General features: G+C 40.8%; 1 protein-coding gene across 1 annotated transcript; it reads right to left on the bottom strand.

Moving 5' to 3' along the window:
- Nucleotides 1-24,070: 24,070 nt before the first annotated feature.
- LOC136866280 (shematrin-like protein 1) lies at nucleotides 24,071-36,646 on the bottom strand. The gene is made up of 3 exons (XM_067143107.2): nucleotides 36,626-36,646; nucleotides 28,608-28,704; nucleotides 24,071-25,800 (listed from the first exon to the last, which is right to left on the bottom strand). Exons 1-3 carry the CDS (start codon nucleotides 36,644-36,646, stop codon nucleotides 25,244-25,246), a joined length of 675 nt encoding a protein of 224 aa, XP_066999208.2. The 3' UTR covers nucleotides 24,071-25,243.
- Nucleotides 36,647-72,089: the final 35,443 nt, after the last annotated feature.

Below are 72,089 nucleotides of genomic sequence, written 5' to 3' on the forward strand. Positions count from 1 at the left end.
AATTCGCCCGTTTAGGACTCTATACGTAACTAAGTTTAAAACAATAAAAGTATATTGCCCAAAGAGCATTTTGAAACTGGATCTATACCCATTTAATTACGTAATTTAAAAAATATTTCTTTCGGGCAACTTTAAACACTTCCTTAATTACAGTCATAGAAATCAACTCTGAAAATTTTGTGTAAATGGACTAAAATTTACAGAAAATATACATTTATGTAAGTTTTTCCACTAAATAGATATGTCTGAGACCAAAATGTTCCAAAGTCTAATATAAAGCAACAACAACTGCAATAATTTTAGGAGGTTTATACATTTTTAAGTTTTGGTGTTGCCAAGTCTCCCTCTTTTCATTCTATCTTTCCTTTAATATTACCTCCTGTATAATGGATTTATCCCATTTTATTACAACATTACCTTTGGCCACTCATTTAAAACTGAGTTTGGTTCTAGAAGACGTAGACTCAGTAACTGGCACTGAAATGGGGGAGTTAAGAGCAGATCCTTTACGTTGGATCCGTCTCATTGTATTCCAGAAATGTCCTATTAAACTATGCATTTCTCTTTTTTCAGACATTTTACATGTTGCTTTGCTACTTGTTGCTACCAAGCTTGGCGGTGTCAATGACCATCAGTGTACTGACGGCCGCCGTACCCAGTACTCTGAGGCAGAAAGTTATTGAGAGCGACTCAGATGCTGAAGCAACTTCAGGATTCGAGTCTTTTGGCAGTTTCGCTGGATTACAAAGCCTTAGCAAATTAGGCAACTTCGGTGACTTCGCTGACCTGGACGGCCAGTTTGACTCTTCTGGCTTCGACAGAGTATTCTCTGCTCAAAATCGCCGCTTCGACTCAGGTAAGGAGTAATGACTCTCAGAACTGCCCTTATTCATGAATACATTTGCTGTCGACACAAATTAGTAACTGAGCAGACCCTTACTTGATACTAAAAGTGAATTTACACATGATAGAGCTCACAATATTAAATAACCGAGCTCGATAGCTGCAGTCGCTTAAGTGCGGCCAGTATCCAGTAATCGGGAGATAGTGGGTTCGAGCCCCACTGTCGGCAGCCCTGAAGATGGTTTTCCGTGGTTTCCCATTTTCACACCAGGCAAATGCTGGGGCTGTACCTTAGTTAAGGCCACGGCCGCTTCCTTCCAATTCCTGGGCCTTTCCTATCCCATCGTCGCCATAAGACCTGCCTGTGTCGGTGCGACGTAAAGCAAATAGCAAAAAAACAATATTAAATACAGATTGTAGTTCAGGAAGTAAACTCTGGTTTCATCTTTGTAATGCCTACGGGGAGTAGATTAAAAAGAGATGCGACGGTAGTTCTGCATATTCTAGCCACCTACGATCTCCCTGGGTTCCAGTAGTAGCGACCATAGGACCTCGGCTGACCCTAGCATTCTTCCACTTTATGTCAGGCTTGTCACGCCCCACCTCTGTCCAGTTTTCTTCCAACTCCTGTTTTCTTCCCATCACGATGGTAACATCCTTCAATGGTACTTTATTATTTTTTCCGATACCATCATTACTTGGGACTGCCTATCCGAGGCAGTAAATGTGTGCTCGATTCGCACGGAAGGACGTGGTTTCGACTCCCCGCCAGGAATGAAAACCATTTTAAAAAGATGTTTCCACTTCTGAACAGGCACATGGCCCTGTTTTTCCGCAGTGTACACCAGACAGGAGTGTCAGCTTCATTACGAGGTACTAGGGCGGCGGTTATAGAGATATACACTATATCCCAAATGATGCCGAGGATTTACGAATAGCGGAAGGCTCTACCTTCATTTCTACCAAAGGTGCCATGGCCTGAGCGGAAAAGGCATTCATTTTCTTCGAATGTTTGGATCTCTTCCATCTTCTATGGGGATTAAATATAATCGCCATCATCACCACTACCATATCAATCACTTACAATGGAGTGTGGTGGCTTATAATACAGCATAAAGACCTCTAAATGTTTCCTTTGAATGCCACCATGGAGCTGATGGAATGCAATCCTTCTTCTCTCCGGATGTAGCATTTCGATTATTTTCTTACGTCACTACTCACCCCTTTCAAACGTATCGATCTGAGGTTACACAATTTATATGTTTAAAGCAGTATACTTTCAGCCCGAGAATAATGTTCCAGTCTGACTCTCCGACTGAGAGAGATTAATTGTAAATTCTTAAAACCTGGTGGCAGGCACACCCACACAGCACATCTATGAGAACAAGAATGAAACATACAAATGTAAATTAAGAGCTTTTCAGTCTGTCTAACACACAAGTTCAATATAAATATTACACTGTAACATACCTGTAAGAAACACACTATTAAACAAGGAATAAATAGTTTAATAGTTTAATGCTTAATAGTGTCGATTTTTTACAGGCATGTTATAGTGTAAAATTTATATTGAACTTGTGTGTTCGACAGACTGAAATGCTTTTAATTTACATTTAACTCAGACGACACTGGAAAGTACGTCTTCCTTCTTAACAAATGCACAATACGACTAAGTACAGTACAAATCCGTTATCGTGTTGACATGAGTTTCAGTTTGTGGGCCTTACACAGATTTATAAGCCTTTTCCTATTCTGGTTAGTCCTTCCGTGTGCTGGAAACTTTGATTCCCTGATCCTCCTTCTCTTTGCCAATTTGTGCATTAAAATCCCCAAATAGAATGTTTATGTGTTCTGGGTTTAGTTTTGATATTTCTTCCTCTAAATGTTGCCAAAAGTTATACTTTTTTCAGGGGCCCTATAATTATCTTAACTTACCGGGGTATGGCAATTTACTAAATCATAGTATTTAATTCCACAAGAAATCTCAAAATTGATAGTCTGTTTGAGGGAGAATTGAATTCTACAACATTGTTTGTATATGCTTTTTCAACCATGAAAGCAGTACTAAAACATAGTAAATTCCTAACTCCGATTTTCTGGGCTGGTTTACACTTGAAGATTGTATAGTTTTCATAGTCAAAGTTGTTTTCATCAGGGCATCTTGTTTCTTGTACTGCACAGATTGTAATTTTGTAGTTATTTAAATGTTTTGTTAGTTCCATTAACTTGCCGGATTTCATAAGCGATTTCACATTGAAGGTTCCAGCAAAGTACTTCTTGAATTTCAGAAGATGGTTCCGTTACCAGAATGCTCCGATTCACCCACTATCTCTTCCAATCCTTGCCTCGCGAAATACGAGTGATCAGGTTGCGTATCTTCTTTGATGCGGTGGATTTCTACCACTTGCGAAATTTGTGTTTGAAAGAGACAATCCATGTTGACTTTTCGACATTAATAGACTAACGTTGCATTTATTAAATTTAACATACGATAACGCAAATATTATAAACCTTGGAGCTTTCCCCAGCACTGATCGGTTCACCGACCTAGCTTCACGCTGGGATTGGTAACTCAGCCTTCCACTAGGTTGTTCGGCTTAACAGGAGCACCTCGTGTAGGTTATATTTTAGAGCTGAATCAAAGAGGCTACTTAGATTCTCTTGCTGATTATTATTATTATTATTATTATTATTATTATTATTATTATTATTATTATTATTATTATTATTATTATTATCATTATTATTATTATCATTATTATTATTCATCATCTGTTTACCCTCCAGGTTCGGTCTTTACCTCGGACTTAGCGAGGGATCCCACCTCTACCGCCTCAAGGGCAGTGTCCTGGAGCTTCAGACTCTGGGTCGGGGGATACAACTGGGGAGTATGACCAGTACCTCGCCCAGGCGGCCTCACCTGCTATGCTGAATAGGGGCCTTGTGGAGGGATGGGAAGATTGGAAGGGATAGGCAAGGAAGAGGGAAGGAAGCGGCCGTGGCCTTAAGTTAGGTACCATCCTGGCATTCGCCTGGAGGAGAAGTAGGAAACCACGGAAAACCACTTCCAGGATGGCTGAGGTGGGAATCGAACCCACCTCTACTCAGTTGACCTCCCGAGGCTGAGTGGACCCCGTTCCAGCCCTCGTACCACTTTTCAAATTTCGTGGCAGAGCCGGGAATCGAACCCGGGCCTCCGGGGGTGGCAGCTAATCACGCTAACCACAGAGGCGGACATTATTATTATTATTATTATTATTATTATTATTATTATTATTATTATTATTATTATTATAAAGCTAATGGAGTCTGTTTTGACTTACCGTGGACATTATTTAGAAAATAAACTAGTTTGTAGACGAAGTTACGTTTACATCGCTTTACTTACAAGTACGTTACGTAAGAGGCAGAGAAATTCTTAAATACAGCATTACGCAATTTTTTTAAAATTCCCTTTAAAATGCATAACCTTAGGGACAATCGGTTCTTTGACCTCTGTCATTTGACCATTTCCATAATGATGTTCGTGGCAAATCTGACCACATCCGTGAGAAGCTGTAAGCTGTAACCCTCACGAAAGTCAAACAAAAGCACCATTATTACGCATTCCCCTTGGGGTCACTCGTGCACGTTTTTCTCTATGAGCGAATACCCGGATGTCACAATTATTTTAAACATTCCTTCCTTGTCTTACTGCATTCCTAAACCCATGCCTTCTTCGTTTATGCGTCGTTACGCGGTTGTTTGAAAATCTCAATTAGTATTTTTTCAAAAGTAACTTTCCAGAAATGAAATAAACGTTGGGCACTCAGAAGAAAAACTGTGAAGCATATTAAGTTACAAAGTTGATTTTATATGTTTACGTCATAGTAAAAGTTAAGTATAACCTAATATCAGGTTGTGTCATACGATTCGAAAAACCAGTTTCAATGTCAGGACTTATCTCTCACCTGTGAATGTGTTAGTAATAATCGGGTAATCTGGTTATTTTCATAATCGCTTAGTAAGATATCTACTATACTATTTACACTACAACATTAAACGATAAATGCACCATTCAAGATCTTTCGGCCTTTTCAATAGTGAAATTATCAGCGTTTCATCCATGTGTGGTAGCCGTCCCGTCGGTTGAGTTGCTACACCATTCCAAGATGTCCGAGTCTAGTGAGGCGTTCACACACTGCTGCAAGCCTCCTATATAGCAGAGTATGACAGTGCACTACGGGAGAAATGTAATAAATAATAATAATAATAATAATAATAATAATAATGTTTTATTTATTCTGGGAAAGTTAGGGATGTACTCCCTTTCTTACACTTAACCAGTCTTAACCTAGAACATTGTTAATAATAACACTAATGACAATAATATGAAAACAATATTAACAATAATAACAGTAATAGTATTAATAAAATATTCACACGCAAAACAACATTAATATCATCTATATAACACATCGTACGTATATGAATAATGAGTACTGCATATACTGCTTAAGGTAGAGTTTCAAAAATATAGACATTTCTACAATATACCGTGATATGGCCTTCGATTGAGAGGTGAGAAGAAGGATCAGTGAGAAAAGGAAGAAGAAGAAGACCTGTGAAACGAAGAGGGAAATAATGATGAAGAGGAGGTAGAAGGAGGTGTTTTCAGGTCAAAACTTGATGACTCATCATGCATGTTTACCTAGTATTTCGACACAGGGAACAGAGTCCTGCAGTGAGACCCACCGCGCAGCACTCGCAAACCCACGGACTCCGGTAGCCCAGCCCGAGCAATGCCGTCCTATTCTGACGCGGCCGCTTACAGGTCCACAGCAATAATAATAATAATAATAATAATAATAATAATAATAATAATAATAATAACAGAACACACACAGAAACTTCATTAGAAACTCTAATATCCATCCGGAATTGGCAATGAATCTAAATAACACGAAGCATATTCAAGGTGGTGGTGGTGATTAATGTCTTAAGAGGAGGTACAACTGGGCAACCATCCTCTATTTACGCTAATCAGAGAGAAAACAATGGATGGGATCTGACACTTCGAGAAATGAATATATCGGCCAAAGAAAGGCAAGGGCAACGAAAGGCGTGAAAATAAGACTCCCCAGGCCTCGGATGCCCTAATACCGTTGGGATCGGAAAAGAACAAGAGTTAACCATGGGGAGTCGGATAGGATAGACGAAAGTGAAGAGCATGGCACAAGTAAGTGGAATTAGTGGAATTAATGATAGGACTCAGCTACGGGCTCAATGGTCGCCAATTCACACTCCCAAGTTAAGAGTCAATGGGGTGCCTTTCATTCGCCTCTTACGGCAGGCAGGGGATACCGTGGGTGTTGTTCTACTATTCCCAACCACGGGGTGCATATTCGAGGGGCTTCTCTCGCGTTTAATTAAAATTAACTAAAATTCAAACTAAAACGACATGAAAAACTGAACACGGGTTTTACTTACTTCATGTGCTTAGTTTATTGGTCATTAATTAATGGTGGTGGAATTACTGTGAATAAAAAGAAGAGCATCAACATCGTCTGGGTGCAGAAGAGACCGCCATGCGTTGAGAATGAAGCCCACTGAACTGAAATTTCTCTCTGAAGCTGAACTTGACGCTTGCACACATAGTACTTTCTTGGTGATCTAGTGAAGTTCTGGATCGTTTTGTCTATTTGTCCTCCAATAGGATGCTATATATACTCTTCCATTGCACAGTTTTGGTTTAAATATATTTCCAGCTTATTTGTTTGAATAGGAGCATCGTCAAAGTCAGCCAACGAAGCAAACCTCATTCATTATTTTGGCAGATTATGGAATAGTCGTGGAGTTTGATTACCCGGGAAGATTGGATTTTTCATTATTCATACACGCCTTGTTCACATCGTTCAGTACACAAATGAACGTTTTTCTCATCATTCTCAACTACAGGCTTAAATACCAACCACATACGACTTTTAATGTTCGGATCCGATTAAGAAGTCTTGCATTGTACGGTTTCTAGTTTTTCCTTTATTTCACCCTTTCTTGCCAAGGTTTCTTTTCTTTTGGAGCCACAGTCCGCATTCATGTCCGAAAACAGAATAGACGGGAATGTCAAATGGAAAACCACAGCAAACGTGATGGTCTCCACTCGACAGTACTGCAACGCGCTCCGCTGACACGCAGTATAGCAGTCAGCCCATAGCACTACCACAGCGCTGTCCTTGGCTCACCGCGTACGAACGACATAGCGCTGCCCAGCCCGAGCCGTGAGATGACGTCACGGGCTTCTTATGTTCGAGCCTTCTAATTGCAGTCTATTGCCGAAGCAGCTCATGGGCTGGGCCACTGTGCAAGACTGACAGGCATGTTTGAAAGCTGAGGTACTGGGCATGCATCTGATGTCCACTGGTAAGAGACTCCATTGTCGGGCTGCGGTAACGGTGAATGATGTCGTGTTGTTGTTCTGTGATAAACACATGGTGCTGCAAGATCGAGTATTTTTGTTATGGTCTGTGGACAGGAGTTTGATGCGATCACGGAGATAGGCTGGTTGATAAGTTTCAAGAATATTATGCGAAAAGCAAAGAGTATGAAGTGTACGTCGTTCTTGCAGGCGAAGCTACCCGAGTCTTGTGTACGACGGTGTGACATGGTCAACCTAACGAAGTCCACAGATAAATCTTACACAAGCATTCTGAGCTCACTATAATTTCCTTCCCCATTCCACTCCTAGGTTGTTGTAAACTATATCGCAATAATAAAAATGAGGGAATGCGCGCGATTCAACAAGAATTTTCTTTAGTTTAAAAGGGAAAGTGAATTTGAATTTACTGAGACCGCGTAGCGTTCCGTACATTTTGTATATTTTTCTACACCGAGATATAGTTTGGGCACACCAGGACAGATGTTCGTCAAATATTATATTAAGATTCCTTACGTTTTGGCTATGCTGTATGAGAGTACCACTTATGGACAACTGTGATAAAGCAGTTCGATTGAGTTTGCAAAGTAATTTAGGGTAACCAATAATTACTGCCTGGGATTTTGATGGGTTTAATTTTAATATCTATGATCATCAAGTCTTCATTCAGGTGAAGTAATTCTGAGTGTAGGTATTCAGGTTTATTTATATAGACTACATCTGTAAAGTATCAGCGTATAAGTGGTATTTAGAGTGTTCTAATCCGGAAGCTATGTTATTTATATACACAGAGAAAAATAAGGAGCCCAGTAGAGATCCTTGTTGTATTCCCAAGTTAACCATACGTCAGTTTGAATATTCATTGTTGTTACTAAGTACACACTGCCAGCGGCCGGTGAGTTAAGGGCTGATCAACTGGAGTGCAATTTAAAATATTTAATTTGGATATAAGTATGTCCCTGTAAATAGTGTTGAAAGCTCTACTAAAATCCAATAACGCCATAACTGTCAGTTGTTTGTTGTCCATAGCTTGCCTTATGTCATCAGTCACATGTGTTAATGCACTGCAAGTGTTGTGTCTTGGTCTAGAGCCGGACTGTTAGATATCTAGGAGATTATGTTGAGTAAGATAGTTGGTAATCTGCTTGTGAACTATGAATACTAAAGCTTTTGGCAATATACATAAGACACTATGACGAAATTCACCACCTAATGGCTAAACACCGATAGTCACTGACATCCTTTGCCAGTATTATTTTTGGAAGCGGGCGAAATATGGCCATTTTCCATATTTCAGGATAAGTTGCAGTGAATAAATAAAGACATTCACCAATGGATAAATGATGTGATGGAGAATTTTCATGACCATTTCGTGGACTATATTATCTACACCCCTAGCCGTGGTCTTGATTCGTTTTATTGAGTCAATCACGTCTTGCGGTGTGACGTGACTGAAGTAAAATTCATCCCTGTGTAGAGGTGGCGTATTATTATATATATATTAATTATTTTTCTTTCACGACAGGATTAATTCCCATTGGCAGGATGAAATAGTAGTTTAATTCGTCTACGCTACCATTTAATTCTTCGTTAGATTTCTGGTTATTGATGTCAAAATATTTCATAGATTTCCACATCGTCGCAGGACGTACGTCAGGTCTAATCAAGTTATGAGCGTAACCTAGTCTAGCGCTTCGAATTTTTGAGGTCGTTTTATTACGCATTGTTTTATAAGTCTGGGCTTCACTTCCATTGGGTAGTGTTTGTATCGTCTATGAGCAATGTCGCGTTTAGCCATTAGGTGGCAAATTTCGTCATCTATCCACGGTTTAGGAGCACTGGAACCTTTTTCCGTACGCACTAGGGCGTGCCGATCGTAGAGTTGCGTTACAAATTAAATGTTGAAACCACTTCCACTACATTTTCAGCACGATTTATCTCCATCTGCGGCACGAAAAAAGCATCATCTTCTAATTTGTCTATACTAGACTTAACTAAAGTTGGCGTCTTACAGGTAAGGTTGGAGGGAGAAGCTCTGCACGATGTTGCCACATTCCAGCATTCCTTTCTACATGCTCTTACCCCTCGCTTCCGGCTCACTTGTTTCCTCCTTCATTCTGACCGCTGTGATCTGTTGTAGACTACCTGGCCAGGCGTTGTCGTCTCATTTACGATCACTCTTATACAAACAATCAGGTTCTTATCAGTGACAGTGACAGGTTTGGCAACTCCCAGCAAGACGAGCTGCCCTGAAGTTTTATCTCCATGGCGGGCCGATGACCTTCGATGTTAGGCCCCTTAAAACAACAAGCAAGTATCTCCATGGCAACCGCAGTCGCCCCACCCTCGTTTCCATGGCAACCACACAGCCACTCCCTTTATCCCGCCTCGGCAGGCAGTAAACGGACCTCCCTCTAAGAAACGTCAGACACCAACTCTTATTATTAGCAGTATAGGTCCCTGAATGATAATATTTTTGTCCTTGGTTTCGGCTTTTTAATTGGTAGCACAGGTAGATTATGTCATGTACAGATAGTGCCGGGGCTGATGTATGTCCATGTTGCAGAACTTTCACTGAATTGTTTGTTATTATTATTAGGTCAAGAAGAGTGACTGCAATTAGTGTGGTGGGTTGGTCCAAGAGATAAAATTGTCATGTTACATGCTTTGAGAGTATTACAAAACTGTCGAATAGAAGCTGCAGTACTGTCTAACAAATTTGTGTTGAAGTCTCCCATTAAAATAACGTGTTCATAGTCTGGCAGAAGGTTTAGTATTTCGTCTCACCGAGCTCGATAGCTGCAGTCGCTTAAGTGAGGCCAGTGTCCAGTAAACGGGAGATAGTGGGTTCGAACCCCACTGTCGGCAGCCCTGAAGATGGTTTTCCGTGGTTTCCCATTTTAACACCAGGCAAATGCTGGGGCTGTAACGTAATTAAGGCCACGGCCGCTTCCTTCCCATTCCTAGGCCTTTCCAATCCCATCGTCGCCAAAGACCTATCTATGTCGGTGCGACGTAAAGCAAATAGCAGAAAAAAAAAGTATTTCATCTCAAGGTCGGTCAAATACTGTCAAATACCCTACTTTCGGAGTACTTCCACTTGTATGAATGTCCGGATCCATGTCTAAATTGTTATCGTGCTGACCTTTGGTCAGAGGTTCCCGGGTTCGATTCCCGGCAGGGTCGGAAATTTCAACCATAATTGGTTAATTTTGCTGGCCCGGGGGCTGGGTATCTGTGTCGTCTTCATCACCATTTCATCCTCATCACGATGTGCAGGTCGCCTACGGCGTCAAATCAAAAGACCTGCACCTGGCGAGTCGAAGTCCCCGGACACATCCCGGCACTAAAAGCCATACGCCCTTTCTTCACCTGTACGAATGACTTTCTTTGGCTCTAATATCTTTACATATTTATGGTTCCATATACCGCATCTGAATAATTATCTTAGCATAAAAGCAGTTTTCCCTTATTTGAACAAATACCTTCGTAAACATTCCTTGTCGATTAGCAATGTTCATGTCATTGTGCCTGCACAAATTAATATTTGTACAATTTGTAGATTTGAGATTCGAATTTCATCGCAAACATCAGAAACCATCTGAGGCGTGGAATTCGTGTTTATCAACATTAACAGAAGTAACCAGACAAGCTCTTCACTCGTAATTAAACATTGTCATTATCTGTAACATCAAGAATCTCTTTTATGAAAAATTATCATCATCCACCTCATTGTCATCATCTTATCATCGTCCGGCTCCATGGCTAAATGATTAGCGTGCTGGCCTTTGGTCACAGGGGTCCCGGGTTCGATTCCCGGTAGGATTGGGGATATAAACTATAAATGGTTTATTTCGCTGGCACGGAGGCTGGGTGTATATGTCGTTTTAACCACCATACCACCCTCATCACGACGCGCAGGTCGCTTACGGGTCTCAATTCCAAAGACCTGCACCTGGCGAACCTAACATGTCCTCGGACACTCCCGGCAGTAAAAGCCATACGTCATTTCATTTCGTCTTATCGTCAATAACAACAAATGCAACAACAACACATTTTCAGTGCAAAAACCAGAAACAAATTTCAGGCATGAAAATGGGAATCTGGGGATGATGATCCTTTATTTCCGGTAATTCTGTGGTTTCCCATTTTCACACCAGGCAAATGCTGGGGCTGTACCTTAATGAAGGCCACGGCCGCTTCCTTCCCCTCCTAGGCCTTTCCTATCCCATCGCCGCCATAAGACCTATCTGTGTCGGTGCGACGTAAAGCAAATAGCAAAATAAGTATTTACAGTAAAGTGTTTATTTTAATTAATTGTAAACATTAGACTCAACAACATTTCTGGTACATTAGAGTGTTAATGCCCGCATAAACCTCCTATTTATAGATTTAGGCAGTTGTGTTATTTAATAAGTACCTTCAGAATTTAATTTTTTCATTGGAGTCACAAACATGTTTCTACCGAACGTCTTTATCAATGTCACTGCAAAAGTTGTTGAAATGGTAGATGTGATGTATCATTTTGAGTTTATTTTATACAAAGAGACCATTTAACTTCATTGTGAATCCTACAGTGCATCACATTACACAACTAATTCGTGGGAGAGACAAAAATAGAAACCAGGTCATGCAAAAGGTAAAACATATAAGCTAACAGCAGTAAGTGAATCGGATGATCGTTCCCATGTGACATCAACTAGTTATATTTAAGAAAACAGTCTGCTAACTATACTTCTATTGTTCGCAAACTCGGGGGAAACGGTGACGTCCACAAAATGAATGTGGCTTTTGAGGAGTAGAATTCTGTTCACGTGAGAGAAGGCTCCAAAGCTCTTCCTGCTGCCAGCAGTGAGAAATGTGGAGCCGAACGAGATCTGGTTGTTAATTCAGGGCCGACAGAGAATGAAATATCAATGCAGGTATAAATCTGACAACTGAAGTTGAATAATTCAGGAAACAAGTTGTTCTATCTTTACTCTGTACTGCAGATAGTTTATGTGTTCTAATCGTAAACATGGGAAAGTTGCACGGGGCCGAGGATTATTTTTAATTCCGTCCCACAAAGATATCGCTAGGTAAAGCAAAAATTATGCTGCCCTAAAATAGACTTTTACAAATCGTACATCGAATACTTTTTACTCAGAAAGAGCAAGCAATAGCTTATAGTTATTGACATCGTGATCAAAACCGTGAAAAAAATAAACGGACAAATGTGCATTTTGTTGATGAATTACTGTAAATTAAAATAAAGATTATGATGTTCTCTCTTTCACTTTGTTCAAACTAGAAAATATGAGTTATCTGTTATGAAAAATCGACACTCTTGATAGCTGCAAAAATCCTCCATGACTATAATCCAGCCACTAAAGATTTGCTTCCATGTACCTTCCTTACAACAACCTCCTATACGTATAGCTTATCCGTAGGCTGAAACTGCCACTTTTTAAGAAAATATGCTAAATGCTTTAAACATTGAAAGAGAAGTATAGGTACAAGAAATTTGGATGTTGGTCCTCTGTATTGAAGACTAATCTCAATGGTAGAAGCGCTGGCCTTGTAAGCTAAGGTGGCAGGTTCGTTCTTGACTCAGTCCGGTGCTAAAATACGCTAGCCACGCGTTGGTAGATTTACTTGCACGTAAAAGAACGCCATTCGCATTTGCATTTTGATACTACCTGAGGAATCGGATAGCTATGCACAAATGAATCGTTTCTGTACAATTCGTATCATCTGTTTGTAGTTTCGCAATATAATATTAATTTTATAAATATTTGTGTTAGCATGATATTTACCGTACCTAATTTTGCACCATTGACTTGCCAAGTTTCCCCGTGTTCACTACTGTCGTGAAGGATTAAAATAGAAATATTCGGGATGACTGGCTCATAGAGTAGAAGTGCTGGCCTGCTGAGCCACGTTTGCGGGTTCGATTCTGGCTTAGTCTAATGGTATACGAAGCTACATATAAACGCTAATCTCATATTGTTAGACTTGCTGGGATATAAATAAAAAGAGAACTCCTGCGAAACAAAATTATGATACCTCGAAGTCTTCGGAGTATAAATGTAGCTGGACGTAAAACTAATAACATTAATTAATTAATATAGAGAAACGAGGTAAGACAATAACGACACGTTTATATAACGTAGATTTATTACTGCCTACTGTTTGTCGAGATTCTTCCATAGCAAAAGTACGAATAACGTTTCATTATTAAACACAAATTTAAAGACAGAAGGTCAGAGGTCTTAAAAGGAACTAACTTGTATAGGATAAAATGAAACTAACAGGAAATTAATCAAAGTAATATTTAATTTGGAATTAATATATACATAACTACAGTTTAGGATAGTAGTGCAGTGATTTCATTAGTTAGTACCTTGATTGGTTTATTCTTAGGTAATCATTGTGTAATGTTTTGGATGTTTCAGCATTTAACGCCATTTGTAATTTCTATTAGTGCGTAGTAGAATATAATAAATAAATAAATAAATAAATAAATAAATAAATAAATAAATAAATAAATAAATAAATAAATAAGAGTAACAATCTCTTTACGCATTTAGCAACATTCCGGTACAAACAACATTGGTCCCCATCAGGATCATTATACTCCAAATCTGGATAGGCTGGTTTGGAGTTACTGGTTCTTAATTTCTTACAAAGAAGTATGAAACGTGCTGTCAGTAAGTAGCAGCAAGGCTATCAAAAATTATCTTAGCTTCACTTACTGCACCAAGGCCATTGATTAGTAAAGATATTCGAAACAGTTTTAATTGTTTTCCTCCGAGCCCAAAATATTGAATTTAACTGACTATTTCAACGTAAAGGCACGTAGAGTTCCAAAATGAATAAAAAGGTACATATGATGTACATTCATGAGGAAATGAATTAAAGATACCTGTCCAGTAACGTATAGCATCCCCTTTCGCCCTGATGAAGGCAGTGATGTGGCGTGACATGGTCTCGACAAGGTATCGAAGACGTTAGAGAGCCATAGTGACCCAAGACTGTCACATAACCTCCCATAACGCACGAAGATGGGTCGTAGCAGGGTCCAGAGTTCGCAGGTCACTCTCAATAGCATCTCAGATGAGCTCTGTAACTAAGAAAGTGTTTGGGTTACCTTCGAGACAAGACAAGCATCCTCTTGTTTGTTGAGTTATTATTGAACCAATCGGTCACAATTCGGGAGCGATGGAACAGTGCATTGTCTTGCTACAGGCAAAGGTTCTTTCAGGGTGTTGGAGGCGAAGTAATAGGTGGACAAGATCGAATAGCAAGTTCCTCTAACATTGTTTCTGTTCTTGTTTTTACTGTTTTTAGCAACACGATGAGCTTTACAGACGAAGTGGACGAGGAAATGATTGAAGAAGTTCGAATGCACCCAGTTTTGTATAACTTACAACACAAGAGCTACAAAAACAACGTTGTGAAAGACAACTTATGGAAAATATCACTGAAGTTGGATAGAACAGCTAATAAATGTTGCTAGTTTTATGTATTATACGATGGTCTTGAGAAGGAAAGAGTTCGTAAAAATAGAAACTTCAAAAACGGAGGTACCAGAAGATTAATATTAATTTACTGTCATTTAGAACCTCCGTTCTTGGGATTCTTTGTTTTTCATTGATGTGGTAGCTGCCTCTGTGGATCGGTGGTAGGATGTCTATTATTATTATTATTATTATTATTGATGTTACTTATAACAAATGTAATGAGTTCAGTTTCAAAGGATTAAATAATTAACAGATTTAGAAATGATATATCAACCAATGAATCCATTACTTTAATATCAAATATGCCAATATATATAATTTTACAAAATTTGAGTTCAGTATTGTTCATTTAATAAAATCACGTGTTTTATTTTAATAACGGTGTTAATTCCGTTATTATGCTAATTGGGTCACAGAAAAATAAACTATAGGTAAACAAATACATGTTTGTCCGTTAAAAAAAATCTGTCACTCCACCCTGTTAGCATATTCTCTTTGTCATACCGATTCTCTCTCCCTACTACAAAAATATTTCTTGAAGCTGTCTGTTATCATGAAAGCATCATGTGTAGAATTACCTCCGTTGTCACCTGCCAGAGGAATCATGTTTTCTTCTGTTAATTCCAAATTGCCAATAAAGTGTTCATTTGGGCAAGGAATTCGCTCATTCCGGAGAAGGTTGTGGACGATACAGGCTGACATCACAAGATCATCAACAGTTTCCATTGATACTGCTATAGGGGTGAAGAAAACCCTCCAGTACTGACACATAATCCGCTTCCTCTTCCAACAGTAGCGCACAGGCTGCGAGTTCCAATGAACAAGACATGTGCTCGGCAACTGATCCGCATCGCAGCCTGGGAAACCACGAGCCTCGCAGCGTCATTGGGACGAAAGTACGCAACGTCGGCCTCGCACCTCGCATGCGTCAGTTCTGAGAAACCAAACCTTAACGCACTCGTACCCTTCCATCGTTGTGTACCAACTGGTACCTCAACGTGGATCAGGCGACCTTTCCTCCCTATATCAAACATCCAAAGGCGGTGTTCCTTGTGCCTTCTGACGTGAGGTGAGCGGTGGTACTCGTGTCGGATGCTGACTACAGTACTCCATTACGGAAAGATGGTTGTGAAATAGCCACTCACACTTCGTTGTTGCCCATCACAGAACTTGCCAGTAATCTGCTGCATTTTAGGCCCGTCTAGCACCTCTTACCATACAAGCTAGCCGAAGGTGACTTTCGTCATCAACACGTTTTATTCCACGATAGTTCGCCCTGGTGCTGGTGGTATTCCCCGAATCCACATACTCACCGAATATTCTTGAGACTGTGGTCCAGGGAAAGCCAGGTGCCTGCACGATTTCCGAGGTGGAATGATTCATACGCCCGGCACCGATAATCTGGCGGCAATCAAATGCTCAGAGATATCGTGTTTTACCCATCCTGTGGTCAACTGTTACCCACATCGGCGTTACGGGGTATGATGACATCGCAGTCACGTGCTACGCCCTACTATTATATTTAACTCGCCGACTACAGCGCCATTTTGTTGTTATCTCTAATTCATTTGTACAGATTGCTTTACGTCGCACCGACACAGATAGGTCTTATGACGACAACTGGATACGAAACGGCTAGGTGTGGGGAGGAAGCAGCCGATGGCTTAATCAAGGTACAGTGCCAGCATTTGCTTGGTGTGAAAATGGGAAACCATGGAACGCCATTTTCAGGGTTGCCGACAGTGGGATTTTTTTTTTTTTTTTGCTAGTTGCTTTACGTCGCACCGACACAGATAGGTCTTATGGCGACGATGGGACAGCGAAGGGCTAGGAGTGGGAAGGAAGCGGCCGTGGCCTTAATTAAGGTACAGCCCCAGCACTTGCCTGGTGTGAAAATGGGAAACCACGGAAAACCATCTTCAGGGCTGCCGACAGTGGGGTTCGAACCTACTATCTCCCGAATACTGGATACTGGCCGCATTTAAGCGACTGCAGCTATCGAGCTCGGTCCAGTGGGATTCGAGCCGACTGTCTACCGAATACTAGATGCTGGCCGCACTTAAGAGACTGCAGCTATCGAGGTCTAATTCATTTGCTAATCAGTGTATACCCTAAGGCTTGGGAGTGAAACTTACCCCTTTCTCCCCTTACGAAGAAAACGACTATTCACCATATTAACCATGTAACTGAATTTACACCTTATCGACTTTGTCCCCGCGTCCGTGGACTTCAGCACTCTTAAAAACGAACCAACTGTTCCGGGGTTCGATCTCATGACCATAAATACAAGAGAAAACTTCCTAGTCAAATACACAAGTCTTTTACAGGATATTTCTTATTTTTAGAATTTTCTTTTACGTCACATCGACACAGATAGGTCTTATGGTGCCGATTGTACAGGATAGTTTAAGTGAATATGCTAATTGAAATTCATCTCTCATTCATAGGAGCGGTGGATGAATTTCCCGTTCCTGCGCCGAAAGCCGTCCCTGATGGCAAAGCCTTCCACGGTGTAGCAGCTTCGCCGGTGCTTAGGAAACAACGTCCCCAGAATGCTGCAGTGGAGCCACAACACAGCAGGTACAGAGCAACAGCAGCAGCAGCAGCAGCAGTAGCATCACCAGCGCAGAGGGGCCCATTATATGCGCCACAAGCTTCTCAGATATTCAGACCTGCCCAGTATGCAGTAGCCGCCGGTGCTCTCAGACCCGTGCAAGAGGCCCACCCAGGGTCTAGGCCAGCTCCCTACTCGGTGAAAGTGATACCAAACGGATATCCAGCAGCAGCAGCGCAGGGGGGCCCATTATATGCGCCACAAGTTTCTCAGATATTCAGACCTGCCCAGTATGCAGTATCCGCCGGTGCACTCAAGCCCGTGCAAGAGGCCCACCCAGGGTCTAGGCCAGCTCCCTACTCGGTGAAAGTGATACCAAACGGATATCCAGCAGCAGCAGTTACTGCATCCTATTCAGTTCACCCCCAACCGACCAAACAAAACCCACAACGCTACTCAGCCATCCACGCAAATAAATATCAAGGGCGGAATGCTGTATACCAGCCTCAAGGTTCTTCCCATGTTCAAAGTAATAAGTTTCGGGAAGAATTTCAAAGGCAGCTAGGGGGTGGGTTTGGAGACAATGAAGACCATGGTTTTGACTTCGGTCCCCAAGGATTTTAATTTTGTAATTATTATTTTTCTATTCTACCAAGACGACGTCGAAAATATAAGTAATCCAAACAGAGTTAATACTCATTGTACCTTAATATAAGTTTCCAAATTCTTTGCAGGAATACAATTGACCTGGTCTTCAACGAATCACAAAACTGTCAGGTTTGATGGTAATTTCAACGTCGCTTTGAAAGAGTTTTTTGGTATAGTTGGAACAGGGGAAGGCTAGGCTGAGAAGGAAATGGCCTTATTCTTAAAGAACAAGTTGCAGTGCCAACATTTTCATGTGGGAAATGGGTGGTAGAAGGAGAACCATCTTCAGAGTTGCCAACGACAGTTTGGTTCGAACTCGAATAAAAGTTTCCAGTTGAGTTTCTTCCAAAATATATTCAAATGACCTGCTGAAAGTAACCGAAGCTACAAGTAGGATATCCTGAAGCAGCTGGCCGAACACAAGAATTATTCCTTTTCCAGCGGACTTATTTCCCTTTCCGAATCCCACTTCTTGTTGGCCAATTGAGGTAAATACTTCCTCCGTTATTACACAGTATATAGCTTCTTACCTTTTTCAACCTTTTGAACGTGCTTGAAAGTGGATAATCTTATGGTTCGTTCAACCACCAAACGTACAAATACAACATAAAACAACTTAAAATTAGCGTTCATTTAATTTTTAATTATATTCATTTATATTCAGTCAAATATTAATATTCCTGTCAATTAGAATATGGTGCCGAAAGCATGCTGCTAATTATTACATATTTCACCATTTAATCCCACGTTACTAATTTACATACTTATATACTACACACATGAACTAAATTTTCTGTTTTACAATTTGCTTTATGTCACACCGATACAGATCGGTCTTATCGTGACGATGGGATAGGAAGGGCCTAGGAATGGGAAGGAAGTTTTTAAAAAATTTGCTTTACGTCGCACCGACACGGATAGGTCTTATGGCGACGATGGGACAGGGAAGCGCTAGAAGTGGGAAGGAAGCGGCCGTGGCCTTAATTAAGGTACAGCCCCAGCATTTGCCTGGTGTGAAAATGGGAAACCACGGAAAACCATCTTCAGGGCTGCCGACAGTGGGGTTCGAACCCACGATCTCCCGAATACTGGATACTGGCCGCACTTAAGCGACTGCAGCTATCGAGCTCGGTGGGGAAGGAAGTAGCCGTGGCCTCAACTGAGGTACTGACCCAGCATTTTCATGCTATAAAAATGGAAGAATACGGTAAATCGTCTTCATGGCTACCGACAGTGGAGATTCATTATCTCCCGAATACAATCTGGCAGCTACGTGACCCAAACCGCGCAACCACAGGTCCGTTTATATTTTCATTAGATACTTTGAGCTTTCGGTCCCTTCAAACCTCCGTTTCAGTTTAATCTAAACATCTTAACCTAGGTCTCCCTTTGCATCGGTTATCCACATTGACCGACTTCATTAGTCCCTTAGGTAACCTACCCACTGAGAATGATTCAGAGGCACCTATAACTTTTTTCTTTATTTATAGTTAGCGTTGCAATAAGGTATTCAGATTTCCGGCAAGGATGGGATGGGGATGAAGCAGAGAAGTAAATGGCCATGAGATACAGAGGTCTGGTGTGAAAAGATTGAAACCCAGGAAAAGGATATTCAGGGTTGCCGATGGTAAGTTTGTAACATATCCGGCTTACAGCTACATGACCCTTAACGCGCTGCCGGTGAGGTACAACTTTATATCATCTTGTCCTTTATATTCCTTCATTAATAATTTTTCTTTCCTTGGTTTTCATTTGTTGGCATAAGCATTCTCATTACTTTATGTCCCTTTTCCACTGCTTATATTGAGTTTCTTGGAACAAAAATGTCAGCCTAAGCAGTGTAAGAATAACTAGACCTGAAAAAAACGGTCGATCCGAAATGAGAAGCATAAACTCTTTCCTTTCAGGTAAGTTCCAAAATACATGCTTTAGAAATTCTATAGCCTAATTAATTATGGACACAAACTGAGACAGAGACGTAAGGAAGGAAATCTGATACACTGCCATGTACCATCATGGATTTTCAACAACAATATGGGAAATACATCTTGTTAAGGCATGATAAAGCATCTAAACAGCGCTTAAATTTAAATTTGATACCTATTCATGAGCATGTGGATGTACAATAATTATATTCCATGTCTGTTTTACGAACTTTTAACAAAGAAGGTTGTTAAAGCGTGTCATACTGAATGTCTTCATCAATATTTTATAATACTCTGGTAAGGTCAAGACGTTAGGAGTATGCCTACATTTACTGCAGCTTTCGTAATACTACTATACAGAATGTAACAACATTCGGCATAATGGTCTGTATCGAATGTATAATGGACAAAAGATCGGACGAAAATATTACACAAAATCTAATTTCATTAAATTTTATCACAACATAACAACACTGTTATAGATAATATGAAACTGCCACCCCATTTTGCTCAGATGGTAGAACTCTCGCTCTCTGAGCCATAGTTGGGGGTTCGATCCCAGCTCTGGCCAGTGGTATTTCAAGATGCTCAAATACGTCAGCCCCGTGTCGATGTATTTTCCGGCACATAAATGCATGTCAAAACTTAAACAAATTTTAGAGGTAAAATTTTCCAGCACCTCAATGCATAAGAAAAAGTAATTCGTGGGACGTTAGGCAACAGACAAAATGGTTTAAATTCATCCTGTCAGTAAAATATACTACAGTTAAGGAAGCCTAAGGATGACACCAGGAATTTTAAAAAACAATTAGAAAGTAATGATATGATTATTATAAGCTGATTAATCTTATTAAAATTAGGAACTGATCTACACTAGACGGAAATGTTGAGGTATTACTGTACCTCTGTTGCTAATTGGAATTAGAATTGCAATGAAGCTCCGTGTCTCTTCTTCCTTCGCCATTTTCCCCACAACCTGGTGGGGTTGTTGGGTTCAGCTATCTCACACATCCCATTTACAACCAGATGCCCTTCCTATATCTAATCCTATGTGTAGGGATGTATTCACTCTTTGATCGTTTTCTGGTGTTTCTTAGTGGAGCGTATTGTGTTTACACGAAGCGATGTGTATTCAAACACCTGGTCTTCAAGTTAGATAAATTATTCAGACGCAGTTAAAATCCCAAAACCAACCAAGAATTAAAACCGGGTTCTTCTGAACCGAAGGCTGCGACGTTAATCATTCAGACAAGGATCCGAACAAAAGTAGCTCTCTATCTGTCGTCCTGATATCGTTCTACAAGTAGAGAATATTGAGTTGGTTGCGTATCAATCAGCTTGCATTCGGGACATAATGGGTTCAAAACCTACTGTCGACGGTCCTGAAGATGAATTTTCGTGATTTCCAATTTTCACATCAGGTAAATCTTATATCTTTTTTAAGGCCATGGTTACTTCATTTCCTGTCCTAGCTCTATCCTGTTTCATCGCAGCCAGGAGACCTCTCTATTTCAGTACTGCCTAAATCAAAGGAAACAAAGCAAAGAAAAATGATCAAACATTCTCAGTTTTACCGATTGTTCACTGAACGTTAGCTGCAAATTCTATATAATAGTGAAAGCATAAGTATAATAACACTTATTTAAACAATAAAATAAGAATGTTAAATCTACTTTTTTCCACTTAGTTTACATTTCAAAGAACATTATGCTAATAATCGGGAATTAAATCTGGTAGCTCTTCTTCTAGACCAGTAACTTTACTTTTCTACCCTTGTAATTTCGTGAATAATAATTTAGTAGATATTTCCTTCTTGCAGGAAACATGTTTCTTGTTCCTAAAATAAACTCGACGCATCTCTCTATTAATCTCTTCATATATCACTTTCCTTAGTCCTTCTGTAATTTGAAACCCTTTCAAACTTCCTTCTCTATTTATCTGCTTTCCCAATATTTTATACACTTCATTATCTTAATCTGACACGTGTCTCCCTCACAGCTATCTGAACAACCCTTGCCTTTTAAAGAACATTAAAATAGCCACATTACGCGCAGCTGTTGGCTTTCGGATCCAAAGATCGCATCCAAAGATCTCAGCAATAGTAGCCGATTATCAGAAGGGCGAAAAACAGTTTGATATTTACCCAATAATATTGGGCCCTAATCAATACTTAATAATATGCCTCCTAAGAGCACTTCTGGGTCCCTATAATCTTACAGAGGGAAAGAAAACTAAATTGGCATGCAGACTGTCTAAATGAGAGAATGTGAAGACACCCCGACAAGGTAGATGAGGCTATCGATGATGCGATGATTGTTATTATTATTAGAAAAGTTAAAGATATTTTTTTTCTACCACTGACCTCAGTAGGATATTCGATTAGTGTGTTCTTGAAATAGCAGGCTCAATCCCAGCTGAGGTCGGTCACTTACGACGACTACTAGCGTCAATTCTTTTCACTCTTTTAAGAAGATCCTTTGTACCCTGTACCCCGGGTCCTCAACGTACTTCTTTTTTGAATCAGTATCCCGCCACCGGTCAGATCCTCCTTTACTGCAGTTGCCCATCGAAGGGAACATTTCTATGTCATTAAATTTAGAACACCGAGCTCGATAGCTGCAGTCGCTTAAGCGCGGCCAGTATCCAGTATTCGGGAGATAGTAGGTTCGAACCCCACTGTCGGCAGCCCTGAAAATGGTTTTCCGTGGTTTCCCATTTTCACACCAGGCAAATGCTGGGGCTGTACCTTAATTAAGGCCACGGCCGCTTCCTTCCCACTCCTAGCCCTTCCTTGTCCCATCGTCGCCATAAGACCTATCTGTGTCGGTGCGACGTAAAGCAACAAGCAAAAAAAAAAAAAAATTAGAACACTACGTGATATTCTGGGGATAGGTATCGCAGAGAGATGAACACCAAACACGAGACTGCGCATCCTCACAACAAGCGATAACTTTTCGGATTTAGAGCACGGTTCTGCATTTGACCTCAGGTGACATTCTTCCTCAGAACTTTGACGTCGGTCGATGATTTTTCGTAGAAGTTTTCTCTCTTTTTGTTGGATCCTCTATGTCTTACTATGGTGAATGAAGGCCAGCACTCGGTACCGTATAGAGCTTCAGCTGTGGTGTAGTGTCAGTATTTGGTCTGCCACGACATCGAAGTGAGTTTACGCAGGTGAAAAGCTGTTTCCACGCACTTGGCTTGATATTTCGGGACAATTAAAAAAAGGGATATCTTCCTACAACACTTGCAGGCTGCCACAAGGGCAAAGATTACCTTAACTTATACTTGAATGAATACAGAGTATCTTCAAGGTGGTTGTCACGGTGTATAGGTGTGCTTTCTGTAGATGGCTATCGACCCTTTAATGCGGCTATTACGATTGAGTGGAGAAGATAGCAATTCGTCTATATCTTTTCATGAATTCTACGAGTTGCCGGGGAATAGTCCCTCGATCACCGATCACGAGACCAGTGATGCTTATGGAATGAAGCTTGTATTTGTCATTGTATTATTATTATTATCATTATTATTACTATTATTATTATTTCCGGCTCCTTGGCTGAAAGGCTAATGCATTAGACTTCGGTTGAGAGGATCCCAGATTCGCCTCCAGGCCGGGTTGGTGTTTTCAATCCTAAATGATTTATATCCTCAGATTGCATTAGTCTGCATTGCCTCTCTCGGAAATTACGTGTTTGTGCTGTACCCAACATTCCTGCAACTAATACGCCACGCAAAACAGTATCCTCCATCACCACAATAATACGAAAGTTCCCATAAAAGGCAGATGTTTTCCACCTTCGTCGGAGGGTCCTCCTTACAAGGGCTGTATTAGCCTAGCAATAGCCACATGAAATAATAATAATAATAATAATTATTATTATTATTGTTGTTGTTATTTTTATTAGTAGTAGTAGTAGTATTATAAGAGTTCTTCTTGTTCTATGGATTTCCTTACGAAGAATAGTAATGAGTTCTTCTACAATTGTTACACGAGATACCTGAATTTAATTTAATAGAAATTCATATTTTAGTATTTTATTCTAATGTCTTTCAGTTGCTGAATCAGTGTCCAATAGTACTGTGAAAAACACAGAAAACATACATGGTTAAGGAGTAATAATCATATACGTCACAAAGTTACTTTTTATAATATTTTATTATTTACTTTTTTACACAGAGCATAGTGAAAATGCAATAGAAATGTTTTAGTAGTATTATAGATTTGTTACTTTTATATTTATCATAAATGCAATAAAAATAAAATAACAATGTTATTAAAAATAGAAGTGAACTGTTTTCTCTTCATGTAATACCTTTTTCCTCCTGGCATTAGTAATCAATATTGTTAATACTGTAGGAAATATCACTTGGGATTCTGCAGCGGGCGGTGTTGTTAACGGGAACAATAACAATGAATTAAGGCACACTAAATGTCATATATAATATGGCATTTCAGGTTGAAAAGAGCATGTAAGTACCGGTATTATATAACATTTAAGAACCAGCTGTATCCCAGAACATGGGCGCAGTTGGAGATAAGTTGATTATATTTCATGATGTACTTCAGAAATGCACAATGTAAGACGAAAGGTCAGTTTCAAGCAAAGCAATATGACGTAAACCAAAAGCAGTGCAAATAAAAGCAAGAGTAAAACGTTAAATGTCAGAATAAGGATTGCCTGAAGTGATTTAAGAGTATATAACATACATGTAACGAGCTATGGTTACTGGATTGCTGTTTAGGTTGCATACATTGTTTTTTCCTTTCTTACAGCAAGCATTCTATCATCAGTTATGAACTTGTAAATCATGGGACAAAGTTGTAATAGAGCACTAGAAGAAGAGATCAATCAATCAATCAATCAATCAATCAATCAATCAATCAATCAATCAATCAATCAATCAATCAGCACTGATCTGCATTTAGGCTTGTCGCCTAGGGAGCACATTCTTTTCATTACGGTTAAAGTGGCTTATCAGTGGTAAATTCTCGAATTCGTACCGATCGTGGCCACATACACCTCTTCCATTCTGATCTCAAAGGAGAGGAAAAACGGTATGAAATACATTGATATTTTATATTTGTAATCAGGAATATAGTAACTTTCTTCCCCATTAATTTATTTGTAGCAGCCTACATCTGGCGGTAGTAAGTTAAACACGACAATTTTCCTAAACATGCCTACGTGAATCCCTGGCATTGCCGCTGTGTGTTCCCTCCAAGAATTTCCCAGGGAATGGATGCTTGAGAGTCTACCGTCATAAGAATTGTTTAGAAAAATTGTAAGAGAAATGAGGTCAATTGATGTTCACTCTTGCTTTTAATATTTCCTATTGTTGAAGGGAGGCTTGCTTAGACTTTTCTATAGGGTGCGATTGCAGCAGCTGCTGCAGCAGGTACGGCAGGGTATGCCCCAAGGTAGTATCCGGAGTATCCTGTGTACGGTGCTCGATAGGCAGCATTGTAACCCTGATGGGCGGGATCGTAGTGGCCTGCCGAGTACTTATCTCCGGTGTACCTGCCAGGAGTGTAGTGATTGTAGTAGCCAGGGTAGGCGGCGGCAGCTGCAGTAGATGCAAGAGGAGCAGCGACAGCAGGAGTGTAGCGGTTGTAGTAGCCAGGGTAGGCGGCGGCAGCTGCAGTAGATGCAAGAGGAGCAGCAACAGCAGGAGTGTAGCGGTTGTAGTAGCCAGGGTATGCAGCGGCAGCAGTACCACTGTAGCGTGGGTCATAGTAGGCACCGACGTTGTTGTAGTAACGGGGATCAGCGTTGCTGTTGTAGTTGTTGTCGTTGTCGTTGTAGTAACTGGGGCCAGTGTGTCCTGGATAGCCCGTGTACTGTTGGTCATATAGGTAGCGACTCTCGGTGTTGTAGCGGCTGTAGTTAGGGTTGTAGTAGCCATTGTCCGCTGTAAGAGAATAGCTATGTTTAAAGAAAGTATTATCACATCCTACTGCAGCTGTGATCATTATAAAAATGGGAAAGTAAAATGAGCAGTTCTAGATTCAAATTTTAAAAACTGAAGTCCATGGGTATTTCATCAACGCCTCTAGTCGGCTAGGTATAATTTTTGATCCTACTTCTGAGTAATGGTAAGTACGTTCCAAAATTTCAAAATAGCATCTGAGAAAGGAACCAACTACTTTAAAGAAATGTCTGTTGGTGAGAGATTCACTATAGTGATATGTTTATGGAACTATGGTTCTCTTGATACTGCAAAGTAACCAGTGAAACCAACGCAAATCCTAAATTCTGATCTCAGCAAAGCGATTTTCCTTTCCTTGAACTAGGTTTTATGATATTTGTTTGAGAAAAGTGTTTCTTCTGATTTTAGTAGACAGTAACAAACACACGTAGGAAACAGATTTGGTGTAGTAGTTCACCTCCAAGTGTTCGACAGAGTCACCAAATACTGAGGACACATCACAACTTGACACCTGAATGAAGAGAACTTAGGCCTACGCAATAAAATGTGATTCATTAATTATCGTAATTGCTACAAAAGGTATATTTTTTGTTAGCGCTCTTAACGTTACACTAGTTCATGGAAGGTTTACGGTGACACAAAAATTGGAAAAGGTTAGGACTGGGAAGAAATCGTCCGTAGCCTTAACTGCTACTTCAGAATGATCAATAAGATCTTTCACATCCGATTCTTCACTGAAGGTATAAAGGCTAAAGCAGTAAAATGTGGAAAAATGAAATTTAGAAAATTATTCCTTTATATCTGATTCAGTTATAAGTCAGCATTTACTTTAAATATAAACCACAAAATTATCCTTGTCGTTTCCTTACACCCTCAGAGTAACCTTAAATATTATTACTAAAAGCAAAATATTTTTGAAAAATGTAATTTCGTCGGATATTTTCAATTATAATATACCTTGAATGTAGATTTTTGGCTATTCTTCACAATGAAGCTCAGCAATAATTTGTTTTTCATCGTTTCAGTACATTCTCCACAGTAAGGAAGGAGTTAACTAAAGTAAATTGATTAACACATTGGTTGAAGAATAACACTCACTATAAAGCAAAGTGGAAACACTCTCCCACACTTCTCAACCTAAGTAATACAGAATACTGATCGTATAAAGTCCTACTGTAACAATTATGATATTCCCATAATACTTCAAGAGGTTTCTACAGCTGCTGAATTGTTAAGACTCTTAATGTTCACTACTCGTATAATCAATATGTGGTCTGAAGATGAAGGTTAGAAGGCCCTGTTACGCAGTAAGTATTCTTCGAAAGCTAACTTATAACGGTTTTATGAATTTTACTTTGCTAATGTCATGAAAATATGAAAGACTGATCTTCTATTTTGAAGGCAGTACTTGAAAAAATTATATCAAGTTCTATGTTAGTAAATGTATCACTGAATCGTAGACAAAAGTAAGATGATTTAAAGCTATCTGGGCAAGGAATATGGTAAGCAGTAATAATCCAGGTACCCGTAATTTATTCGTAGTCAACTCATCAACAAGTTATTGCCTTCAGAATATCCTGCTTCGTCTTGCGTACTTTTAGCAGCACATGTTCAGTTGTGGCTCTAACGTATATTTATAGCTTTCCTATGAATAATTTTAAAAAAAATCTGTTCTTTTTACCATTAATCGTTGCGTCTTCAAAACATACGTATAGGCCTATAAAATGAGACACATTTAAATATTAAAATGCGTACTGCTCCTGTTAAGGTCTAGCGTCTGCTTTGATGACGGCGCATAACGACTGACGTGTACCATATATTAAGTTATAAAATTACAAAACAATGTTATTTTTTATATTTGCGTATCGATATGTTTTCACTAAAAATGAAATATGTAGTTCAAAATAATTTGTTTTTCACGGATCATTTTAGTCTAAAACGGTCAAGTTAATTTTGTGAAATGTAGAGTAAGTTGTGGGAATGACCGAAACGGAGGAAATGGAAGCACCGAGGGAAAGACGAATCTAAACCTGCTTATAGAATGGGGATTAAAATGTTAATATTTCTGGTTTAAAATGAATGAACGAATGAATGAGATACATTGGTGGGATGTTTATGGAACATCACTTACAAGAAGATAAAAATCCATGTACCATTCTATTCCGTCTTAATCGGAATGAATAAATCACATTAGGCTAATTATAATAAGGTGATATTGTCAAGTAGGTTCATACAAAGTTTAATATTCTTATTCTTCTTATTCTTATCCTTTCTATTTATTGGGATAAGCACTTGTTATGGATATGGTTCACTTTTGAGGTCGGATGACCAACCTGATAGCAACACTACGAGGAAGGATATTTGTGTGTTTTAGTGGTGGTTTGTAGTGTGGTGTGGATATGAACACGTGTATTAAGATAGACACCCAGTCCCCGAACCCGACGAATTAACCATACGCAGTTAAAATCTTCTGAACCGAAGACCAGTACACTGACCATTCAGCCAATGAGTCAGACTTCGTGCGAAAGTTAATACCAATCACATGCTTAACATGATGCCTAGATATGATAAGAAAGGAATGTTCTATGGTCTAATATGAATAGAGAGAGCCATGGGGAACCCAAATCAGACATTCGGTTGCTGATAGAAATTGATAGAGATTTCTATATTAAGAAAAATACACATTGTTCTTCTTAATGCCTAGAGATTGTTGAATACAGTATATTGGCTGATGACATCTAAAAAAAAATTCTTGGTAGAATTCATATCAATATTACACTGAGACTCACCACTGGACGCACCATAAACTTCCTTCTTGTCTCTGTCAGACTCGGAGTTGTTTTCATCAGCGGCCAGACTTAAGGCCAGCACAGCGGCGAACACAGTCTGAAATAAGGCAGAAATAAAATAATATTAATAAAATATTTGTTGCTACTTTTCTCACGTCGCACTAACATACCGAGGACTTTTCGGCGACGGAGGGATGGGGAAGGTCTAGGACTGGGAAGGTATCAGTAGGGGTCTTAATTAAGGTACAGCTCCAACATTTATCTGAGGTGAAAATCGGAAACGACGGAAAAACGTCTTCAGTTCTACCGACGATGGAATTCGAACCCATTGCCTCCCGAATGCAAACTCACATCTGTGCGACCCTAATCGCACGGCAAATTCACTCTATTTATTAAAACAGATACATTTTTATTGAAAGTGTACTCTGTCTTCCGTAATGGGCTATAACTGTTTCGTTACATTCATGGACTCTTTCAGCCTCATTATGAAAGTGGCTGAAATATGAACAATACCAGTGATACCGCCCTTTACGCAGCCATTTCCCGTTCTGAAAGGTGAAGAGGTTTCACTCATTGTCACTTAGTGTATGTACTTTAGTCAGCTCGGTCGACGGATACCTGGATGAGGAAAATAACGGAAAACCACCTCAATCCTCATTTCGTCTTGACGTACATGGATTGTGACAGCTTATGACGGATCTGTTAGCGATTCTACCATACTTCAGCCTGAGGACACAACAAACAAACAAACAAACAAACAAACAAACAAACAAACAAACAAACAAACAAATATTTTCATTATAGACTACCACTGGAAACCATCTTCAGGGCTGCCGACGGTGGAATTCGAACCCATTGTCTCCCGAATGCATGTACCAATATTCAGCCTCTAAGTGTCTGTAAGAGAAAAGAGCGCTTTCACAATCCTCTCTTTGCAACCAGCATAGTGACTTTGTCTAGTTCTGTATCTTTAACCTTGAAATCATTATAAACTATAAACTATTGGCAATTAGGATGCCGGGTTGAGTGGCTCAGACGGTTGAGGCGCTGGACTTCTGATCCCGACTTGACAGTTTCGAACCTGGCTCAGTCCGGTGGTATTTGAAGGTGCTCAAATACGTCAGCCTCGTGTCGGTAGATTTACTGGCACGTAAACTAACTCCCGCGGGACTAAATTCCAGCACCTCGGCGTCTCCGAAAACCATAAAAATGTAATTAATGGGACGTAAATCCAATAACGTTGTTATTATTGTCAACTAGGTCCCCTGTGCTCTTCCTACTTTCCTTTAAGTAACCCATCCTCTTCCATTAACCTCACATGTCCCCACTATCTAAGCCGCATCGTATGTTCCTAAATGTTAGTACCAGACTCACTAGACTCATGATTGAAAAGCCTTACAATAATGTTGAAATTGAAAAGTGAAACATAACTTGATTTTAAAAATAGCCTACAATTATTTCGAAAGAGGTTAGTTTTGTGCGCAGGATTATGCATAGTATTCAAATTAAATTTGTTCTCAGTTTCATGTATGGTATGCAATCAATTATTCGAAAATCTTTCAAATACTAATCGAAAATGCCCCTATCAAGCAAAGTTTCTAACAACTCCTAACGAGAAATATTTACCGACAATATCAAAGAAGCCACCCGTGAGAAACACTATGGTTGTGAGTTAGCTTCGCACCCGGTTTGGCCTGCGTTAGCTTACCGGCCCTGTTGTGTATTTCACCTAATTCCATAAACTGCTATGGACTGCATTCAAACTTACAGGGAGTGGGTGTACACATAAGCCACGATCACTTTCCAATTCTAATGTGCTTACTTACAAATGTCCAAACGTGTACAGGCACCACAGCCATACAGTTTACAAAACACATTGTATGACATTAGCATTCGTTAATCGCCAGCCCCGCGATGTAGGGGTAGCGTGCCTCTCTCTTGCCCAAAGGCCCTGGGTTCGATTCCAGATCAGAGATTTCTACCTGGACCTGAGGGCTGCTTCATGTCCGCTCAGCCTATGTGATTACAATTTAGGAGCTATCTGATGGTGAGATGGTGGCCTGGGTCTAGGAAGCCAACAATAACGGCAGAGAGGATTCGTCGTGCTGACCACATGACACCTCATAATCTGCAGGCCTTCGGACTGAGCACCGATCACTTGGTAGGCCGTGATCCTTCGGGGCTGTTGTGCCATGGGGTTTGGTTTCGTTTTTTTCTAAGAAACATCACAGAACCAGAATTTTGCTTTGGTTTCTCTGAAGTGTTGGACATTCTAAGAAAACAGATCTCTCGTATTTATATAATCGGATCGTCCTGGGATGAAAGCCCATCCCCTACTCTACACATGATACCAGATGAACTTCCAAAATGCATATTTGAAGCTTCATTTACCTATCTATCTTTATCTTAAGTTATAATCCACTGACTTAACAGTTTTATGTGGAATGTGAAATGTGAATTTCGATTTCGGGATCAGGTGGCTTTTTTCACTAATTACTCACTAAGGCGTCCACGTCAGTTCGAAGTTCGGATTTCACATAGAACTGGAGATTCCATGATTATCACAATATCAACATTCCCATAAAACTACCCCAACATACTTTGGAAATTGCTTGGGTGTATTCAAACTGCGTTTCCATTTAATTGACGACGTTTCTGGGATGACTTCGAGGGGCGTTGTTAGCGCAGTGCTTTAGCCGTTAGATTTCCACCCAGACGACCGAGGTTCAAATACTAGTCGATTAAGGATTGTATTTTAGACCTGAAAAAGAATCACATGTTGCTACAAAGGGCATTTGGCCTTAATCCCACGGCCAAGACTAAACATTGGACAGGGTTGCTCCAGCAATCCTAAAATACTTTCAGTAAGATGGAGAAAGTTTTAGGTATTGAATGGATTTTAAGAATCAAGCCATTCCAGTACAAGCCCTGCCGGTACTTGGAGAAGTGAAGGTATTTCCATCTTCGTAACCTAGACTGAAAGTGATTAGCTCTATAGTTGGTTACTTTTCACCCCCAGCAAAGGACCTTTTTTTTTCATTTATAGTGTACCTTTGCGCTTGGTAGAATCACTAGTGTTCTCCGTCTTTCTGTACGGATGTGAGACCTGAACCGTGAATGCTAAAGACAAAAAACACATTGATGCCTTTGAGATGTGGTGTTGGCGGAGAATGCTACGTGTACCCTGGACAGAAAGAAGAACTAATGTTTCCATTCTGGACGAACTCTGCATCAAGAAACGCCTATCTTCCCGTGTGAGTGAGCGTTACCTCCAGTTCCTTGGCCACATTCTAAGACGAGACGGAGAGAACTTGGAAAAGGTAATTTTACAAGGCAAAATTGAAGGCAGTAGACCACGAGGAAGAACAGCAAGCTGATGGATAGATCAGGCAAAGAAGATCACTGGGCTACCACTTCAGATCATATTAACGAAATGTAAAAACCGCTCGGGATGGAGACATCTTATCAAGTTTGCAACACGGAAATGATGGAGTTATGAGGTCACGACGCTCAGTAATGAGCACAACGACTAATGATGATGATAGTGTAAGTTTACTGGAATCGAAACCTACGTGCCCCTCGAGAAGGAGAATTGCCGTTTATAAATTTCTCGATTTCCTGATGGATATTCGAACTCCCACCATCCTAGATGATAATAACTTCGTGTCCTTATTCCGAGGTAGTGCAGCTCTTTCCAGACACACTCTCGATGAAGGTAAGCTGCGTGTAGCATTTTAATCACATATCAGTCCTCTTGCCAATCTTAAATGTCTGGCAGTAGCGGGAACCGAACCTGGACCACCGAGGATGGTAATAATAACGCTAACCGTTACACTACCGAAATGAAACGACCACAATTTACCGCCTCGTCTAGCAATCATGGATTTTAAGGTTATACTTCGATTATTCAGATGAAATGTCATGCGGCTTTTAGTGCCGGTATATCCCAGGACGGGTTTTGCTCGCCAGGTGCAGGTCTTTCTATTTGACTCCCGTAGGCGAGCTGCGCGTCGTGATGACGATGAAATGATGATGAAGAAAACACATACACCCAGCCCCCGTGCCAATGGAATTAACCAATTAAGGTTAAAATCCCCGACCCGATCGCGAATCGAACCCGGGATCCTCTGAACCGAAGGCCAGTACGCTGACCAATCAGCCAACGAGTAGGACGATTATACGGATGAACTGACTGTTTCGTTTCAAAGAATCCACGTTAGTCTGGGAGTTACAGTACTGACGAGGGAAATGTGCAGAACAGAACGAGATATTGGAAGTCTTTGTTTATTGATCGGTTTGGTGTTGCTTTTGTTCCTCCAAATCCTTCACAATTTGCTTCCCTCGGCTTTAGCTTCAAGGCGTAGTTGTTCTTTTGTTCCATTTAATTAGTCCTATTCATTATTCATTTGCATTAACATTGTCATTAAAAAGAAAATCAGTCTAACGCTCATTGATCGTTCTCGTTTAGGAAAGCTACTTATAAACGTATTTTCGTGTCAACGTTGTGGCATACAAAAAATCTACTCCTAACGGCCCATAACAAAGTTTTACATGCTAAATTAGAAGACTTTTGACAGAAATATACATTTTTCCATGATGAATGCAATCACAAAAGTGTTCACTGTTACAGTGAAATGAAATGGCGTATGGCTTTTAGTGCCGGGAGTGTCCGAGGACAAGTTCGGCTCGCCAGGTGCAGGTCTTTTGATTTGACCCTCGTAGGCGACCTGCGCGTCGTTATGAGGATGAAATTATGATGAAGACGACACACCCACCCAGTCCCCGTGCCAGATAAATTAACCAATTAAGGTTAAAATTCCCGGCACCCCTGGGACCAAAGACCAACACGCTAACCATGATGCAGTATCTGTTATTTACTAGGTCTAGGCCTATATCAGTCCGTAGATACAGATTGTAATGTAATTTTGTTACGAATAAGCCTACAGGATGTAACTAAAAAGTGGTCTAAACTTCAAATATGGATACCTGATACGTAGAGAAGAAGAAATTGTTACCTCAAAGTGGGTCGTAAAATGCTTGGTTTCTGTGTTGTGGGTTACAAGTTCATGAGAGTATTGCTTATTTTGTTACGAATAAGCCTACAGGATGTAACTAAAAAGTGGGCTAAACTTCAAATATGGATACCTGATACGTAGAGAAGAAGAAATTGTTACCTCAAAGTGGGTCGTAAAATGCTTGGTTTCTGTGTTGTGGGTTACAAGTACATGAGAGTATGTTTGTCTGCAGAACTGGAATCCATGTGCCAGCGTTAAGATAATCAAGCCTACATCATTCATCCTACATGCGGGATTACACATTACCAAAATATGTAACACATATATTGAATATTTTCCAGCAAACAAAGGTTCTGCGGTGTACAGTGGTCCTACTTGCAAGCCTCAATAATGCGACAACAAAGCATTTCTTGACCGATGATCATATAAACTTTGTGTCTTCTCTACGTTTGAGAAATCCAACTCTGAAGTTTTGCCTACGTTATTAGTTACAACTAGTATAATGCCATCTGTTTAATGCCCTTACAATTGCTGTAAATTTTAAGAGACATATTGGTGTCTGTATTTTGACCTGTTCTCTAAAATGCCGGAGGTTAAAGACACTGAGTTGTCGCATTTGAATCCCCTCAAATGCCACCGAACTTATACGAAATCGAACTCGCTTTTTTGGTAACTAAAGGACAATGATTGCCCGTCTGCGCCAAAAATGTTGGTTATATTTCTTGGTCTCTTGGACATACTTTATTCGAACAAGGGTCCAAGGAAGAAAAACGAAATGGCGTATGGCTTTTAGTGCCGGGAGGGTCCGAGGACAAATTTGGCTCGCCAGATGCAGGTCTTTTGATTTGACTCCCGTAGGCGACCTGCGCGTCATGATGAGGATGAAATGATGATGAAGACGACACATTCATCCACCCCAGTGCCAGTGAAATTAACCAATTATGGTTATAATTGCCGACCCTGCCAGGAATCGAACCGGTGACCCCTGTGACCAAAGGCCAGCACGCTAACCATTTAGACATGGAGCCGGACGGGTCCAAGGAAAATTAAACCTCAATTATTTCACATCCTAAGATATAGCAAGCTAGAATATTCCAAGCTAGGCTGTGTGGTTAAAACTGTGGGTGGTAGTGATTACTGTTTTAAGAGGAGGTACAACAGGGCAATCATCCTCACGTAATACTACTTAGTGGGAAAAGGGAAGAGGTCTCACACTTCGAAGAGTGAAGGTTTCGGCAAAAGGAAGGTAAGGACCACGAAGGGCCTGAGAATGAAAGACCTCCTAGGCCTTGCAAACCTAATGCCGTCGGGTTCTGAAGAGAATAAGGAAAAATACAAGCGAGGACCCTGGCACAAGTAAGTGAGAACAAAGCCAAACTCAGCTAAGGGAACCGTGGTCGCCAACCCACGCTCTCGAGTTCAGAGCCACTGATCTCGCTTTCAGTTGCCTCTTACGACAGGCAGGGGATACCGCGCATGGTGCCCAGGCTCAGACCGGTGGTACATGACGGTGCTCAAATACGGCAGACTGTTATCAGTAGATTTACCGGCACTTAAAACAACAACTTCGGGACAAAATTCCAGTATCTCCGCGTCTTCAGAAACCGTGAAAGAAGTAGATAGCTGGACATAAAACTAATATTATTATTATTATTATTAGCATTATTAAATATTGCAGTAGGGTACGACACGACAAATGAATTCAATCAATTGGCTTCTGAATGGATGAGTTGTAATCATCTGCTAGACTTCAACTTTACAGTATTTCCACTTTGAAGTTGCTTCCCCTCCGAGCTCCGAAAAATATTCTATTTTGTGTTGTGGGCCAAGAGCATTTTCTACTCAAATAATACCTAATCCGCTGTCCTTCCCATGCCCTAAACCATCAACACGCACAATTGTTTCTTGAGTCTACAACAAGTTAACTCCAAGGCACTATCCATCGATGTTAGTAAGGGAACAATTTCATTAATATAGAAGTGACCCCAGCCTAATGGGTAAAATTATATTCAAGTGCTATTTACAGTCTACGAAATTCTACATTAAATGAATGTTCTTTAAATGTTATATCTTGCATCACAGACAATTGCACACACTTAGGTATTATACGGCCTTCATAACTATCGTAATTGAAATTCCAAGAAAGGTAAATATTATGCAAAACTGGAATTATTTGTCATAGTCAATTTTTCGGAGAAACAAGCAAGTTTACTTCTATTCTCTGATGAGCTAACAGAAACCCGAACAGACAAAAATGAAAAATTCTTATGTGCTTCCATTACAAATACAATAAATACCTAACCCACAAATGTCTACTAGACCTAGTTTAGTTATAGTTCTCTACCTAAATATCAAACATGTTTTGAGGAGCACTAAATTGTGACTATCGTTATAGGATTAATCACTTCGTAGATTCAAGAGAGGAAGCCATCTTCGCATAACCCATGAAGGTCCCAGGAGAAGGGGGCCAGCCGTAACCCAAGGTAATTGAGCCTCTCCAGGGGCAAAAGTTCCATTTCAAAATTCCCCTACTTGCTGTCGGGGATTCAAATCAGCGTTGTTCTGGGTGAACTGAATACGACTTTACCACGTCATCTAGACATACCAACTGAATACAAGATATTTATAAAATATGTATTTCATCTATAGTAATTTTTGTGTGGCTGTTATAATCTGAGTGATAGCTTCTTTAGGCAAACCCTCCGTAGTGGTTAGGCGGCGTCTGGTGTGTGTAGGTGAATTGAGGAAAGCGGTATGTGTTAGCTGCAAAGACACGTAGAGACGGAATATCGAGTTCTCGAAACAATAAAATTAACCATCCGCGGTTAAAATTCCACAACCCGGTCGGGAATCGAACGCAGGATCCCTTGGATCGACGTCTAACTCACCACAATAGATCAATCATTTCAGTAATAATATTAAATATTTTTTGAATAAGCGCTGTAAATTCCAGATAATGTCTAGCAGAAAGATACTACGGGAGGGGTAGGTATATTTACTTACCAATTTCATGGCAACAGACATGTTGATAATTCGTTTCCAAAGGTCTGTAGTCACACTAGGATATGATACTGCACTCCGAGATGAAGTTCGAATGTAAAGTCTTGTGGCGATCATCTCACAATATATACTCATTCGAAAAGAAGGAGAAAGTAGATGAGGAGGATGAAGAGGAGAAACAGAAGAAGTGGTGGCAATTCTCTGCAGTCGATGTGTTAAACAAGGGCCATATATCATGAATAACAATTAAGTCTGCCCTTTTGTAAAATGATAACTAGTGGCTTTCCCCTACTCCTTCACCTTCCGCTAACTCCTCCCAGAATCCTTGCGGATACAAAGAGTCTTCGGAAAACGGGAACACAAGACGGAGTGGGGAGGATAGAACGGTCCTACCAATTATCATGAATTTCGTAACAAAAATAAATATCTTGATATTTTACTTATGGATTCATGGAAACAATTTGCATCAAGGACGAATAATGTACCTGAGGAGTACGAATCTCTATACCAATTCAACGATTATGTTACAGTTCTAATAAAACAAACATATTCAGCAATCTTCTTCCAGTTGTTGCTACCCCTTTCTGTCTCCTTCGTGTTTAAGATGAAAATTATATCGACAGAAATAGTAAAAGTGAAAAGTAGAAATGAATAAACTGTGATGTAATGATGAAAATTATAGTGTTAAAGACAAGAAATTAACGAAACATTAACTTTAAAATTCTTGCAGCATAATAACAACAACAACGAGAAACTACCTCACTAATCATTTCCTTTGTGCGCCTCTTCAGTAGCTGATGGTGAAGCTGTTTAGGACCTAAAAACCACCCTTCGGGCTGAATACTCAACATACATACATACATACATACATACATACATACATACATACATACATACATACATACATACATACATACATACATACATTATAATATCATTACTGACCTTTTCTTAAACACTCAATACTGTAGATTTTAAGAGACGACATGATGAGGGAATTTTGTACAGCAGAAAGTCCGCTTCTGTGGTGTAGTGATTAGCAGCCACCCCCGGGGCCCAGGGCTCGATTCCCGGCTCTGCCACGAAATTTGATACGTTATACGAGGACTGGAACGTGGTCACTCAGCCTTCGAAGGTCAACTGAGTAGAAGGTGTTTCTATTCCCACCTCAGCCATCCTCGAAGCGGTTTTCTATGGTTTCCCACTTTTCCACCAGGAAAATACTTGGATGGTACCTAAAGGCCACGGCAACTTCCCTCCCTCTTCCTTGTCTATCCCTTCCGGTCATCCCATCCCTCCACAAGGCCCCTGTTCGGCATAGCAGGTGAGACCGCCTAGGAGAGGTACAGGTCCTCCTTCCCAGGTGTATCCTCCTGACCCAAAGTGTCACGTTGCAGGACACTGCCTCGAGGTGGTAGACTCTTGCTGAGTATGCGATAAAAACCAACCTTGGACGGTAAACTGATTAAGAAAGAAAGACAGAAAGAAAGAAAGAAAGAAAGAAAGAAAGAAAGAAAGAAAGAAAGAAAGAAAGAAAGAAAGAAAAATGAAAGAAAGAAATTCTGTAACGTGGTGGAAGCAACGATACAAAATAGCCACATTGAAATACTCTTAAGTCCCCCGGACCTCGACTGGTTCGAATCCACTATCTTGGCAACAGATGGCCTTCATATAAACCCCAGTGGTACGTATAAGTTAGGAAATTTGTTTGGAAGGGTAATAGGGAGGTACATTCAGGGAAACGGGATGGCCTAGGGAGCGGTGATACGGGAACAGGGAACTGGAAATCAAGTAGGGATGACATAAAATTGTTAGTGTTGAACTGTAGAAGTATTGTAAAGAAAGGAATAGAATTAAGTAATTTAATAGATATATATTTACCAGATATTGAAATAGGAGTTGAATCATGGCTGAGAAATGATATAATGGATGCAGAAATTTTCTCACAGCACTGGAGTGTGTATCGTAGAGATAGGATAGGAATGGTGGGAGGGGGAGTGTTCATTCTGGTGAAAGAAGTATTTGTAAGCTACGAAAAAGTTAAAGATGAGACACATGAAATTCTAGGTGTAAGGCTCATTTCTAAAGATAATAGGCAACTTGATATATTTGGAGTGTGCAGATCGGGAAAGGGTAGCACTGACGCGGATTCGGAATTATTTAATAGGATAGTCAGCTATGTGGGAAACGACGTGGAAAGAAATGTGATTGTAGCGGGAGATCTGAATTTGCCAGATGTAAATTGGGAAGGAAATGCGAACGACAGGAAGCATGACCAACAAATGGCAAATAAGTTAATATGGGAAGGACAGCTGATTCAGAAAGTGATGGAACCAACCAGAGGGAAAAATATCCTGGATGTCGTGCTGATAAAACCAGATGAGCTCTATAGGGAAACTGAAGTAATAGATGGTATTAGTGATCATGAAGCTGTTTTTGTGGTAGTTAAAAATAAATGTGATAGAAAGGAAGGTCTTGAAAGTAGGACTGTTAGGCAGTACCATATGGCTGATAAAGCAGGCATGAGGCAGTTTCTAAAAAGTAGCTATGATCGGTGGAAAACGGTAAATAAAAATGTAAACAGACTCTGGGATGGGTTTAAAGAAATCGTTGAGGAAACAGATTTGTACCTTTAAGGGTGATAAGGAATGGTAAAGACCCACCTTATTATAATAGAGAAATAAAGAGACTAAGAAGTAGGTGCAGACTGGAAAGAAATAGAGTTAGAAATGGCTGTGGAAGTAAGGAGAAATTGAAGGAGCTTACTAGAAAATTTAATCTAGCAAAGAAGGCAGCTAAAGATAACATGATGGCAAGCATAATTGGCAGTCATACAAATTTTAGTGAAAAATGGAAGGGTATGTATAGGTATTTTAATGCAGAAACAGGTTCCAAGAAGGACATTCCAGGAATAATTAACTAACAAGGGGAGTGTGCAGAAGTATTCAGTCAGCAGTATGTAAAGATTGTTGGTTACAAGGATAATGTCCAGGTAGAGGAGGAGACTAAGGCCAAAGAAGTAATAAAATTTACATATGATAACAATGACATTTATAATAAGATACAAAAGTTGAAAACTAGAAAAGCGGCTGGAATTGATCAGATTTCTGGGGATATACTAAAAACAATGGGTTGGGATATAGTACCATAACTGAAGTACTTATTTGAATATTGTTTGGTCGGAGGAGCTATACCAGATGAATGGAGAGTTGCTATAGTAGCCCCTGTGTATAAAGGAAAGGGTGATAGACATAAAGCTGAAAATTACAGGCCAGTAAGTTTGACATGCATTGTATGTAAGCTTTGGGAAGGCATTCTTTCTGATTATATTAGACATGTTTGTGAAATTAATAACTGGTTCGATAGAAGGCAATTCGGTTTTAGGAAAGGTTATTCCACTGAAGCTCAACTTGTAGGATTCCAGCAAGATATAGCAGATATCTTGGATTCTGGAGGTCAAATGGACTGTATCGCGATTGATCTGTCTAAAGCATTTGATAGGGTAGATCATGGGCGACTACTGGCAAAAATGAGTGCAATTGGACTAGACAAAAGAGTGACTAAATGGGTTGCTATATTTCTAGAAAATAGATCTCAGAGAGTTAGAGTAGGTGAAGCTTTGTCTGACCCTGTAATAGTTGAGAGGGGAGTTCCTCAGGGCAGTGTTGTCGGACCTTTATGTTTTCTTATATATATAAATGATATGAGTAAAGGAGTGGAATCGGAGGTAAGGCTCTTTTGCGGATGATGTTATTCTCTATATAGTGATAATTAAGTTACAAGATTGTGAGCAACTGCAATGTGACCTCGAAAATGTTGTGAGATGGACAGCAGACAATGCTATGTTGATAAACGGGGTTAAAAGTCAGGTTGTGAGTTTCACAAATAGGAAAAGTTCTCTCAGTTTTAATTACTGCGTTGATGGGGTGAAAGTTCCTTTTGGGGATCATTGTAAGTATCTAGGTGTTAATATAAGGAAAGATCTTCATTGGGGTAATCACATAAATGGGATTGTAAATAAAGGGTACCGATCTCTGCACATGGTTATGAGGGTGTTTAGGGGTTGTAGGAAGGATGTAAAGGAGAGTGCATATAAGTCTCTGGTAAGACCCCAACTAGAGTATGGTTCCAGTGTATGGGACCCTCACCAGGATTACCTGATTCAAGAACTGGAAAAAATCCAAAGAAAAGCAGCTCGATTTGTTCTGAGTGATTTCCGACAAAAGAGTAGCGTTACAAAAATGTTGCAATGTTTGGGTTGGGAAGAACTGAGAGAAGGAAGAAGAGCTGCTCGACTAAGTGGTATGTTTCGAGCTGTCAGCCGAGAGATGGCGTGGAATGACATTAGTAGACGAATAAGTTTAAATGGCGTTTATAAAAGTAGGAAAGATCACAATATGAAGATAAAGTTGGAATTCAAGAGGACAAACTGGGGCAAATATTCATTTATAGGAAGGGGAGTTAGGGATTGAAATAACTTACCAAGGGAGACGTTCAATAAATTTCCAATTTCTTTGAAATCATTTAGGAAAAGGCTAGGAAAGCAACAGATAGGGAATCTGCCACCTGGACGACTGCCCTAAATGCAGATCAGTAGTGATTGATTGATTTCTTTTTTTTGCTAGGGGCTTTACGTCGCACCGACACAGAGAGTTCTTATGGCGACGATGGGATAGGAAAGGCCTAGGAGTTGGAAGGAAGCGGCCGTGGCCTTAATTAAAGTACAGCCCCAGCATTTGCCTGGTGTGAAAATGGGAAACCACGGATTGATTGATTGAAACTGTTGTTAAACATTCCCACCACACTTGGTGGAAAATAAGTGTCTTGTATGTTGGTTTTGATATGTTTGTACCCAAGTGACTATATGTGCGCCGAGAGACACGTATTCCGATTTTCATCGTAGCTGCGTGCAACGGTCTCCTCACTGAGTTAGCCAAGGATTGAAACCAGGCCAATGCATTTAGTATTTTTTTGAAATTAATTGTCACGTCCCTGTGATTTCAATCTGTGGCTGTAATCACAATATCAATTGTTATATTAGGTTGCAAGTTTACTTGTAAGCCTTTACATCTCAAGTATTACCGTGGCCCTTTTTCTTACAGAGCGAGTTATCCATGCGGTTAGAGTCGCACAGCTGTGAGATTGCATTCGGAGTGGGTTCGAACCTCACTGTCGGCAGCCCTGAAGATGCTTTCCGTGGATTCCATTTTCACACCAGGCAAATGCTGGGGCTGTATCTTAATTAAGGTCACGGCCGGTTCCTTCCAAATCATAGCTCTTTCTTATCCCATCCGATTGTCATCGTAGCTGGGTGTAACAGTGTCGTCACTGAGTTAGCCGAGGTTTGAAACCAGGTCAATGCATTTAGAATTTTTTGAAATTAACTGCCACGTCCCTGTGGTTTCAATATGCATATTACTGGAGGTTCTATGGCTGTAATCACAATATCAATTGTTATCTTAGACCTATCTGCGTCGGTGCGACGTAAAGCAAACTGTAAATTTTACCTTTTACGTTTACAAGCTGTTCTCACTTCATCATTCCACTGAGACGTGTTTTTCCTAATATTGACACACAGTTTGTTCCTAGGCATTCCCTTGCTGTTTCCATTATATCCTGAACCTGCTTACTTTCCATTGTTTGGAACTTTTCGCTAATCGTATTCATGCACTTTACTCTAATTTTCTCGTCCTGGAGATGTTCTACACTTATTCGTCTGCAAACAAATTTCACTATCTCTGTCCTCGGCCTAGATGCACTTGGTCCAATGCAGATCAGATAGCGGTCTGTATCATTGAAAAGTCCCCAGATTACACGGACATTCCTAACATAATTTCTGAGTTCAGTGTCTGTTATCTGGATCTGGTGCCCCTACCCTGCCATATGTAGCGGTAAATAACGGTATTCTTTAAGAATTTGCCTTTAGCTCCTAATGTCATACTAGCAAAAGAGTCCAATAAACGTTCCTCATTCCAATTAGCTTCCATAATTTCGCCACATTTACCCACCACCTTCTCATATCCTTCAGTTTTATTTCCAACTATCGCACTGAAATCGCTCTATCTTCTCCTTGCCGGTGGCCCGGACTACGATGTCTCTCAGTGCTTCATAATACCTTTCTACATCATACTCGCCTTCACTCTCACATACCTCGACAAATCAGGATAGCTCAGTTTATGGACTCATGAGATGAAAAGACAATCACATCCTCATCTGTGAGGATTAGCTTCGGGAGCTAATGCCACTCTGATCAAACCCATCGACATGCGAGGCGGATGGGCTTGCATTTCATCACAGGTGACGAATTATTTCAACCACCATCCAGGACAGCTATTGTCACTTCGATCACATCCGTGCACTCCAGAGCCCTGATGGGCCGTTTACCATGCTCACTTGTGATGGGTTAGGTTCAAACACTATCAGAGCAGCCAGTATACGTTTCACATAACAAGGAACTCGAGAGGCGCAAGAAATCGAATCGTATACTCACCGGTTATGAAAATTAGTTAGCCTATATTTATACAGGTCGCGTAGACCGCGGTACCACTGTTTCGATACATAGCACTCAACGTTCCCACTAGGTCCAGTTCAGCCAAGTGAATTGGTAGCAGAGCTGGCAATTGAATCCGCAACTAACAGAAAATAGATTACTGATTCCTGGACGAACGACATGAACTCAACGAATCCAAGATATAAAAATCGTTTTTCTCACTCTGAGTAATATTTTTAATATAACTGTGGGGAATATAATCGAATTATTTAACTCAGCTACTGGGAAGTAAAATTCCTGAGATACTGTATTAAAATATAAAAAGCAGATTATGCTAGTTGTTGGCGGCATAGAAATAAAACCTACATTTGGAATAAGACATTGTGAATGGCGTAGATATATTCACATACTTCATTGTTGTCATCAGTAGAAATGGCACAAAAAAGACAGAATTCATAACATTCTTTTGAAGGTGCGTCTTATCTGGGGACTTCAATATTTTAAGTTATTATTTTTGTTGTGATATTTTATCTTATGTACTTATTTTATTAAGTTTTTGAATTTGTACTTTAAAACGCGTTGTTTGAGACAAAAGGGCAAAAGGTTACACCCCCTACCTATCTACCTATTTACTCTGGATTGGTCGAAACTGGCTATAAACTTCCAGGAGCTGAATCCGGGGCCATTAGACTAGAGAAACACAGTGTAAAATGCATGTCTCCAAAGCAGAGAAACAGTAACGTAGAATAGAGGTCAATTAAAAACGAATAAGGTTTATTAACATAAGCTTAGCAAGAAGGGATTAAGATATGGACATAGAACAAGCAAAGTGGGGAAACACAGGGAGTCGAATATTCACATACATAGTTTGTGAAGATATATCAATCGCAATGGAGTCGTTCAGTCTCTAGGTATTCTGTTCTACGGGAGTATCGTCCGACTCCATGGCTAAATGGTTAAGGTATTGGCCTTTGGTTCAAGGGGCCAAGGGTTCTATTCAAGGTTAGTTTGCATATTTTAAACTTAATTGGAAATTTCCACTGGTACAGGGACTGGATTTATGTGTCTTCCTTAAACAGAAAATACAAGGAAAAGAAATAATTAGAAAAAATATCAGTAAAGGTCTAATTTTTAAACAAGTATAAAATTAATAGAAATAAATTTAGAATATTACTACATAAAACTATGGTAGAAAGCGTTGTTACATACGGTTCAACAGCATAGAAAAAAACTGCAACCATTAGAGGGTAGCTTACTGCAATGGAAATGAGATGTTGAAGGCGTTGCGAGATAGAGTAGGAAATGAAGTTGATTGTACTACCAATGTAATGGGAGCAAAGAATTGAATGTCTTATGGTCGTTTGCAACGCATATGTGAATAGCACTGACCTAAGAAAGTAATGGATGGAATACAGACAAGAAGAAGACATAGAAGAACCCAGGAGGATGTGGATGGAAGTAATTTTCAGGAAAATGACTGCTAGTTAGATAGTTGTAGAGAATGCAGTGCGATATACGACTATATTGTTGCATAAACTCGCATATGATTATGAGATATTGTAATTTCATTCTCCATTTGTCTTCTTCTTTTTTATCTGTTTACCCTCCAGGGTCGGTTTTTCCCTCGGACTCAGCGAGGTATCCCACCTCTACCGCTTCAAGAGCAGTGCCCTGGAGCTTCAGACTCTGGGTCGGGGGATACAACTGGGGAGGATTAACAGTACTTCGCTTAGGCGGCCTCACCTGCTCTGCTGAACAGGGGCCATGCGGGGGCATGAGAAGATTGGAAGGGATAGACAAGAAAGAGGGAGGGAAGTGGCCGTAGCCTTAAGTTAGGTACCATCCCGGCATCCTCCCGGAGGAGAAGTGGAAAACCACGGAAAACCAGTTCCAGGATGGCTGAGATGGAAATCGAACACACCTCTATTCAGTTGCCCTCCCGAGGCAGAGTGGACCCCGTTCCAGCCCTCGTACCACTTTTCAAATTTCGTTGCAGAGCCGGGAATCGAACCCGGGCCTCCGGAGGTGGCAGCTAATCATACTAATCACCACAGAGGCGGACATTCTCCATTTGCTACTGCAATATTCTAGTTTCGGGCTTTATATTAAAAAATGTTTCGCCCGTACTTCAATTCTGTCATTCCTCAGCATTCTTACTCTTCGGGACTGAAATATGAAAACTATCCCACAACATAATTGCATTTGTAAAGCTTCAAGTGGTTTGTTGAATACGTTCACGTCATAAAGGAGAAATATCCGGCAGTAGCAATTAGCCTTATGGTGGCGTGACTCGAATATGAGGTATTCATTCTAAATTAGAGCTCAAATCCTGCTAAATACCGTGCAGATTGTTCGAAATGGCTGTAGTGGATAAGTTTCCTTAAAGGAGTCGTTTCTTGGTAAGAATTAAATTAGCCATATATGTTAGACGCCTTGAATAACAGTGTTATTGGTCCTGCTGAATATTTTTATGGTTTTGGAGACGTCCTGGTGCCGGAATGTTTTTCTCGGGTTTACTTTCACGTCCTGTTAAGAGAATGATGTATTTAAGAACCTCCATGTACAATTAGACTGAGCCGGATTCGAACCCACGAACTTGGGCTCAGAAGGCCTGGATGTCAATATTGTGGAGAAACATACCACGGGAAAGATGACAGCACCCTGAGGAGAAAGAGCATTTCTCACTGAATCACCAGCTCGTCTCACAGACCGACACTCTCCAGAACACATCCCTCCAATCGAAAAGTTTCGAAGACGAATGCGCCGTGTATGTACAGTGCAGGTGCCTTGAAACGGGATTGGAATGCAAGCCTTGCGGCGGAGTTCCACTGTATGTTGAGGATTGTTTTAAAAAAGCACCTCCAAAAATTAAGAACTGAATGATCTTAGCAGTCCCTAGTGTGTTCTTTTAACAATACAGTGACTAGGATGGGGCTAACCTCTTCAGTGGTTCTATGATTCACATTCACGATTAACTTGCGGTCGCCCGGAAAAGTTCCGGCAGCGGCGTTTTTATTTGCCCATCCTCAGCAAAGGCCTGTTCACGTGAATCTCAGGATTATCAATAGATAGATCTACAAAATCATGTCCCATTTCACTTATGGTTGCGATTGTTTTGACACTTAATCGAGAGAGTGTTTACATGGCAGCAATCGAGATGCGAAACTCACAACAAACACAACAGCTAGGGAGCAAAAGGAGAATCACCAGGATCTTACCCCTGCTTCTCCCTCACCATTGCCCAAAAATTATGAATCCCTTAAGGAAAAGTTATTGTTATATATTTTAATACCGGTAACATAACAGTTGCGTTGACAGAACAGGTCATGATGAGCCGTAAACGGCTTTCTATATTCATGAATCCTAGCCTACATTTTAATCACGGTACTCAGAAGAACAGTATGTAGAAAACTCAACCCAAAGATTTGTTGTCACCATAAAAGCCTCTACTATTAGTGGTCCTAGAAAGCCAACTGTCGCAGCTATACTAGGCCATGATCGTTAAGGCATCAAGTCTTTATGGGCTAATACCGAGGTTAACCGCTTGCACTGCCGATGATGGAGAGAATTTTCACTATCAGATTGTTGGCTGGCAGGGTGGAAGAGAGGGGGTGGTATAGAAGTTATAATCATTAGACTGTGTGCTAAAAGCATGGATTTCGTTCCAAACCTCTCCGCAGTGCTCATATGGAGTGAGGGCATATGACGCTGTCGATGGTGATTTGTCCATCTGATGGAGACATTAAGCCTTGAGCAGACCTCTTGGTGTTATTCGACAGGAGTAGGCTACATGCCGACACCAGGTTTCATTATCTCCCTATCTCATTTTAATAATCTTACACTGAGATTGCCCATGGACATCAAATAGCCTCTGCGGACCACACGCAATCAATAACCTGTACTAGGGAAGCCCCTGTGGGTGGGGGTAGTGGAATAATATCCAAGGTATTCCCTGTCTGTCGTAAGAGGCGACTAAAAGGGGACCCATGGGCTCTCAAGTCGGGAGCGTGGGTTGGCGACCACGGGTCCCTTTCCTGAGTCCTGGCACTGTGTCCGCATTGCTTCCACTTATTTGTCCCAGGCTCCTCACTTTCGTCTATCCTATACGACCTCCCTTGGTCAACTCCTTTTCTTTTCCGAAGTGGACGGTAGTAGGTCCGGAGGCCTAGGGAGTCTTATATTTTCAAGCCCTTCGTGGCCTTTGTATTTCATTGGCCGATACTTCCATTTTTCAAGTGCCGGACCTTTCAGTTTTTTCTCTCTGAATACTGTTAATAGAGAATGATTGCCTAGTTGTACTTTCTTTTAAACTAACAATCATCACTACCACCTGTACAAGGAAAATGAGCTAGACGGTGGAATCGGAACTACAGGGAAGTTACTCATTTTAGTAATTCTACATGAACAGATCGGATTCGAACCGTGCCTGGCTTGCGGCGATGAGCCTCTAGCAAAAACAGTAATGAAAAGTATATAAAAGAAAGTGTCAAAAATGTCAAGAGGTAAGATATTACATTTTCATCATAATGTAATAATAATAATAATAATAATAATAATAATAATAATAATAATAATAATAATAATAATAATAATAATGTCCGCCTCTGTGGTGTAGTGGTTAGTGTGATTAGCTGCCACCCCCGAAGGTCCGGGTTCGATTCCAGGCTCTGCCACGAAATTTCAAAAGTGGTACGAGGGCTGGAACGGGTTCCACTCAGCGTCGGGAGGTCAACTGAGTAGAGGTGGGTTCGATTCCCACCTCAGCCATCCTGGAAGTGGTTTTCCGTGTGTGCCCATTGCATTTATGGACGTTTTCCAAAATGGCGCATGCCGAAGGTATAGAATACTCGAGCTAAAAAGAGTACATAACAAAGTCTTAACATTTAAACTCAATAGGAGGCCATGCCTTACTCGAAAGTACTATATTACGAAGGCGGTGCAGAACAGAGAAACGTCAAGTATATGGTTTCAAAAAAAAACAAAAAACAAGTAAAATAGAAGAGATTGTTGAGAAAAAAATCACTAGAAAAAATTAACCCGAGAGCATAAGAAGTGGACTGACATCGCTCTGTGGAAATAAGGAGATTACCAAGATTCTAATAGAAATACCGAGGAAAAGCCTCGATAATATTGAAGAAGACAGCGAAACAATATATAAAAATAAGGTGGAGGATATAAAATACACTGAGAATTACGAAAATTCATCCAAATACGTGTACTGATTGTCCCGAAGTACAAGATCGGTTAAACTACGAAAACAGAAACTGGAAGGAGAAGTCGTAAAATAAATAGGTAATATTTCTGAAATTAATTTAAATTCTGAAGAATTGGAACTTAAAGAATTGGACAATTATTTATCGAAAGAAGACTGAAAAAAATAGCTTAGAAGAAATATTACTTTAGTTAAAATCTAAAATGAATATGTACTTCTCAGAAATATTTGATCTTATCGGCAGTTTTTCAAAGAAGATGATGGTCTGCTAAACACCCAGATGGACCTACCTGGAGGGAGATATCATCCGAGCAGTTAAAACTACCCGAGATGAGAGAAGGATGTCGCCCAGCCAGATCAACCTAAGATGAGGAACCCAGCCAGTCATGAATACCAGCCATGTGACGAACGGACGAAGAGCAACCAAGGCCCGAGATTACGAAAGACGAGCTAAGTGTTTATATTAAGTAATATAATTCTTAATTCATGTGTTTTTGCGGTATATGTGGTAGAATAGAATAGCCTAAGCATGAGATAATTAAGCGTGCAAGTGAAAACAGTGCAATGAAGTGCATTCTATTTAAGATACTAATGATATATTAAATCAATGTAGAACTAAAGGATATCTCGTGGAGTACGGTTACGTATTAACAAGTGATTCAACGAGGTAAATGAGAATACGGTTAAGAAGGAAAGTAATATAACAGATGATTTCAAAGAATGTCAAATGATGTATAATATCTATGAGTTTCGTAAATCCATCCATGTCATGTGTGGGTCGCGTATTGAGAAATGATATTTAGAATCAAGTTATTCCTTGCCCGATATTATTGTTAAAAGTACATATACGGTTTTTTAAGGTTATGCATTGTATTTTATAGTGAATTGGTCAATGAAAAGGAATATTTACGCGGAGAAAAACGTTATGTCTCAATAGTAGCAAATGATATAAAGAAGGTTATACGCGTTGAACATAGATATTGAGGAAGTTAAGAAGGTATTAATTGAAGGTTATAAATGATAATATGTAGCTTTATGAGATGATTTAAGTATAATATTACGCGTTGTGATAGATAATGAGACATATATGTGATGAATAGACGTTAAATAAGCATGGACCGGGCGAGTTGGCCGTGCGCGTAGAGGCGCGCGGCTGTGAGCTTGCATCCGGGAGATAGTAGGTTCGAATCCCACTATCGGCAGCCCTGAAAATGGTTTTCCGTGGTTTCCCATTTTCACGCCAGGCAAATGCTGGGGCTGTACCTTAATTAAGGCCACGGCCGCTTCCTTCCAACTCCTAGGCCTTTCCTATCCCATCGTCGCCATAAGACCTATCTGTGTCGGCGCGACGTAAAGCCTCTAGCAAAAAAAAAAAAAATGCATGGAATTGATGCAGTTAGACGATGCAAATACTGGAAAGGAATACGCCGCAGGAGTAACTTATAATAAGGTATGGATGGTTAAAATACATATATAGTTGAGAATCGAAGATGATATGGATGTAATTACAGCTATTAATAGATAGATGTTTCGTGTCGTATTCTCAGAAATATAGAATGTGAGGTAGGCAAGCTGACAGCTGACGCATAAGCATAATACCGAGATGTCACACCGCAGATACTTGGTGAATTTCTTGCACACGTAGTAGTATATGTGAGATAAGCTTAACTGCTGAACGCATATTGAGCCATGATACAATGAATTAAGAATTATACAGGTAGAATAGGGAGATTATATGTTGAGTATTGTTTTATATTTTAGAATTTTAAACGAAGAGAGATTACAATAGGAGCCGTAATTTTAAGTGGCATTAGGGTAGAAAACCTTAGCAAGTCAGTCGTCATAATGTTTTTCATCAGATGATATTCGACGCTAACGAATTCAGATTTTAACATTGTAAAACGTGTAAATTGTATGGAGGAATCCTGAATCTTTCTTAATGATGATGTAATTATGTCATATTAATGCACATGAACGATTAACTTAATTTTTCAAGGATAATTGGAGATATTTAGACTTCATTTCAGAAATATTGGATTCATAACTTTAATTTCTACGGAATAATATTTATTTATTTTTGAGACAATAATTATGGAGTTCATGAAGTTTTTCATTCTCATTTTTTTTTCAATAATTAATTAGTTTAATAAATATGTTTCTAGATTATTTTCATAATTCAATGAGTGATCATTTATAGTGATAGATAGTAGACTGACTTAGTATGTAAGGTAATTTTTAAGTGAGTTGCGTTATGAAATTATGGTAGAAGATGAGTTTGCGAATCTATGCGGTAAGGTGAAGACGTTCATCCGATGGTATCGCGTACGGTCGTTGTCTCTTTCTTGGAATTCACGTAAAACCTGACTTATAGAAAAATTAAACATTTTTCTTGCTTGTGGATACCCTGGAACTACATCTCACTAGCCGGAGTGTCTCACCTGGACGCGGGTAGGGTTCACGTGGTTTCCCACTTCTCCTCCAGGCAAATGCCGGGGCGGTACTTAACTTAAGGCCATGGCCGCTTTTTTCCCTCTTTCTTGTTTATCCCTTCCAATATTCCCATTCAACCGCAAGGCCCCTGTTCAGCATAGCAGGTGAGGCCCCCTGGGCGAGGTACTGGTCATCCTCCACAGTTGTATACCCCGACACGGAGTCTGAAGCTCCAGGACACTGCTCTTGAGGCGGTAGAGGTGGGATCCCTCGCTGAAGGAAAAGCCAACCCTGGAGGGTAAACAGATTAAGAAATAAATAAATAATAATAATAATAATAATAATAATAATAATAATAATAATAATAATAATAATAATAATAATAATAATAATTCATTGATGAATCCTCTCGGTCTTTATTCTTGGCTTTCTAGACCACGGCCGCTATCTCATCATTAGATAGTTCCTCAATTGTAATCATGTACTTTGAGTCAATCAACTAGCTCTCAGATTAAGGTAAAAATTCCTGAACTGGCCGGGAATCGAACGCGTGGCCTCCGAGTAAGAGGCAGGCTAGTTGCTCTTGGACCGCGTGACCATAAAATGAATCAGGATACAGACCGTACAAGCTCGTAGAGAAGCTGAAAGTAAATATTTACAAAATCCACAACCTCAGCATAGAAATAATTAATACCTTCCACAAACGGTTGGTTTTGGGAAGGGCATTCGGTCGTGAAAGAAAAAAGACAATTCGTACAACATAGCTTTCACCCGTGATTTATCGTATTTTAAAACTCTTTTGGGTTCATTACAGTCACATTATTTGAAAATATCGAAGTATTACGCTTTTTATCTGTCGGTAGTGTAAATTTATTCTTAAGTTTGAAGTTACTCAGGAGATCATGCACCTTCGTATGGAGCTTTTACGGTCTGTATGCAGATTAATGTTATGGTCCTGGAGTCAATAACTTGCCTGCCTCTTACTCGGAGGCCACGGGTTCGATTCCCGGCCAGGTCAGGGACTTTTACCTTGATTTGAGAGCAAGTTGATTGACTCAAACTACATGATTACAATTGAGGAACTATCTGATGATGAGATAGCGGCCCCATTGTATATGCTTCTGTGCCCGATGTTATTACTGCATGTCATGTCGTATGGTGTTTGATGATGAGGATAAAGGGGGAAGGGAGAGGATGACACTCGGTGTCGGCACTTAGATTACTCCTGTCGAAGAACACCGAGGGGTCTGATCAAGGGTTAACGTTCCCATCTAGCGGACGAATCACCATCAACAGCGCCATATGTTCTCATTCCGTCATAGTTATCTGAAGATATCTGTAAATGAATCCAGGCTTTTGGCTCGCTATTAGGAATTCTCTTCCTCTCCTACCCTATTAGCCAACATTCAGATGTGAATACTTTTTCCACCAGCGAGACTGTCCGCGTCCGCAGCGTAACGGTTAGCACTATTAGCTGTTGTCCTAGGCGGCCCGGGTTCGATTCCCGGAACCGCCAGAAATGTAAGAATGTCAGGAGGGCTGCTAAGTGGTTAAAATGGTACATGCAGCTCACTCCATTGGGAGTGTGCCTGAAAAGAGCTACACCACCTCAAGAGGAGGACATGAGTTTACATTTACCTTTTTTTTTTTTTGCTAGTGGCTTTACGTCGCATCGACACAGATAGGTCTTATGGCGACGATGGGATAGGAAAGGCCTAGTTGGAAGGAGGTGGCTGTGGCCTTAATTAAGGTACAACCCCAACATTTGCCTGGTGTGAAAATGAGAAACCACGGAAAACTATCTTCAGGGCTACTGACAGTGGGATTCGAACCCACTATCTCCCGGGTGCAAGCTCACAGCCGCGCACCCCTAACCGCTCAGCCAACTCGCCCGGTTTTACATTTACCAATGAGACTCGAACTGGCTACCTAAATCAGAAGTTTCAGTTTCTCACCACATTTTCGATAGTTTCCAAGTATTTTGTTCTGTTAGAAGGGAGAAATATCATATCCTATTTTATTCCATAAGGTGACATATGTGATGTCCGTTAAATTCCCATATTTCCGTTGCTGGATTGAGAACATGAAACTTGATTCATTAGCCCTAAGCAACGATGCCATTCCTTTGAAAGGGAAACGTCGCATGAGATTGTTACCCATTCATCCTTCTGAATGTACATGAGATAATTCGCATTGATTAGCTGTAGATGCTCAGTTTTCATACTGTGATGTTACGAGTATATGGCACCTGTCTTCAACTTCTTTACCTATTTGTCTATTCAAAGTTGAAACTGACAGCCATACTTCTGATCAGCTCCCACTCCTAATTAGCTAATATTACTAGTTAGCTGCAACCAAACTAACGAATTACCTATTTCATTTCTCCGGCACTGTAGTTCGAGTGATTATACTTCCCACGCTTTGTTCTTCTCGGAACTACAAAATCGTTAATTTAGAGACTTAAATGTACATGTGAACCAACATGCTCACTGCCTATTATTATTTAGATTATCATGATGAGTACATAACAATGCAGCATTCAAGTTCGACCAATCGTGGGTGAAAAAGATCGATGACGTAAGGTGATGACCCGGAATTGAGTATCATTACTTCGCATCCGTGCTGTCTAAATAACTGCATTTTGCATTGTAATGAATACGAAGAGGCAGTACAGAGCCCATAACAAGATTCACAGCCAATATCAGTTGAGTGAAGAAGCTGTAGACGCCAGAGGTACTAGTAAGGTGTCGTCCTCATCTGATTGTCTTAGTAACATACTTGTAAGTTCCATAAGAAATATTGCAGCTACTATTTCAGTGACATCGAGCAATCTTCAAAAATCGCCCATCATCATAGTCATGTAGATAGGAGCGGTCGTGATCTTTAACAATGGAGATCGTTCCTATTTACTGAATCTCTGTCTCTCTCTCTTTCTCTCTCTCTGTTTTTACATACATAGGGGGTTCCAGGAGAAACATTTTTTTTTTTTTTGCAAGTTGCTTTACGTCGCGCCGACACAGATAGGTCTTATGGCGACGGCCGTGGCCTTAATTAAGGTACATCCCCAGCATTTGCCTGGTGTAAAAATGGGAAACCACGGAAAACCATCTTCAGGACTGCCTGTAGTAGGGTTAGAACCTACTATCTCCCGAATACTGGATACTGGCCGCACTTAAGCGACTGCAGGTATCGAGCTCGGTAATAAATATGTCAGGAGAGAGTAGTACGGAATACTTCGAGTAAGAAGGAACTTCATATAAACATGTTTCCAATGTGCAGTGTCAGGGGAATCAGAGCTGTTTGCAAAAGAACAAAGTTACCACGATTCTCCAAGGTGAGTCTGGCATTGCTTCCACTGATTTCTGCCAGGCTCTTCGCTTTCATCTTTACTATCTTGCTGAAAACTCTTGTTCTCTTCCGACTTCAATGTTATTAGGTTTGGGACGCATAGGAAATTTTTCGTTTTCACGCCCTTTGTGGCTCTAGTCTCTCCTTGGCCAATATATACATTTTTCGAAGTTTCGGACCTATTCCATTTTTGCCCTCTCACTTTTCCTCAGATTAATGTCCATAGAGGATGGTTGTCCATTTTTACTTCCTCTTTAAACAATCACCACCACCACCACCAGGATCAGCAGCAGAAGCAGTGTACAAATATAATTTTTGGACTAGCCCGAAATCGAACGCGGGGCTTCTGCGTAAGGAGCAGGCAAGTTACAACTACATAGAATTAAAACAATTCTAGCTAGAATTACTTTTTCAGAAACTATTTTAAGTAATTAATTCTAATGGATTGTAGGTTAAGTACGTTAGATAAAATAATGAAAACCTTCAATTACCGGTTTAAAGCTGATCTAGTATTTTACTTTCTGGCTGGAATTGCGTGTAAACATGTAACAAATCTCTATCGGATAAAAATACAAATGTTCCTTTTATGTTGTTGGGAATTATCTTAAAATTTTATTATTATTCCTATCAAGGAGAACACGTGAGAAGAGATTGCAGATCAGTTTTGGACCGGAAACATGAGAGCTTCAGCCTTACCAGCTAGTCAGTTACGAAATGCTGCATACTCTTCTACATGATCTCCTTCTTTATTGAGCAACTGCCCTTTTATGTGTTCATTTATCTCCGAGTAGAAACTGATGTTGATGTTGCCCTCGTTCTTAAGTAGAAGAGTGTTTCTCCAGTTAGCCAACAGAGTTAATCACGGAAAGAGCACCGTAGGCCACCAGCTGACCCACCTCACTTGAAAACTGTACGGAAATTGCCTTAAGTCATATTTAGTCTTGACTTTGTCTTTATTCCAGAGGATGGTTGGATCAAATAGCATTAGCGAAAGGTTATGCTAAAGCTCAAGGAGACCACAAAAAATGATCGCGATGCCATAATGAGGCGTACAAGGCATGATGAATAATGAGGTAATTTTCCGTTGGTTGCCTCGCTGCGCCAGGAAGTGCTATTTATTATAGCCTTACCAGTCCCACGAGTAGCATCTAGACACACTAGCTGTGCTTCAAATGTCACTACCCAACCTCACCTATACATCAGAAATTTCCATAGAATGTATTTCTACACCTTCGACCCCTTTACTGATACGGGGTTGGGAATAAGATGAGGTGGCGTGTTTTACGGCTGGATGTTCTTGTCGCCACCTCAGTAGAGGAGCTATTTATTTATTTATTTATTTATGTATTTATTTATTTATTTATTTGTTTATTTATTTATTTATTTACCGTGTTTTTGTGGTAGTTATGCGTGAAAGAAGGTGCGGGGTGGTGAACGGGTCTCAAGCTACTAAAGTAAAATTAATTAAAATTTAACCAGGTTATATTTTCTTTTCAAAAACAAAGAAATAACAAGCATGGCAGGTACAAAGTAGCAAGTCAAAGGGTAGTTACAATATTTACAGGATTTGGGCTTCGAGCCCTGAAAACACAATGCCTGGGCAATCAGCTCAGTTTTACCTCCAAACACAAGTTTCAACAGAGGGGCAGAAAACCCCATTCATGCCTAGGAGCCCTAGCTCCAAATTACACTGAAAAGCCTCCACGAGGCATACAACACTCAATTTTCAAAAGAGCCACTCGCTCTCAAATTTAAGCCTCTCCCAGGCCACACCAAACTCCACCTTCAAGTTGTCCTCAACGGACATAATCACAGGGGTAAAATACCCAATCTACTGAGGTCTATAAAATGAAAAGAAGGTTAATTAAATGACCTCTAAGGGAACAATTTGAGAGGCGGCGAACTTGCACTCCTAATACACTTTGATTAAGACCTACTTGGCACTAGGCCGATAATACCAGGGCTAATCCCATACTAAAGAGGTGACTTAAGAAAAGAACAATTTGTTTAACGTTAACGAGAATAGGTTGAGAAAAATAAGTTCACCTCAAAACAATATGAGTGGGAGCTCGAGAGGGTTAGCACTCTCTATCCCCGTATGTAGCTTTAAAAGAGAATATATGAAAAGAGTAGTTACATTTAGGAAAAGGTTACATGGTGGAACGCTTAGAACCCGCCCCGAGAGTTAAACTGCTGAGCAAGCAAAGAAAGAAGTTATTAATCGGCCATTACCTTGTTGTTGACCGCTGCCGAGGAAAGAGGCGCTTCCCGCCTCCTGCTATGTACTTAATACACTGAAAGATGGAACAGAAGTGGCCCGGAGACCCTAAAATCAGCAGTTTATATCCTCTCGCGGAAGGTTCTAGGTGTCAGGGGAATGAAAACACCCTCCCACAAACTTTTTATTGGGTAGGATACAGCAACATATTCAAGTTGGGGGAAGATACCTACGATTGGTCAGAAATTAATAACAGAAATTCGGGATTGGTTAAATGCAAAACAAGGGGAAAGAGAGGGGTATACAGCCAACTTAACCAATAACTGAAAAAAATTTAGCAAAGACAAACATTTGAAATAAAAATTTCTCCAACAAAATAGTTCTTTGACTTCGCACTAGGGTGCACTATTGTTGATCTTCAGTAGTGTCCTCTAGAAGAGAAAGTTCACACTTCTTACTTCAAGCAAAACAAAAACACATCAAAAATGACACAGTTCAAAAACTCAAAATTTTCCACGTGGTGACATCTTTTGAGAAGGTAGCGAATTAATAGCGTATATAAAGTTCAGACTTCCTCCAGCAGAGGAGTTTCAACTGGCGCAAATTTTAAATTAGCGGCGTGGAGGTGTACCGCCCGGTACAGACCTCCCCCCCCCCCAAAAGTACCTCCAGGGGTGACACATGAAATCTGTTTGAAACAAGGTCCAAGTTATGCTGTGGATATGAAGATTGATTGCAGAAGCATTTATAAGATTTCTTAATTTGGTTTGATTCAGTTTCAAAATTTTGTTGTTGCAGGTGAAGTAAAGTCTTTATATTTGTAGAAGTTGAATTTCTGAAGATAAACTTTTAATACTTAGAGGTGAAGAAAATTTTGCAATTGCCACCAAATATTGCTGTGGAATTCCCAAGTGTAGTCATTGCTTATCGTAACTGTCCATGTAGTTGATGTTGATTAAGTTGAATGGCCAGACCGGCCGTTGCAGCTTGCGTCCAAAGGGAGGCCGCTCGGACCCCTCAAGTACCCTGAGATACCGCTCGCCCGCACTATGAGGGGAGCAGAGTGTTGAAACACGCCGCGCCCGCGGTGAACATATACAGGCTGCGGGCAAGTAGCAGGTCGTGCGCCGCGCATCAGCCTTGGCCGGGAGGAGAGCTCCGGCTCGCCGTGCACCTGACGTCCTCGCTGGAGAAGAGGGGGCCCGTCCTCTGCCCCAGTTGCTGCACGGCGCCGCGCGGCTGCGGGGGCACTGAAACATTAAAGCTAGGCGGCAGAATTGTGTTGGACCATCATCTTTTTGAGGGCACAGGCTTGGTGAAGAGGTTGAGGGGTCAGCGGCGTGCAGATGTCCATGGCATTTAATATAATTCAGCCACAGTGTGTTTTGGAGCAGGAGACGGGAGCGTGGTAATGGCCGAGGCAAGGACAGGATGGCAGTTGAACAAATCGGGGGAGGTTTCACACAAATGCTTACATATAAAACAAAATATTATAGAAGGGGCAGAAAGCCTTAAAAGTGAAACTCAAAAAAAAAAATATAACCTTCATATTCCTTTCAAAATAATATGAAGCAAGTTAACACGGAAATTACACCGGTTTCACCTGTGACAGGTGAACCCTAAATATCCTCTCGGTGGCTGGATTGCTTACTAACAACGTAACTGGCGTAAGAAAATCGAGAATGATACAAGGCCCATGAAATCTGGGGGCAAGCTTGCCCGCGGGAACAAAGTTCTTGACCATCACCTGATCACCTACAGTCAAAGTGGTGGGTCTCCGTCCACGATCATACCTTTCCCTAACCTTTTCATGAGATACCTTAAGATTGGCTTTAGCCTTCTTCCAAAGATCTTTAATATTATCCGGATCTATTGTCTCGGGTAGAATGTCACTCAGAGACCAGAGGTTAGAGAGCGGCGAGTTGGGAACAAACTTGAACATCAAAGAAGCTGGAGTAAATTTATGTGATTCATGAACCGACGAATTCAAAGCAAAAGCTAACCAATGCATGGACGTGTCCCACCTGGAATGATCATCATGATGATAGGCAATAAGTGCGGACCTGAGATTACGATTAACCCGTTCAGCCAGAGATGGTTGAGGGTAATGAGCAGAAGTAGTTACATGAGAGATGGATAAGTCAAAACAGAATTTACGAAATAAATTAGATGTAAAAGCCTTAGCATTATCAGATACAATATATTGGCACGGACCAAAAGAAGCAAAAATAGAATTTAGGCAAGTAATGGTGGACTGAGCGGTAGCCAGCTTAGTCGGAAATAACCAGGAAAATCTGGTAAAACCATCTACACATACAAAGATGAATTTGTTGGCATTTCCCTTCGACTGGGGGAAGGGTCCTACATAATCAATATACAGGCGTTCCATGGGGCGCGATGCTTGATGCGAAGACAAAAGGCCTACCTTGGTGGACATGGTGGGTTTACTGAGCAAACAAGATTTACAAGCTTTTACAAGTTCACGGATTTCACCGTCCATACCTTTCCAGATGAACATTTCACGAATCTTTTCACGAGTTTTAAATATTCCCAGATGCCCCCCCAATGGGGCCTCATGATAGTATTTGAAGATCATAGGCACAAGGACAGCTGGAACGACAACCTTCATCATCTTGTCATGCCTCGAAGGGCAACATAAAACACCATTCCTCAGAACATAAGGGACGACATGTTCCCCAGAAGAAAGGGTTTCCATTATCGGAGCCAGCGTCGGATCTTCATGTTGGTATTTCTCGATATCCCTAAAGAGCATGGGGGCATCCGTTAAGATGGCATTAACATCAGATAGTATGGACTCGGGAGGTGATGAACTGTCGACCGGTTCTTGGGTCTCGACGTCGTTTGAAAACATACGGCTGAGTCCATCAGCGACAATATTTTCGGTACCTCTGATATGTCTAACATCAAACTGGAAGGCAGAAATACGGATGGCCCAACGGGCTATACGACCAGTACGACGCGGCCTACCTAAGACCCAGCTTAAGGCTTGATTATCTGTCTCCAGGTCGAATTTAACATGTTCCAGATAGAGACGGAACTTCTCTAAGGCGAATAAGACTGCCAAACCTTCTAGCTCATATATGGAATACTTGGCTTCTTGAGCCGACAAGGTCCTAGATGCATAGGCGATGGGTCGCCTCCCTAGTTCAGTCTCTTGAAGAAGGACTGCCGCTACTGCTGACGACGACGCGTCGGTTTGGACGATGAATTTCTTCTAGAAATCAGGCATAGCAAGTACAGGAGCATTACAAAGAGCTAATTTAAGGTCTTCAAAAGCGGCTTGTTGAGAAGGTCCCCACTCGAATTTGATGCCTTTCCTACGAAGAAGGTTTAAGGGCGCCGCTCTATTAGCGAAGTTAGGAATAAACTTCCTGAAGAAATTCACCATACCAATAAACCTGGCGATGCCTTTGATGTCCTTGGGAGGTTTAAAATCACGGATGGCCTGTGTTCTAGAATGATCGACGGCTACACCATCAGGTGACACAATATGCCCTAGGAAAGACATAGAGGGCTTAGCAAAGGCAACCTTGGACAACTTAACAGTTAACCCAGCTTTACGAAGGCGATCGAGAACTTCTCGCAGATGATCTTGATGCTCTTCAAAAGTCTCTGAAAATACGACGACATCATCCAAGTAGTGATATAAGTACTCAAATTTGATGTCGGAGAAGACCCTATCTAGCAGCCTAGTGAGTACAGCTGCTCCCGTGGGGAGCCCGAAAGGCACGCGGTTGTATTCATATAAATTCCGGTCCGTGGCAAACGCTGTAAGGTGTTTAGACTCTTCGGCAAGGGGAATTTGATTATAGGCCTGATTCAAGTCCAAGATAGTAAAGAACTTGGCCTTACGAAACCATGAAAAACAAGAATGAAGGTCGGGAAGGGGCACAGATTGTAACACCACCTTCCGATTGAGAGCCCTGTAATCAATGACAGGCCTGAAGCCCCCTTGGGGTTTCGGGACTAGAAAAATAGGCGAGGAATACGCTGACTTAGAGGGCCTAATAATACCATCCTTCAACATCTGATCGATAATTTCTTTCAGAGCCTTCATTTTAGGTGGAGATAGCCTATACGGTGGAAAACGGACAGGAATCGAATCCGTGACCTCAATTTTGTATTCTATCAGGTCAGTAACACCAAGAGTATCAGAAAACACCTCTGGAAACGACTGACACAGCTTACGAATACTATCAGCCTGCTCCTCAGGTAGATGTCTAAGGTCTAACAACATCTCATCCTGGGTAGGCGAAATAGAAGAACATGATGCAGAATTACACTTTAATAAAGGGATGCTACAATTAGAGGCAAATTTGAAAGTGCAAGACCTACTCTGAAGATCGAGCACAAGACCAGTGTGAAAAATAAAGTCCGCTCCCAATATAATGGGGCAAGACAAGAGCTTGGCCACAAACAATTTAACTTTCCAAGTGAATTTAAAAATACGAATTTTGACCAATAAGGAACCTAGAATTTCTAATGGGGAAGAATTAGCCGAAACATATTGAACAGGAGATGAGACATAGTCAGGTAGTTTACAAACAGATTTCAATTTAGAATACCATTCAGCCGAAATAATCGAACAAACACTGCCTGAATCTAAGAGAGCTGTAATAGGCTCGTTATTTAACTCAATCTTAAGAAAAGGAACCGGTGCGGGGGAATCCGCCGCAATCCTAAGACACTCTTTGGGACCTTCAAAAGATAAATTTGAAAATTGCTCGTTCCCTGAATTTACAACCTGTTTACCAGGGGCTGAGTCTCGGGAAGATGGATTAGTCGACTCAGCCGAAGCCACTAGTCACTTTTTATTATTGGCATAGGTAGAATTTGCACCAGAAGTTGAGCAGGAGGGGGTGCTATTCGAGTTTGGGCAATTCTTGGCGATATGTGAGAAAGCCCCACATTTAAAACAGCCTTGTGCTGAACCAGCTCCATTATTTGCCCTACTAGTTTTGACCAATGGACATTTATTGCGAAGGTGGTCAGGCGACCCGCAAGCATAACATTTACGGGGTGTGACTGGTCGGCGAGGTGGAGGCCGAGTATTACTAAACGAAGGAGGGGGTTCTTTTGCCACACGCAAAGAATCGGCGTACCTAACTCCTTTCGCTGAGACGGCCAACGCTTCAAGTTCAGAGAAAGTTTGCGGGCACGCCGCGAAACACAAGTATGACCTATAAGATGGTGAAATACCTTCCACAATAGCTTGTACAATTTGATCCTCAGGGAAGTGAAGAGCAAACACCCTAGTATAAAACTTAATGTCTTGTATGAAATCAGCCAAGTTCTCATCCAATCGCTGTACACGATAATAGTACTTCTGAATCAGAGAAGACCTCGCGCGGGCGGGAATAAAATTTGCAAGCAAGTGTGCATGAAAATCTTCAATAGATGACTGTTCGGCTATGGCTCTTACTAATTTGTCAGAAAGAATACCAATTGCATAAGGATAGATAATTTGCAAAATTTGACATGGAGAAAGAGAAAACACAAGGGCATGATCCTGAAATTCAACTAGAAATCTTAAAAATGAAATTACTTCACTGGTGGTATTAACCGAAAACTTAGAGATACCTCTGAGCAACATTGCCAATGGGTGAGGCAAGCTGCTAAACCCGGGTGACATAGTAGGTAAAGGTTTCAATGGCAAGGAAGTTAATTCAGAACGGATGTTACTCAACGATGCACGGCGTTCAGATTCGTTGTCCAATGGGGCAGAGATAGTTTGAGCGGCGATGGTTTTCCTATTAACTTCTCCCTTATGAGGCTCTTCCTCGCTACCTACTTTCACTGTGGTGGGTAGATCGCTTTTGGGAGGAACCTCCCCTGTTAACAATTGAGTGACCTTGCTAGATAATTCAGACATATTTTCAAGCAGCGTACTAGCTTCCTTCTTCTGAACGTCATTCAACTTTAGAGACAACAGATCGTTAACTCTATTGGAAAAATGAAACAGCCTAGCTTGCACACGCTTAATTTGATTAGGAGAAGGATCATTTTCATCAAAAAAACTAACTACAGAAGCTAGCCCAGTAATATTCTCCGTGATCGTGGAAAGAGAGTCGTCAATTTCTTTCTCTCCCAAATTGGGGATGGAAGTGGGCAAATCTAGGGACTCTCTAAGCTTGTTTGTGTCTACTGCAACCGTGCCTCCAGATTGTACATTTCTAATAGTCAATTCATAGATCAACTCCTCCTTGCGCAAATAGTTAAGATGGAGAACATCGCGAGGGCTGGGCATGGTGAGAGAACAATTTTGAAAAACTCAAAAGATTCCAGCAACTGGGAAAATAGTTAGAGTTCGGAACAAAACAATGTTTAGCCGTCAAAAGGGGCTAAATTGAGACCCATTCAACCACGCTCTTCTACCACTTGTTACCGTGTTTTTGTGGTAGTTATGCGTGAAAGAAGGTGCGGGGTGGTGAACGGGTCTCAAGCTACTAAAGTAAAATTAATTAAAATTTAACCAGGTTATATTTTCTTTTCAAAAACAAAGAAATAACAAGCATGGCAGGTACAAAGTAGCAAGTCAAAGGGTAGTTACAATATTTACAGGATTTGGGCTTCGAGCCCTGAAAACACAATGCCTGGGCAATCAGCTCAGTTTTACCTCCAAACACAAGTTTCAACAGAGGGGCAGAAAACCCCATTCATGCCTAGGAGCCCTAGCTCCAAATTACACTGAAAAGCCTCCACGAGGCATACAACACTCAATTTTCAAAAGAGCCACTCGCTCTCAAATTTAAGCCTCTCCCAGGCCACACCAAACTCCACCTTCAAGTTGTCCTCAACGGACATAAACACAGGGGTAAAATACCCAATCTACTGAGGTCTATAAAATGAAAAGAAGGTTAATTAAATGACCTCTAAGGGAACAATTTGAGAGGAGGCGAACTTGCACTCCTAATACACTTTGATTAAGACCTACTTGGCACTAGGCCGATAATACCAGGGCTAATCCCATACTAAAGAGGTGACTTAAGAAAAGAACAATTTGTTTAACGTTAACGAGAATAGGTTGAGAAAAATAAGTTCACCTCAAAACAATATGAGTGGGAGCTCGAGAGGGTTAGCACTCTCTATCCCCGTATGTAGCTTTAAAAGAGAATATATGAAAAGAGTAGTTACATTTAGGAAAAGGTTACATGGTGGAACGCTTAGAACCCGCCCCGAGAGTTAAACTGCTGAGCAAGCAAAGAAAGAAGTTATTAATCGGCCATTACCTTGTTGTTGACCGCTGCCGAGGAAAGAGGCGCTTCCCGCCTCCTGCTATGTACTTAATACACTGAAAGATGGAACAGAAGTGGCCCGGAGACCCTAAAATCAGCAGTTTATATCCTCTCGCGGAAGGTTCTAGGTGTCAGGGGAATGAAAACACCCTCCCACAAACTTTTTATTGGGTAGGATACAGCAACATATTCAAGTTGGGGGAAGATACCTACGATTGGTCAGAAATTAATAACAGAAATTCGGGATTGGTTAAATGCAAAACAAGGGGAAAGAGAGGGGTATACAGCCAACTTAACCAATAACTGAAAAAATTTAGCAAAGACAAACATTTGAAATAAAAATTTCTCCAACAAAATAGTTCTTTGACTTCGCACTAGGGTGCACTATTGTTGATCTTCAGTAGTGTCCTCTAGAAGAGAAAGTTCACACTTCTTACTTCAAGCAAAACAAAAACACATCAAAAATGACACAGTTCAAAAACTCAAAATTTTCCACGTGGTGACATCTTTTGAGAAGGTAGCGAATTAATAGCGTATATAAAGTTCAGACTTCCTCCAGCAGAGGAGTTTCAACTGGCGCAAATTTTAAATTAGCGGCGTGGAGGTGTACCGCCCGGTACAATATCCTTACCAGTCCCACGAGTAGCATCTAGACACACTAGCTGTGCTTCAAATGTCACTACCCAACCTCACCTATACATCAGAAATTTCCATAGAATGTATTTCTACACCTTCGACCCCTTTACTGATACGGGGTTGGGAATAAGATGAGGTGGCGTGTTTTACGGCTGGATGTTCTTGTCGCCACCTCAGTAGAGGAGCTATTTATTTATTTATTTATTTATTTATTTATTTATTTATTTATTTATTTATTTATTTATTTATTTATTTATTTATTTATTTATTTATTTATCGTAATGCGTTTAGTAATGGGAGTGTCCGAGGACATGTTCGGCTGGCCTGGTGCAGCCCTTGTGAGGTAGACCCTCCAACGAGGGTGGGTGGCATCTGCCGTATATGGAAAATATGTGCTTTTTTAGTGGAGGATAGTGTGATGTGTGAGTTTTAGGAATATAGGGACAGTACAAAAAACCAGTCCTCGAGTCAGTGGAAATAACCATTTAAGGTTAAAATCTCCGATTCGGCCGGGAATCGAACCCGGGGCCTTCTGAACCGAAAGCGACTACGTTAACCATTTAGCCTGGGAACCGGGCAGTAGAGGAGCTGAAGGAAGAGAAATGAATTATGGTGATTGAAAATGGATAAAAAGGTGAAAGGAATCGGCTGTGGCCTATGAATAAGAAGTGTCCCGGCATTTTTCCGGAAGTGAAAAATGGGAAACCACAAGAATCCATTCTCAGAACAGCCGTATCAACTTGCCTGCCGAATGCAAAGCTTGGCACACGAGCAGCCACTCCTCTCTGTAAGCCCCCATACTTTTTTAAATTTTAATTTGACAAGTTGCTTTACGTCGCGCCCGCCTCTGTGGTGTAGTGATTAGTGTGATTAGCTGCCACCCGCGGAGGCCCAGGTTCGACTAGCGGCTCTGCCACGAACGGGGTCCACTCAGCTTCGAGAGTTCAACTGAGTAAAGGAGGGTTCGATTCCCACCTCAGCCATCCTGGAAGTAGTTTTCCGTGGTTACCCATTTCTCCTCCAGGCAAATGCCGCGATTGTACCTAACTTAACACCACGGCCGCTTCCTACCCTCCTCCTCTATCCCTTCCAATCTTCCCCCCCCCCCATAAGACCCCTTTTCAGTAGGTGAGGCCTTCTGGCCGAGATACTGGTCATTCTCCCCAGTTGTATCCCTGACCTAAAGTCTCACGCTCCAGGAGACTGCCCTTGAGGCGGTAGAGGTGGGATCCCTCGATGAGTTCAAGGGAAAAACAGACCCTGGAGGGTAAACAGATACAGAAGAAGAAGAGGAAGAGGAAGAAGAAGCTTTACGCCACACCGACACAGACAGGTCTTATGGCGACGGTGAGACAGGAAAGGGCTAGAAGTGGGAAGCAAGCGGCCTTGGCGTTAATTAAGGCATAACCCCAGCATTTGTATGGTGTTAGAATGGGACACCACGGAAAACCATCTTAAGGGCTGCCGATGGTGGGGTTCGAACCCACTATTTCTCGAATACTGGATACTGGCCGCACTTATGCGACTGCAGCTATCGAGCTCGATAAGCGTCCATACTGTTACAGCCGTAAATGAGACTGGCATTTCAGTGAGAGTTCTATTTTTCTGTTGCCTGTGTCAAAGGATAGATGCAGAAAGGTCGCATCGAGCCATAAATGGCAATAGTCGGATATTAGGAGCTATAATGCCATAAATACCCTACAGACTCGATAAACATTTGTAATAGGTTGGGCGAAACTGAAAGAAGTAATTATTATGTCCTCCAGTAACGATTCTAGAAAGTAACATTTTAATAATGCGGGTTTCTGATGAACGCATAATACCTTGTACCAGGACATGACAACTGATTCATCCTTTAATGAAATTTTATATTTGTCTTTAGGTCCGCCTCTGTGGTGTAGTGGTTAGCGTGATTAGCTGCCACCCCCAGAGGCCCGGGTTCAATTCTCGGTTCTGCCATGAAATTTGAAAAAGTGGTACGAGGGCTGGAACGGGGTCCACTGAGCCTCGGGAGGTCAACTGAGTAGAGGTGGGTTCGATTCCCACCTCAGCCATCCTGGAATTGGTTTTTCGTGGTTTCCCATTTCTCCTCCAGGCAAATGCCGGGATGGTACCTAACTTCAGGCCACGGCCGCTTCCTTTCCTCTTCCTTGTCTACCCCTTCCAATCTTCCCATCCCCCCGCAAAGCCCCCGTTCAGCATAGCAGGTGTGGCCGCCTGGACGAGGTATTCGCTATCCCCCCCAGTTGTATCCCGACCCACAGTCTGAAGCTCCAGGACACTGAAATTGAAGCGGTAGAGATGGAATCCTTCGCTGAGTCCGAGGAAAAACCGACCCTGGAGCGTAAACAGATAAAAAAGATTTGTCTTTAGGCATAGGTTAAGTAAAATATAATTTTCAAAGATATCTCAGTCGGCCTATCATTTAAAACACTGGTAGTATGAACGCAAAGACTTGTTCAGTTCACCCAAGTTCAGTTCAGCTTTAGCCACGGTCGAGAGCGGACGTATTGCGTGGAGGGTCCCGGGAGTGGGAGTAGGGAGAGAGAGTGTGGAGTGCTGGAAGGTTGTGTGGAGCTGTAACGACAATGATTGGAGTTGAACAATACAGAGCAACTATAGGAAGATGGCAGGGGAGAAAGAAGAAAGAAGAAGCGAAATCAGGTGGGTGTAAAATGGAAATGGAGATTAAAGGAGAATTATTGCTTGCAGCGGCGGTGGTTATGATGTTGCTATGGATTGGGGGGATCGAGCTGAACCCAGGTCCGACATGTAGTAGAAATGAGGAATGGGCAGACTTTGAAGAATTCAGAAGCCTTGTAAAAGAAGTGGTTGAAGAAGCCTGCCCCTTTGAGCAACTGAAAAATTTGATTAAAGAACAAACCAGGGAGTTCGAGAAAATGAAGGCATGGTTACGGGAAAGGACTGACGATATAACATCTCAAGTGAGGAGTAATGCCGAAGAAGTGGCAACACTGAAAGAAATAGGACGATTAGAAGAGGAGACGCAGAAACTGAAAGCAGAAGTTTAAGCTAACACTTTAAATCGCAGGATGAAGTGCCTATTTATATATGGTGTGCCGGAGGAGCGGAGAGAAGACAGAGTGATTACAACCTATAAAGTAGTGGACTTAATACAGGGGAAAATGAAAGTTAATTTTAGTGAAGTGGACATTGACGATGTGCAGAGAGTGGGAAGAATTAGGGGCAACAGGCCTATCAAAGTTCAACTGTTTTCTACGCTGATGGCTGATGCTGTGATAGGCAATGCGGGTAATGTGCAGAGGGAAAAAATATGGATTAAGAGAGACGTGGGAAGAGAGGCGATTAGAAATGAAAAAATACTTAGAAAGCACAGGATTCTAGCTATAAATCAGGGGCTGAGAGCAACTATCAAAGGTCAAGAACTAGTGGTGTCAGGCAGCAACTGGAAGAGAATATGGACTATGAATAGTTTGATGGACTTAGAAAGGAAGATAAAACAAGACGAAGATAAAGAGAGAAGTGCTGCGATCAGTGGGGAAGATAGGCAAAATATCAAAAGTAACAGTGTACTGTGTGATCAGAAGCAGGGAGAGGTACCAAGTGAAAATGTGACCAGAAACAGTGAAGAGGAAAGGCAGGAAAGTCAGGACAGCAAAGTAAGGGAAGAGCAGGGGAAAAAAGTAAGGTCAGAGGCAACCTGGGGGAGTCTTGATCTGAGTAGGAGCAGAGGGAGGAGCAGAAGCTTAAGGGACCTGAAGGGAGCTGAAGTTGTTGGCAAAGGAAGTCAACAGAGTGAAGATAGCGATGAAACGGTGGCCAAGAGAGGTGGTAAAGAAGTAGGAAGGAATAAAAAGTTGACAGACACATGTGGGGTACAGGTGGAAATGAAGGGGGTGTGATTACTCGAAGTAAAAATCATGATGACAGAAGTTGTAATTAGATGTATAAAGTGTAGTCGGTGGAGGGTTATTTATTGATAAAATATGTGAGTGTTGAGAGGGAGTAGAGTTAGGATGGTGGAGGTTGAAATGTGGTGATGGAGAAGTGATGTTGTTATTGGATGTATAATGAGAAGTTGGTGGAGGGTTATTTATTGATGAAATATTTGAGGAAATATGTCAGTGTTGAGAGGGAGCAGAGTATGAGTGTGGAGGTTGAAATGTGGTGATGTAGAAGGGATGTTGTAATTGGATGTATAATGCGGAGTTGGTGGATGGTTAGTTATTTATGAAATGTGTGAATGTGGAGAGGGAGTAGAGTTATGATTGTGGAGGTTGAAATGTGGTGATGGAGAAGTGATGGTATAGGGTTGTAGTATTAGAGATTGATGAATATTAGGTATCGAAGTATTATTCATTAGAGGCTGGACGTGGCATGAAGGCAGTGGGGATGGCTACTGGGTGACCCTGCGGGGGTCATATATCCGGAGTATCCGATGAACTTCATGGCATGTCCAAGGAGTATGAATATGTGTGGGTATTGAATGAAGGATCGAGGAAGTGGCAAGTGAAGTTGGCTGGATGTTGAAAAGTGGTGTGGGAGATGAGGTGGGTGTGGAATGAGGAAATGGGGTGTTAGAGAAGTACGGTGAAGTGATGGTGTATGTATTGTTGTAATATGTAAATCTATCTGTGGTGGAATTGTGGAGATGGAGGGGTGTGTGGTGTATTCATTGCTATAATGTGGAGTTGGAGAAATGATGGTAGAGGTATGTCTTTTAACTATATTGTATTTTAGAGAAATAGTACATAGGGGTCTATATGTATTGGTGAGAGTTGGCAAATTGTGGTTTTGTGGACGAGATGGCAAATTTAATGTAGAGTATGGCTTGGTATTGAATTAGATCAAGCATGGTTAAGCAAGGATGAAGCAAGAATGAAGTTTCAACAGGAGAGGAATAATGTAAACACAGACAAGGCTGGTGAGGTAAGGTTGTTTGGACTCAGCAATCCGGAGTAGGTCAAGCAGAAAAACAATAGCGGTAATGGAATGTGCCGTGTCGGCAAGGACAGTTGGGTAGAAGGGGTAGTCTTGCTCCGGGATTGCATATGTGGTATTCTATGTTTATTTTTAAGTGGTAAGTGAAGTTGGCTGGATGTTGAAAGGTGGTGCTGGAAGAGTATAAAGAAACGAAGGTGTAGATGGCAAGGAAAGCGGGGAAAGGGTGAGATGGACTCACCCGTAAGAAGTCGGGGTGGGAAGGGCCCAAGACAAATATACTTATGCTGGACGTGACATGAAGACACTGAGGATGGCTACTGGGTGGTCCTGTCTGAGGGGGTGACGTATCCGGAGTAACCGACGGACTTCATGGCATGTCCAAGGAGTACGATTAGGAGTGGAATGGTGAGAAGGAAAACATAGTCATCTGATTAGATCTTGGGGCCTTCAGAAGGTCTCCACGGGAAGGGCCGGTCGGGTCATCATTGGGAGGGCGGCCTTCTTCTCACCAGCGCGATGACTCGGCCGGACGGTAGGTTATTATGTGGTGTTCTTTTCCTTTTGTTTTTGTCTATAAACTGTGGTGTTCTTTTTCGTTCTTTTTATGTATATTAATTATGTCTGTTTGTTTTAAAGTTAGTAGTAGTTTGTGTGTGTGGCTAAAGATGAACGCTGTTATTTTTCTCATTCAACGGATCGATTTGGTATTTGTTTACTGTGATCTAGAGAAAAATAATAATAATATAAACAAAAAGTTCACCCAAGTTCGATTCCTGATCAGGGAGTTGAAAGGATACATGGCCATTGGTCACAGGGTTCCTGTGTTCGATTCCCGGCAGAGTCTGTAATTTTAACCATAATAGGTTAATTCCCCTGGCACGGGGACTGGGTATGTGTGTCGTCTTCATTACCATTTCATCCTCATCGGGACGCGCAGATCGCCTACGGGCGTCAAATCAAAAGACCTGCACCAGGCCTCTCCGGAGGCCACACGCCATTATTATTATTATAGTGTGCCCTTTTGAAGGCAGGCGTTGCAGTATTCTTCTTGCTTGATTAATGCGCCGGCTGCTCCTGTAAATAAAGACATCAAAAAATACCTACCGCTCACATAGACCCTGTCTTCTTGGGTGTGGTTACGTCCTTCATCTTCCCTCGGATTTGTCGGGCCACACATGATCGGGGTTGAGGGAGTGAAAGACGGAGGGTCAACTAACTACCAAATAACGGTACCCACAAGACTGAATTAAATTGAAATAAGCAAAATAATTTATTAACAAATCTGCAATATAAGTAATAAGATGAAAATTTAAATGAAGTGAAGTTAAAATAAAATGAAATAAAATTATTGGAAATAAAACAATTCGAGTCTTCTTAACAAAAATCAAACACCTGCCTTAGTGAACCTGATTTAAGATCAACAAAAATTAAATAAATGATCATCACCATCAAACTAGTGTCTTCAATGTCCATGACACAACAACAACAGATCAGAGATCAATCAAGATTCAGCATTACTGAATAACACCTCTTGAATTACATTTAAACCGCCATTCCAATCAAACTGGACTTGCATAAATTATTAATTAATTGATTAATTAATTACACTGATTTCATTTATGGGTATCCCAAGTTTTTCTGATTCGAGGTACTTGTTAATTTGGCAACTACCCAATTGTAAAACCAAAATTACGTAAAATAAACATGGATAAAAATAAAGAATTTCCATGAGCACGGTATCTCATTATTATTTGTATAACTTTGCCATCACGTAACTAACTGGTGGCTGAACAAAGAAAATTTACCAAACCAAACATTGATTATGAACACTCAGTTATTTTGACAATTTATTCATTATTAGCTGTGATAGTCTGGACACTTAAATAAATAAATTAGGCCAAGTGCCTCAGTTTTACTTTTATCAAATGAACTCGACCCTTTTACAACATTAATTTTAGCCTGCTTGCCGCTGTCTGCATTTGAACTGAGAATAACCAAAATTGCATGATTCCATATTATTTACTCAGTTTGCGGCATTTATCACATAACTTCTTATTAAAGGTCGGTTCATTTCCCTAATTAAATTGTAGTGGGGTCCAAAAGCTTAGTGAATACGATGCCTTTGAGCATAAATATTTAAATTTTGATTCTGACTGATGACTAATCTGTGGTCTTACTAACCTATCACTTGAAATTAGTATTTACAAAATATAGACGGCATTGGAGGAGCAACTGTGCTCCCAAAGAAATAAATTTAAAAATGACCTAACTACACCTATATTATTTAAAATCATGTAACCACAGACAAAATTTCACGTACCTTCAGTCACACTATTTTTCAAAAACATGGTGACAAAAATATCCCAAAAAGAAAAAAAGAAACAGGGAAGAAAATCTCAAAATAAAAGTGATCACCGCCTACCATCAATTACATGTAACACGCGAAATCAAAAATGCAGAACATCGCTATTGAACTGAGATTCAAGTAACAACTGAGGTGGATTTGGCGGCAATCTCCTGACAACAGACGTAAATGTCTGGACATGATATTTCCTAACTTTAAGGAATAATGTCTAAGAAAATTACACATCATCATGATCACAAATGACTTTCAAAATTACACATTGCTGGCTCGCTCTGTTCCATGTCTCAACTCGGCCTCTGATTTGCATATTTCCGAGTGTTACGTCGTCCCTGGAAAATATTTGAATATATAAGCCTTCCGCCTATAATTATCTCATATGTCGTCGTAGATTTAACTCTATTAGTTAAAGTGATTATCTTTCAATTCTCATATTCACCTCATTACTCTCAACGTAGCATTTACTTGTCAACGTAGCCTCGCCCATTTCCAGACGAGCTAATAGTTTATTAATTCATTGGGTCGTTCACATATTCATAGATACGACACCGTTATACGACATGGTCCTCTAGCCTCTATTCTCCATTTC

Source organism: Anabrus simplex, chromosome 1, assembly GCF_040414725.1.
Source record: "Anabrus simplex isolate iqAnaSimp1 chromosome 1, ASM4041472v1, whole genome shotgun sequence".
In the NCBI taxonomy this organism is placed as follows: Eukaryota; Metazoa; Arthropoda; class Insecta; order Orthoptera; family Tettigoniidae; genus Anabrus; species Anabrus simplex.

Coding starts and splice junctions, on each gene's coding strand:
- LOC136866280 (XM_067143107.2), bottom strand. CDS start 36,646: ATGTCTGTTGCCATGAAATTG. Junction 28,705..36,625: donor TGTCTGTTGCCATGAAATTG/GTAAGTAAATAT, acceptor GCCTTATTTCAG/ACTGTGTTCGCCGCTGTGCT. Junction 25,801..28,607: donor AGTTTATGGTGCGTCCAGTG/GTGAGTCTCAGT, acceptor ATTCTCTTACAG/CGGACAATGGCTACTACAAC.